The sequence below is a fragment of the Chenopodium quinoa genome, unplaced genomic scaffold (assembly GCF_001683475.1).
Source record: "Chenopodium quinoa cultivar QQ74 unplaced genomic scaffold, ASM168347v1, whole genome shotgun sequence".
In the NCBI taxonomy this organism is placed as follows: domain Eukaryota; kingdom Viridiplantae; phylum Streptophyta; class Magnoliopsida; order Caryophyllales; family Amaranthaceae; genus Chenopodium; species Chenopodium quinoa.
In genome coordinates this window covers 2022983-2093307 of record NW_018744835.1, presented here as the reverse complement: position 1 = coordinate 2093307, position 70325 = coordinate 2022983, and the positions used below count along the sequence as shown (strand labels likewise).

General features: G+C 34.6%; 9 protein-coding genes and 1 pseudogene across 15 annotated transcripts; 6 read left to right on the top strand and 4 right to left on the bottom strand.

Annotated features, from left to right (window-relative positions):
• Positions 1-1267: 1267 nt before the first annotated feature.
• LOC110704518 lies at positions 1268-7105 on the top strand. Its single transcript, XM_021882314.1, has 3 exons — positions 1268-1480; positions 4200-4697; positions 6199-7105. Exons 1-3 carry the CDS (start codon positions 1408-1410, stop codon positions 6726-6728), a joined length of 1101 nt encoding a protein of 366 aa, XP_021738006.1. The 5' UTR covers positions 1268-1407; the 3' UTR covers positions 6729-7105.
• A 15146-nt stretch (positions 7106-22251) lies between these two features.
• Positions 22252-24860, top strand: LOC110704517 (GTP-binding nuclear protein Ran-3). Its single transcript, XM_021882313.1, has 8 exons — positions 22252-22410; positions 22553-22622; positions 22879-22935; positions 23026-23143; positions 23840-23929; positions 24017-24196; positions 24284-24361; positions 24501-24860. The coding sequence occupies exons 1-8, from the start codon at positions 22408-22410 to the stop codon at positions 24568-24570; spliced, it is 666 nt and encodes a 221-aa protein (XP_021738005.1). The 5' UTR covers positions 22252-22407; the 3' UTR covers positions 24571-24860.
• Positions 24861-25876: 1016 nt separating this feature from the next.
• On the top strand, positions 25877-29339 carry LOC110704516. The gene is made up of 3 exons (XM_021882312.1): positions 25877-26306; positions 26805-27230; positions 27404-29339. The coding sequence occupies exons 2-3, from the start codon at positions 26805-26807 to the stop codon at positions 28136-28138; spliced, it is 1161 nt and encodes a 386-aa protein (XP_021738004.1). The 5' UTR covers positions 25877-26306; the 3' UTR covers positions 28139-29339.
• A 435-nt stretch (positions 29340-29774) lies between these two features.
• LOC110704515 lies at positions 29775-31350 on the bottom strand (annotated as a pseudogene).
• A 905-nt stretch (positions 31351-32255) lies between these two features.
• LOC110704356 (replication protein A 14 kDa subunit B-like) lies at positions 32256-34491 on the top strand. The gene is made up of 3 exons (XM_021882140.1): positions 32256-32617; positions 33108-33369; positions 34240-34491. The coding sequence occupies exons 2-3, from the start codon at positions 33111-33113 to the stop codon at positions 34302-34304; spliced, it is 324 nt and encodes a 107-aa protein (XP_021737832.1). The 5' UTR covers positions 32256-32617; positions 33108-33110; the 3' UTR covers positions 34305-34491.
• A 459-nt stretch (positions 34492-34950) lies between these two features.
• LOC110704514 lies at positions 34951-40555 on the bottom strand. Of its 6 annotated transcripts, XR_002507969.1 has the most exons (5): positions 39978-40553; positions 38845-39264; positions 38374-38595; positions 37438-37616; positions 34951-36083 (listed from the first exon to the last, which is right to left on the bottom strand). XR_002507969.1 is itself a non-coding variant. In XM_021882311.1 (4 exons), the coding sequence occupies exons 2-4, from the start codon at positions 39238-39240 to the stop codon at positions 37500-37502; spliced, it is 735 nt and encodes a 244-aa protein (XP_021738003.1). In that variant the 5' UTR covers positions 39241-39264; positions 39978-40553; the 3' UTR covers positions 34951-37499. The 6 variants fall into 6 exon arrangements, 2 of the variants coding, with proteins under 2 accessions (XP_021738003.1, XP_021738001.1); XR_002507967.1 differs by having other exon boundaries at positions 34951-35350; positions 35873-38595; positions 39978-40555; XR_002507968.1 differs by having other exon boundaries at positions 34951-35339; positions 35873-38595; positions 39978-40555.
• Positions 40556-44605: 4050 nt separating this feature from the next.
• Positions 44606-50511, top strand: LOC110704513 (tRNA (cytosine(38)-C(5))-methyltransferase-like). Of its 2 annotated transcripts, XM_021882307.1 has the most exons (10): positions 44633-44872; positions 44953-45063; positions 46159-46252; positions 46320-46438; positions 46521-46643; positions 47556-47907; positions 48014-48108; positions 49049-49114; positions 49192-49256; positions 50059-50511. In XM_021882307.1, exons 1-10 carry the CDS (start codon positions 44789-44791, stop codon positions 50135-50137), a joined length of 1188 nt encoding a protein of 395 aa, XP_021737999.1. In that variant the 5' UTR covers positions 44633-44788; the 3' UTR covers positions 50138-50511. The 2 variants fall into 2 exon arrangements, with proteins under 2 accessions (XP_021738000.1, XP_021737999.1); XM_021882308.1 differs by lacking the exon at positions 50059-50511 and having other exon boundaries at positions 44606-44872; positions 47556-47890; positions 49192-49259.
• A 676-nt stretch (positions 50512-51187) lies between these two features.
• Positions 51188-54510, top strand: LOC110704510 (septin and tuftelin-interacting protein 1 homolog 1-like). Its single transcript, XM_021882305.1, has one exon. It carries the CDS (start codon positions 51502-51504, stop codon positions 54109-54111), a length of 2610 nt encoding a protein of 869 aa, XP_021737997.1. The 5' UTR covers positions 51188-51501; the 3' UTR covers positions 54112-54510.
• Positions 54511-55050: 540 nt separating this feature from the next.
• Positions 55051-61026, bottom strand: LOC110704511. The gene is made up of 9 exons (XM_021882306.1): positions 60398-61026; positions 60148-60235; positions 59123-59208; positions 58207-58285; positions 58032-58091; positions 56544-56665; positions 56382-56453; positions 56089-56246; positions 55051-55644 (listed from the first exon to the last, which is right to left on the bottom strand). The coding sequence occupies exons 1-8, from the start codon at positions 60712-60714 to the stop codon at positions 56144-56146; spliced, it is 927 nt and encodes a 308-aa protein (XP_021737998.1). The 5' UTR covers positions 60715-61026; the 3' UTR covers positions 55051-55644; positions 56089-56143.
• A 1713-nt stretch (positions 61027-62739) lies between these two features.
• LOC110704509 (IST1 homolog) lies at positions 62740-68971 on the bottom strand. The gene is made up of 6 exons (XM_021882304.1): positions 68593-68971; positions 68154-68286; positions 67942-68045; positions 64307-64478; positions 64069-64209; positions 62740-63989 (listed from the first exon to the last, which is right to left on the bottom strand). The coding sequence occupies exons 1-6, from the start codon at positions 68640-68642 to the stop codon at positions 63051-63053; spliced, it is 1539 nt and encodes a 512-aa protein (XP_021737996.1). The 5' UTR covers positions 68643-68971; the 3' UTR covers positions 62740-63050.
• Between the last annotated feature and the right edge of the window lie 1354 nt (positions 68972-70325).

Genomic DNA, 70325 nt, shown 5'->3' with positions numbered 1-70325 from the left:
TTTATATGTTAAATATTTATAATTATATAGGAGTAAAAATTATAAAAAGTTGATATTGTGAAAGTATTTTACGAGACGAATCTAACAAGATCTCACATGACTATATTTACTTTATGTATAAATCATAATGTGGTCAAACAAGTGTGATGAACAGTGAAAAAGTCCATTTGTTACAATATTACTAGAACGGAGAAAGTAGTAGTTTAGGGATCATGTTGATTGACTAAAAGAATAAATAAGACAAACCCTAAGTCGTCAAAGAGAGGAAAAATAATCAAAGCAAATTGAAGAGATTATCTACCCAGGTGGCTAATTGTCACGAGATAAGCACGGATTACCCCTGTGATGTCTGAATCCTCAATGCTTGACCTAAGCCAACCTTTCTCATATGCATAACAAAGTATTTTATACAATTGATTGAGCGAGGAACTAACACGCAATGACAATACTAACATATACCAAGATACAAGTATATCAATTTAGATAACAAACATGGAGAGTTGTTGTGTCAAAACATTGAGGAAAGTGTCAATCACGTGATATGAATATATATGATGCTCTTTAAGGCTTGTTTTATTTCCTTATTTTCACTTATTTCAGGTATAATAAGTTTAGATAAGTTTAATTTAAGAAAAATAAGTTATGATAAGATTTACTCAAGTTCAAATTATAACTAAAATAAGTTCTGACTAATCAGGTGAATATAACACACCCTTATTAGAAGTAGAAAAAGATACTTTTGAATTGTGCTTAAGACTAAAAAAATTAAATTTATACTATTTGTACCATATGTCAAATATTTGATCGACAATGTTTTGAACATTATCTTACACTTCAAATAACTCATAACAATAATAATAATAATAGGCGTAATAAAAATATACTCGTAAATATAATTATAATTAAATAAAGGAAAGTTTTATACATAATCTTTAGGGCTATATATAAGCATTAAATACATACTAAAAAATCGTATAAATTTAGAAAATTATAAAAATATTAAACTAAATTACGCGTGTTTTTATAATAAATTTCTAATTTTATATAATTTTCAAAAGTGTATTTAATAGTTATATATAACCTTTAAGGCTACGTATAGGCGATATAGCATTACCCTTTTATAAATAATAAGTCCAAAAAAGCACCATGGTAACCCCACATCCTCTGCCTCCACATTCCACGTGAAGATAGTCAGACATAAACATAATGGCAATTTCTGTTATTTTGGCCCAATTTTAAGGGCCTCTTTGGGTATATCCATGCATATAAGCACACCCCTTCCTCCACTTCTTCTTTGCTACTCTCTCTCCATTTTCATTCCGTCTATTTTCTCTCTCTAAAACCTTCACATACATTCATTTCATATTCTCTCACCTAATTTGGAGATTGTTAAGTGGCAATTTCAGTATGGTTAATCTTATTTTGCTGTCGGTGCTTCTAGCTTTTGCCACGTGCCCCTTTGTCTCTGCCTTTACTGATGGTAAAATCTCTCATTTTATCTTATCCTATTATACTAAGCTTGTGTTTTATTTTATCCATTTAAATTGTTGTATGTTGTTTGTAATTGGTAACTTCTATGAAATTTCATTGGAAGTTTGAGCACAAATCATTGGAGTTTTGTTACATAATTCACCTCACTCATTAGCTCATCATTACTTGAACTAATATAGAAACAATTAGCTTTTTAAGTTCGTGTTTGAGCTAATAAGGAGAATAATTAGCTTTTTAGGGTCGTATTTTCTTCAACTTATATTACTACGATAAAAATATAATTAAGTGTATATGAGTTTCCAATTTAATGTCAGATTCCCCTACACTATCCAAAGGTTTTTTTTTTCAAACTAATGTCAGAGTTATGAAGGTTAGTTAGGTAGTCATTTATTTCTTTATGTAACAGAGATTCTAAATTTGTAATGGCTTGCCTTCTAAATATAATGGTGTTAGTGAATCCTCACTAATTTGAGCTGCAAGTCACTTTCAATATTAAAAAGTACTACTATGTGCTTTTATTATTGAGTACTCAATTTTACCAAATTTGTTCCAACACTTGAATGCTCTATTAGCTTGTACTAATGAGTATCTTACTCCTTAGTACAATTCTTGACCCGTGAAACAAACACTCTTACAATCTTACGTACTCATCTTGTTCGAATTTTTGTTGTCACCAAACTAATCTAATCATGTTACTATGAAACTATTTCAAATCATATCTATCATTACGATAGCATGATATTAATTTGGAATCGAGGAAACAATCCTTTTTTTTTTTTTTTTTTCCTCTAGTATAAAGTTTCATTTGTTCTTGCACATACTAGTATGAAACACACACATAAAAGGCAAACTGGGACTACATTGATGTGGAGTGTGGACAATCATTAGAGTTGGGTATTAATACCACTAGCCATGTCGCAGATGTCACGTGGTGGCCCTAGTAAGGCAATTCTAAGATCGATTAATCAAAATTTTACGACGTTGATGTATAGCAAATATACTCCTTCGTCTTTTATACTCCGTATATTATCTGTCTACATAACTACTCCTTCGTCTTTTATACTCCGTATTATATAATTCGTTACTCAAAGTTGAACAGGTGTAGTTTTGTTAGTAACTCTAAACTTTCGGGACTTTGTCCTCGAGTTTAGGGTGTCCTCTTGAATTAGGGGTATCTTTATCTAACTATATACTGTAATTTGTTTATTATAATAGCTATAGTTGTGATAAGGTTTGGATTTGATTTAGAATTATTTAAAATTAGTTTAGTTTTCGTGCGATAGCACGATTTTAAATAAAATACATTGTAATATATTTTATAATATGGAGAAAGAAAGTTTTCTATTCTTAAGTAATTTCTTCTGTAAGCATATTACTTATAAAATATACAAAAACAAAAAAAGTCATAATGAACACTTATGAACATTAAAATATTAGTATACCTGTAAAAAAAAAAAAGAACTCGGTAGGAACAAAGGATAAAGTATATGAAAAGTTTATTATGTAAAAAAACAAAGGTAAAAGTAAAAATAAATAAATAAATAAAAACTAATAACATCATCATAGCAAATTGGCGGAAAAAAATTTATATCAGAATGACATATGTACAGTTTGAAGAAGGGGTGATGTCAACAACGTTTTGTTTCAGTTTTAAATAATAGAATAGATTTGAATTTAAATGTCCTATATAAACAACAAATCATACATGCTTAATATTGAGCTCATACAATTCATAAGCCAAAGACTAGAATATAATGAGATCGACAAAAAAGAATTTAGAGTTTTGTAGCAGTAAAACATAAAGGCCGACAAATGTTTGTCATTATTCTCAAAGTAAAAAACAAAATCTAAAGTATATCTTGATCTTCTCACACCCGAAATCTAGCATATTATGGAGTAATGTATTATTATTAAAATATCTTGTACAAAAATAAATAAATAAATAAAGAGAAAAAATATCTTCATTTTCTAACTGCAAAATACGGTAGTTATGGTCCTTATGGATGCACAGTGTATACTTATCCTACACTCATACATATCCGGATATCCCTTGTTTTTTTTGGCTAGATAGCTTACTAGAAACTACTACTACTTTTTTAGCTGAAAAAGCTCTGAAATCTGTGTCTAAAGTTTAAACATTGAACACAATTTTTTACATTACATAATTATTGTATTAAATTATGATACTATATAATACGTAATCTTATTATAATTGTCTCAACTCTCAAAATATATATATATTTTGACGGTACTCTCAACATATATTCAATACATAATTAGATACGTTATGTTCAAAGATGAATTGTAATATACTACGGAGTATAAGGAATGGAGATAGTAATTAACTTGATCATGCTGTCAAATTAAATGACATGAGGTGGGTAATTAAAATTGAAACTTTGAACGCCATAATTATATGCAATGCATCACTAATTTTTTTTGGATAGCAATGTTCTTTCAATTTATACCACAACATTGACACATTATTGTGCTCCCTTGTCACTCCAGTCATAGTTAATTATCACATTGTCCGTGCATAATTACGATATACAAGTACTAGTTTACTATAAATTCACTTTACTGTCGTGTTTTTGTTAAACAACCTATATTTTTGACAGGGTTTTTGACACGTGACAACTATTTCTGAACATTCTAACAATAGTATGTATATGAACAGATTTATAACAGTCACTCTCATATGATTTCAGGATTACTACCAAATGGTGACTTTGAGAAAGGCCCTAAGCGATCGGACATGAAGGGCACGGTGGTAGTCAACAGGCATTCCATACCAAACTGGGAAATCTCCGGTTTCGTCGAGTACATAAAATCCGGCCAAAAACAAGGGGACATGTTACTAGTAGTCCCGGAGGGAGCCTACGCCGTGAGGCTCGGAAACGAGGCCTCGATTAAGCAAAGGGTGAGTGTAACAAAGGGAATGAACTATGCCATAACATTTTGTGCAGCAAGAACTTGTGCACAAGAAGAGCAACTCAACATATCAGTGTCCCCTGAATTTGGGGTACTTCCTATGCAAACTTTGTACAGTAGTAGTGGTTGGGATTGCTATGCTTGGGGTTTTGTGGCACTTTCTAACCTTGCTGAGCTTGTTATCCATAACCCTGGTGTTGAGGAAGATCCTGCTTGTGGTCCTCTTATCGACTCCGTCGCTATGCGAGTTCTTTACCCCCCAAAGAGGACTAGTTGTAAGTTTTCTCGTCTTTACGCCTTTACTGTTTTGTTTCGAAGATTTCCTATATAACGGTTGCATCATGTGATTTGTATTAGTGACAAAATTTTCTCACAACCATGACCTATGTTACTCCGATATATATGAGCTAGACACTTTAATTTGGGCTAATTTTCATAAAATAACCAATTTGGAAGCTTAGGCATGACCCTTATTTGACATGAGTATCTGAGTCCACTAGTAATGTAATTCATGACAGTCTTTGTTTGCTTAATTATGATTTTAGAGGTTAGTTATTTGTTTGGCAGATATATAAATACTTTGATAAAATTGTGATTTACATAAACAATATACTTGTATATATGTAGTATATTATCAAGTAAAACAAAATTAAGCGGTGCTACTTCTGACAATTAGAAGGAATTATCATCTGTTGGTGATTGAAATGAGAGCTAGTTGGATGATATAAGACAAACTTTCCTTGTTATTTCTCATTACATTGATTATTTCTGCTATTCAATCATATGGAATATTTATTAGGTCTAGAAATTATTCATTTGTGTATGGAAAGGCCACGTACAATAAATGATACCATCCTACTACCACGTCCTTATTAGTTAAAATTACACTATTTATGTGATTATCAATTTAGACAGAGGTATCAAGTATTTTATTCACTCGAAAGTTTAAATGAATAGTTTTATCATTTTATAGCACACAATTGTTGAAGAATAATGCTATAGAAACCTACACAATACATTGTCATGGGATGAAAATCATGAAATTAATACGAGGCTTCGATTAGAGTAGACACCTATGTTGATATACCACATGGTTGTGCCTAGTATTGTACCTAACTGATTTGTGGGCATATATAAATTTTAAAAAAGCCGCTATATTAATGAGCTTCATTATTCTTCATAAAATTCAATGTTCACATGGTGATTGGGACATATATATGTTGTAACATGTCATGGTTTTTAATTTGTCATTGAGTAATCAATACACCACATGACCCTCCATTTAGCTATGTGATTGGTTGTTACATATAATTTGTAAAATGTTACATCATTATGAAACATTACAAAGTTAGAGTAGATTTGTCGATGCTAAATTACAATTATCTATCACATCTTTCGCTTAATTGACAACTCCGTATATGTTTCCTTATTTAGTTTGTACTCTTTGAGATTGTTCCGTATAATATGTCATGTCATAATCTTGTAAAATGAACTAATTACGACTTGACTAGTTGAACCATTTTTGGTATAGCATGGCTTGATGGAATACCATGTCCGAATACTTGGCTTTAGTGTGAATTTTTTTTAAGTAAAGCCATTAGTGTTGGACCAAAGCGAGTTCATTTTAGACTCGGCCCGGTCCATGATTAGTTCTATGTCTATGTATGTAGAGATAGCATGATAAGTGTGTTTGGTGCGAAATTATATACATCGTTATGAATTTTTAGCCATGTTGGCCTCTTTTTATATATCTAACTCTATCAACAACAAATGCAGTGAACCTAATGAAGAATGGTAACTTTGAAGAAGGTCCATACATCTTCCGCAACACAACATGGGGAACCCTAATCCCACCAAACATCGAAGATGCACATTCACCACTCCCTGGATGGATGGTCGAGTCCTTGAAGGCGGTCAAGTACGTAGACTCGAATCACTTCTTTGTTCCCTCTGGCCGAAGAGCAATAGAGCTCGTTGCAGGGAAAGAAAGTGCTATTGCACAAGTTGTACGTACCATCCCCGGTAAACGTTACACTTTGAGTTTCTCCGTTGGTGATGCCAATGATGCTTGCGCCGGCCCCATGGTCGTCGAGGCCTTTGCAGGCAAAGACACTATCAAAGTCCCCTACCAGTCTAAGGGGAAGGGAGGGTTTAAACGAGCTGTGCTTCGCTTTGTTGCTACTCAAGCTCGGACACGAATCATGTTCTATAGCACCTTCTACTCGATGAGGAGCGACGACTTCTCTTCACTTTGCGGCCCTGTGATTGATGATGTTCGACTCCTTAGCATTCGCGGTAGGCCATGAAGGTTGAAGAGTTAACAAAAGGGTGCATGAAAACTAAGCTTTTAATTACTACTAAAGAAAATATGAAGAATTGTTAATTTGATTGGAAAAAAGAGTGGTAAAACTTAGGTTTTTTCTCTTATATGCGGAGGTAATTATATGTATAATGCAAAGCAATGTATTTTTGTGTTGCGGAGAAGCATTTAGCAGAGATAATTTTATCTTATGCATGTTTAAGTTTATATAGGGAAGTATTTTCGAAATAAGGAGATATCTAAGTATACTAGTGTAAAATAATTGTATGTTGGTGATGAAATTTGGGGTTTTCTTGTATGTTTATTTGGATCTTGTAATGCCAATTTTAATTATTAATGAAAAGCATATGTATTTAGCTTGAATTATCTAAATATTTTTATCAAAAATGCCTAATTGATTGATCTCACATGTCTAGTAATGATTGTACTACGTAAATAAGTTTTATTTTTCAAGCACACTTTGTTAGAACTTTGAGACTAATAATAACAATTAGAGGTATCTGTCAAAAAAAAATAAAATAGAGGTAATAAAAAATTGGGCCAAGGCTAAAAACAAAATATTGTGCCCAAACCTGCTAAATAGTGTCGGGCTGATTGGGCCAAGAATTTCGACTTAAGCTCATGTTTTGAACTAAAAATACGCAAATTATAAGGTGAACCATGGTGCACCTTAAACTGTGTGCCCCACCAATGATTTGACGCCATGTAGTTATTAGTTGCCAGTTGTAGCTTTCTTCTTTCAAATTCTCAATGTTCTTCCTCTTGCTATTTTGCGCATTCTTTCCTTTTTCAATTATTTCACAACTTCTCAATTCATTGTCTTCAATTTCTTTTTCTTAAACTTTCCTGATTTTTAAATCATCATACATAATTTTTCTCTCCTCTATTTTTCTCTCTTTGTTTTCATTGAATGTGATTATCACCATTGTTGGTTCCTCTATTTTGATTGAATTTGTTCATCACTGTTGTTCATCGCCATGGATCGGATTTAATTTTTGTACCTGAAGTTCTCGACAGTGCAGGTTATATAAGTACTACTCTAAAAATAGAAAATCGAGTTACGTATTACTTATTTGTATGTAACTAGATTAGTACCCGTGCGATGCACGATAATAATAATATATTTTTCCCATACTTAATTTGTGATATAATATAAAAATAAGGCAACTCATGTGGAATAAACAAATGCATGCTTATAAAAAAGATGAAACAATAAGGCAAAAATTATTATAACTACAGTTGAGAAGAAGGTATATTATTTTTTATTAGTTGTGTTGAACATATTTAAAAATAATATACATTTTATTACATTATGCATGTTATTCCCAGCAAAGTAATGTTGTATGACTTTTTATTAATGAATTAATTTAGTTCCAAAAAATAAAAATAAAAACTATACAATGTATACATTGAATGTTAATATTGTATTTTTGGCTAAGTATGTACTTCCAAAAAATAAGCTAATTAGATTTTTTTTTTAAAAAGAACTTAAAATTGACATCATATATTGTATTCGCGGGAAATTTTTTAATGATGGATTGACATATGTCCAAAATGATCAATGTAAGCATTACCTATTTTGGTGATAGTTAATAGATTTTTTGAAGGAAAAAAAAAAGTTATAAGTTCATAAATATTTAACAAAAAACTAACTCAATTATTATTATTTCATAAGATTTCAAATCAACACCCTGAATAGAATTTTTTTTTCCCCATTGAACCCCCTTTATTGTATTTTTAGCTCCGTTATTTTATACTCTCCATCATATGTCAACCTTTTAAATTATAGCTTTTCTCCCTTAATTTTTTTTTGAATAAATTATTCTTCCTTAATAAAAAGGTTTCAAAATCTTGTGTAACTATTTTTAAGTAAATAAAACACGAAATAAAAGAGATACAATTATTATAAAGATAATATATAACATTAGGAATAATATATTATTAAAAATAAAAGATTTTTACTAAAAAGGGAGGGGGGGAGTTTTGAAAGGAAAAAATAGCACCAGAAAGTAACACGTGTCATTCCTTGTATCTGTTTTAGTATTATGTTATTGATAATAATAGCGAAAAATAATTGAGTGCCAATTTCATATGGAATAAAACCAAATTACATTTGCTTTATTTTATTAGTAAGATGCGGTTATGTATATTATAAAAATAAACAACACATCAAATGCTTTCCGACAAAATATTTAACCTATTTTAGTTTTTATACTTTTCAATGTAAGTCCTTTTAATATAATTCTCTATTACTATTTTACATTTAAAATATTTCACCAAGAAAAATGGGTGTTACGAAATATTAACCTTATTAATAAAAACAAATTGACAATAAATCAATGAGTTTATTGATTTTTTATTGTTGTAAAAGTATGAAACAAAACATTTCCAAATAGGATAGTATACCCGGGTGCACCATGTGCATGGTGCACCCGTAAGGCAGAAAGAACATACGGTTGTTTAATAAAGAACATATTGTGTTTGATAAAGAAAATACTTATGTTTGACAAAAAATATACCCATATATATTTGATAATATGTTCTTTAACATATGTTGATTAAACATGTTTTTTGGGTTTCAATAATACAAAGTATGTCTTTTGAATTTGGCTCGTATGTTCTTTGAGGTAACGAGTGACGCACAAATTCTTTTTTGAATTATCACATATCATTTTTTTTTTATTATCGTATGTTCTTTGAGTTTGATCTGTGTGATCTTCGGATTCGAATTATATGTTCTTTACATTATAACTTATGTTCTTTTAACATATGTTATTTTGAATTTTGAAATTTAATTTGAAAATGAAATCTTGAATTTTTTTTAGTTGAAAATATTTTAGAGAGAGAAAATTAAAATTATTAAGGAAAGTTGAATTTTTGGAGAGAGAAAAAACTATTTTTGGGGAAATAATCTCTTTGGTAAAGATTTTTTCTGTTAATGTGTAATTTTTCATAAAATCTTAATAAAGTTTTTATCACGTTCTTTTTGTAATATTTTATGTTATTTAATAATGCATGTTCTTTGTTAAACACAGACGTGTTCTTTTTCAAAAACCTGCATGTTTTTTTTCAAACACCGTAATGTTCTTTCCGCCTTTTTTTTTGTTATCATGGTGCACCCGGGTGCACAGATCATGCATTACCTTTTTTTCCCCTTCTAAATTATAACTACGTATACTTTTAAAAAAAAAATTATAAAAATGACATCACCATGTATCATTCTATTATCATTTAGGTAACTAAAAAAAACAAAAAGCCATCACCATATGTCATCATTCAATAAAAAAAAAAAAACTATATTAATTGTCATGTTGTCATAATTCAACCCATTTTGGTACATTTTCAAAGTGGTTTGATACAAATGGTCCATTCTAAACTAACTTGAAGCCCATGATAGGCAAACACAAGGCCCACTTATTTGGAAATTATCATTATAAACCAACCTTTTTTGGGACTACTACTACATATGATGTTAAAAATTCACGAGAAGAAACTTATACTATGCAAATTATCTATATTTACTTCATAAGGTTAATCCAACCTTATTGCAAATTTGTATATACCATACATAGTTAAATCCTTTACTTTTTCCTCTTATTTTAAAACTTCAAAATGGTATTCAAAATAAGTGTAATATCATTATTACGTTTAATAAATTTGTCAACTATGTAAACACCTAAATTTACATTGATGAACAAAAATAATTTGCTAAATGGTCCGCGCGCATAGCGCGCAACAAATCGACTAGTATATGTAAATACTTGTGAAAAAGCACAAAAACAAACCTTTTTAGGGGTATTGCTTTGAGATTATGGTTCAGGGAGCTTGTATGTAGATTGATGATAAGCCTTGATCTTTTGAGTTGAATTGATTTGGAATAAATAATGAGTTGAGTACTTGAGTTGAGTTGAGCTAAAGTATAACATTGGGCTGAGTTGAAGTAGAATAATTAATAGGACTAAGCTAAACTGTTGTTAAGATTATAAAATTTGACACAAAAAATATAAAGGATAGGAATAAAGCAAGTTGTGGCATGGTTGCTTAAATTTTTTTGAACATCTTTCTCCTTTTGGCTAAAAATCTAGTTTTCCATTAGGCACACCTTGGATAACAATGGGAATAACATTTTATTCGTTTGCATAATTGTAATGATCATATTTTCATATAAAATAGTTTACTAATACCCGTATAAAATATATACAGTTTACTAATTAAGATTTTAGTATTTGAAATTTGAGGTTATTGAGGTCAAGTCTTGTATATACTTTTTATTATGAGAAAAGTCATGTAAATATAAATTGAAATAAATCTAATAAATTATAATAAATAGATTACTTGTTTCCTTCGTTATAAACCAAGATAGTTTGTCAACGGATAACATATGAACAATATAAAAGTCAACATGGTTGTTCCGGATTAGCTTCGATAACTTGTGTCCAAGATTGGTAAAATTCTATTGTCCAACCAAGCACCTACACAGTCAACGTGGGTCAGCTAACCCCGACCGCTCTAGTGATAAAGTCAGTTTCAAACTTGAATTAGAAAGGAGATTAGTGAATTGAAGAGAGAGAAATATTGTCCTTTAATAATGAGCAAATCATAGGTATTTATAAGAATATAATCAGGGCCAGGTGGTGTAGATTAGTTGCCCACGTGCCCAACCATGCATGGGTAGTATGCCGATATGACTTTGGTTCTGGTATGGAGAGCGTTCCTTAGGTCATAACTCGACCGGGATTTGCCAATATCATATCGACATCGGTACCATCCCATACAATGGTGTAATCTTTGTAAAACAACAAAACAATATCAATACATAGGTTGCAATATCACACTTCCTTCTATTCCAAATCCTCGAAAATTGAAAATTCGTGGCTCTCAACACATGTCTCTCATGCCATGCCAAGCTCTCAAATAGACTTGTGTCGAATCAAGACCAACTTAACACTAGAAACCAAAATTTTCTATAACATCTAATTTTCTCAAATATAAGCCCAAAATTAACCGCTGCAAATGTGCAAATTTTTGGCTGAGGTCGCGCCCAGCAAATGAACAACTACTAAAAAAAATGAACATTTATTTCTAAACATTGCATTATATACAAATGAACATTTATAATATAAGAGTAAAATAAAGAGACTATGAAACTGGAAAAAAAAAATTTGTACATTTAATAATTAATATTATATAACTAAACATTTCAGTTGTTATAGTAAATGTTCATTTTATCAAAGAAATCAAAAATCAAGTAGAAAAAGAGAGAGAAATAGACTTAACGGGATAAAATACGAGCATCGAAGATGTAGATAGGGACAACATTGGATTGGAAGTGGCGGAAACAATGTCGGGATGATCGTCGATTTGAAGGTCATGCTTGATCCAGACAAGAGCAGCACCGTCAATGTTGTTGGTTCGAGCTGTAAATTGTGGCTTGGTCTTCATCTTCAAGGAGAGAGAAAAGGTGCGATTGAAAGAAAGGGGTGTGGAGGGTAGAGAGAGTGAAGTTAAGTTAGAAACAAAATTTTTGGGGAGTAGAGAGAAACTAAAAGATTGATTAAGTTTTTGCCTATGTCATTAAAAATCACATTTTTTGTTTTTTTTTTATAATAATCGAGAGATTATCGTGGAGGAGAAAAATAAAAGGCCCATATTCCTTAAAAAAACACTCATATCGCAAATTTTTGGTTGAGGTCACAAAAATTTGTATTAATTAAAAAGTAAAATAATTATTTATTTTTATAAGAATGAATATCATACAGCATGAAAATGAACATTTATTTTATAAAAGTAAACTTTATATTGCATGAAAATGAACATTTAATTATTGAGAAATACAAAATTATTGTAAAATGTTTATTTTTGTTATACTCCCTCCGTTAATTTTTATTTGCAACTTTAGGGGGAATTGCGGTTCATGAGGCAAAAGTTAAGGGGCAAATATTAGTGGGGTTAATTGAATGTGATTAAAGTGTTTGGAGAGAGAAAGGTTTGGCCCACCACTAAGAAAAGTAGTGGGAAAAACTGTACAACTTTGGAGGGATTGTATTTCCCCCAAAATTTCAACGAAATTTTGTTGTAGGCTGAAATTTGGAGAAATTTCATTTCCCACCAAAATTTTCCAAAATTTTAAACTACAAAACAGTGTACTGTTTAAAATCTGCAGACTTATATAAGCACTGCATTTCATATTACAGAGGCAATTAAATATAGCCTCTCCATTCAAACAGCATTTAATGGTTTCTTGTTCACCCAAAACATAAACATTGTTCCTCCAAAAGATAATCTACCTTACAAATTACACGACGTTAGCCCATTATATACCAAAAAAATTCCTACAATTAAGTTAATACTACCCAACTAAGACCCAAACACCTTCATAGGCAGCTGCAGCTCCTTCTTCCTTCATCTTGTTCTCAAAAACACAGCAGCCACCGTTACATCAATCAACTGAAGCTAAGGAAACAAACAAGGTCAGACAACCATGGCAGACTCATTTGAAGCGACGTACTTCGATATGGATCAAATTTTGACAGAAGAACAAGAGGCAAAATTGTACTACGAATACGCAGAAAATATGAAAGATTTAGGCATGGATTACTACGACTCTGAAGATGATATGATGCAAGACACGGAAGGAGAAGACCAAGGCCAGCAAAACACTGAACACACACAAGCTGAGGGTGGTTTCCAGGAAATGGAACAAGCCATTCACCAGGGGACTCAACAGAGACAAAGAAAGCAGCTCACCATGAAACAAAGAAGAGAAATAGTGGATTCAATGTTGGTCAACATGCATCAAGGCAACTTACCAAGAGGTCACTTAAAGCATTTGGCAGTTAATTACAATGTGCACAAATCAAGCATCACAAGAATTTTTGCAGACATAAAGAAACAAATGGCACAGGGTAGTTTGATTGATGTCAGGAGCAAAAAATTTGGCAGAGTAGGTAGAAAGCCAAAGGAATTTTCTGATGAATTCCTACAATCAGTGCCTTTACATTTAAGGCAGACAGAAAGGAGCTATGCAGCAGCATTACAGATCTCCCATGTGACACTTCACAATTTGAAGAAAAAGGGAAGGTTAAGAACACACACAAGTACCAACAAGCCAGGCCTGACATCAGACCACAAGGTAGCAAGAATGAAATGGATTTTGTCACACATAAATCCAGTTACAAGTAATGGGGACCCAACATTTGTTGAAATGAACAATGTGATACACATGGATGAGAAATGGTTCTATCTGAACCCTGACAAGAGGAGGTTTTACCTCCTACTTAATGAGGAAGATCCTTACAGGCCTATACAGTCCACAAGATTCAAGCTCAAAGCAATGTTTACTTAATGAGGAAGATCCTTACAGGCCTATACAGTCCACAAGATTCAAGCTCAAAGCAATGTTTATGGGCTTAACTGGGAAGCCATTGTATGACACAGATGGGGGACTACTTCATGATGGGAAATATGGAATATTCCCATTCACAGTCAAACAACTAGCCAAGAAGTCAAGTAAAAATAGAGTAGCAGGAACATGGGAAACAAAAGCAATACAGAATGTAAACAGAGAGGTCATCAGAGACATGTTGGTGGCCAATGTCATTCCAGCAATTATTTCAAAGTGGCCTGACAGTCAGCCAAAAAATGTTGTAATTCAATGGGACAATGCAAGGCCTCACCAAGTTCCTACTGATGCAGAGTTTATGACAGCAACAACAGCTCATTGATTTAACATTCAATTTGTTTTCCAACCACCACAATCACCAGATTTGAATGTGCTTGACTTAGGGTTGTTTACACTAGGCGAAAAACCCCAATCCCCACCGGTTCAAACCACACATTCCCCACCGGTTTTGAACCGTTCTTGATTTGGGGGGTGCTAAATCCCCAAAGATTTCCCACCGGTTCAAAACCGGTGGCAAAAACCATTTTTCCCACCGGTTTTGGAGTGAATCGGTGGCAAAAACATGTGATTTATCTTATAGCTGGAAGACTTTTCCCACCGGTTTTCAAGTGAACCGGTGGCAAAACTATAACATTTCCCACCGGTTTTCACACTGACCCGGTGGCAAAAGTGCCCCAAAAAATTAAATTTTTTTTTTTTTTTTTTGCATTTTTTTCACTTAAATTGTACCAAATACTTATATATAATCATAATATACATAAAACACATATATTTGCCTCAATAACTTGTAATATTACACTTTAAAAAACTAAAAAAAAAAAAAAAGTTTCCAATAGCTATATGCTGCCTGTTTTGCAATTGTGGCTAGTGCATTTTGCTCCTTGTTGTTAGTGCTGCCTACTGTTGAGTGTTACAGCCTATTAGTCTGCATGATGCATATGAAAGATATTAAATAATGCATGCCATTACAAAAACAAGTATATCCAGTGAAAAGTCGAGAGTCTATGGATTGGGACTCGAGAAGTCGAGAGTCTATAACTCTAAAAGCATCTCACATAATAATAATCAATGGAAAAATATAACACTGCACTAGCACAAGTTATTCAGAGTCCAACTGAGAATTAATTATAACAATACTTTTCCTCATCATTTAGGTGTAACTGCTTGTATTACTTTGCATTTTTTTGACCTAAGAGTTCATAACAATTGACAGATTAAAATGGAAATAAGTCACACACCAATGACAGATGCATATGGAGCAATTCTTTCATGGAAAATTGGAGAGTAATGCTGTGAGTAGTAGTCAGCCTGAATAGAAAAAAAAATGCACAGACAAGCGAAAGAAATTTCCACTTCAAACACAGATTATATACCTAGTGAAAAGCTTATATTTTCATCGCAAGCTAAAAATTGAAACAACGAACAGCTAAGAGAAGATGAGGGACCAGGACACTCTGCCTACCTAAACACTCTCCACAGAGCATGCAGACGTGCCATTATTGTTAATTAACATAGTATGTGCAGACAACCAGTTTATTCTCAGTATTATGTTGTTATAATCATTTCAGGTCCGGTTGCGGTAAAGATTTTAGGCAGACATCCCAAACTGCTTACTGTCATTCTTTGACTTTTTTATTTCATAATAAGGTGTAATGTTTGACACATGAGCAGCCAACAACAGAGTACACAAATAAAAGGGCAAGGTGTCCTCAGAACACACATATCACACAAGTTAGCCCAATTCCTTTGAATTCTCCTTCAAGTTAACTATTACCCAAAGTTACTACCATCAGCAATCGTTATTCATTACACTGCAAACATATAGAAGTAGCAATTATATAAACTAGTTCATTCAAAAACTCTAAGCAACCTGGGTAACTTTTACAAGTTAAATCATCCCTTACTTCAGGGTACTTTGCAGGAAAGCAGAAGCATGCTACAAAGACAGGTTACTTCAGGTTTCACTTGAGAATGCTTATTCACATGATTAGGTGTTCATAAATGAAATCATCAAGCAAATATAAACCATGATAGTAGACTTGATGCCGAACTGCAATCAAAAGTTCTAGTAGAAATAAAGAAAATCTAAGACTAGGACAAACTAACTAACATCCGAAATCATGGCTTAAGAACACTAATCTCCTATAGAAACTTGTACCTTAATCAGTGAAGATACTCCGGGGCTAAGTACCCCATTGTCTTAGCTAGAATAGTTGGTTTCCTCAAACTAGAATCTCGGTCATAGACCTCAACCAATCCAAAATCACCAAGTTTAGGGTTAAAATCCAAATCAAGCATCACATTACAAGTCTTTAACATCCCTATGAATGACCTGCCTGTTGCATTATATTCTTCATGTAAGTATCCAAATTTAACATAAAAATCAAGAAAGAGTAGCGATTAAACTACCTATTTCGGTGCTCATTTAACCTTGAGATTGATATATATGAGTAGCTTGATCAGGATATTTATCATTGATTAATTTTGTTTTTTTTTTAATGTAAATAGTAGGATTAATTGAATTCAAAATATTTTAATTTGAATTAAATTTTAAGTCACAAAATAATGGTACAAATATATAAAAAAATGAATAATCCATGAATCCATCAGGGGTTTTTTTATCCAAAACTTCTCAAATTGTGTTACCTCAACGGACAAACCGGAGCAAATCACAGTGAGAAGTATGAAAGTGAGTCCCTTCATCATATGGATTATCCTAGTGTAACTAATCATCAACCCCTAACATAGTCAAAACTTCTGCCTAAAAGTCTCAACAACCATTTCACATGATTGGAATCTAATGGCAAATAGTGTTGACTAGAAATTGGGATGAAAATCTCATTTTTTGGACACACATCATTGACGCAAACAAACTGTATACCCCCATTATACAGAGCAAATTGTATTCACTTAAGGTTATATATACCCTATTAACCATCAAGTAAATCATTCTTAAATCACCATCATTATCATACCCATTAGCATAACAATCTTATAGCCATCAAGTACATCAAGGACAAATCACCAACATTATCATAATCATTAACACAACAATCTTATTGCCATCAAGTAAATCATTCTCAAATCCCCAACATTATCATAACATTTAACGTAACAATCTTATAGCCATCAATTAAATCATTCTCAAATCACCAACATTTTCTCAATCATTAACATAAGCATATTCATCAACATAACAATCTAATAATCATAATCATCATCATAAGCATAAGCATAATCAATATCATAACTATCTCATAATCATAATCTCAATCAATATCATAGACATATATAATCAACATAACAATCTCATAATCATAATCAATATCATATCATAATCACACTCCCAACACCAACAGTGAACTTCACATCACCAAACGCAACCAAGCATATATAATACCCCCGGCCAACAACAGATCACAGTTGCTGGCATCCAAATATATTTTCCAATACAACTAACCTAAATAAGATAAAATTGAAATAATTCAATAAAAACTAAAAATGGAGAGAGAAGACTTAGCTGAGTGATTAGTAGAATTGATTAATTAAAGTAACCTGAGTGATTCTCGCTCTAGAAAAAGGTAACATGTCTAAACTTGACTGTTTCACTGTAACACTGAAAAGAGATCATTTGAAAAAAATACAAGTAATTGCCTTAAACAGTTAAACCACAGCTATAAACACATTCAGAAAGCCATATGCAGCATATCATGCCAAAGCTAGGCAGCAAGAAGTCTTGAAAAAAGAGAATTCACAACTACATTGCAGCTGAACTGGAAAGAGCATTACAGCAAGCTAATCTTAAGCTAAACCTCAAGTAAAAATAACCATCAAATTCGATCAGGAGTCCTTCTGTCCTTGTGTATATGGGAAGTGATTTTGACAGGGCATACTTTTATCTAAGTAAAGGTCAATGACAAATAAAACAGAGAAGGCGGTGAAGAAAAGGTTTATCTTCCATCATATTAATCAAAGTGCAACACTACTTCAGCACATTGTGCAAAAGTGAGGACAAGATGCACAGACAATCAATTGGAGTATGGACAAACTTGAACAAAATAAAATGTACTTAACAAAAAATTATTAATGCTGGAAGTGAAAAATCAGCATCACCAACACCCATATCAAGCATTTACATTCATGTAAAGGACGAAAGCTGCATATGGATACTAGAAAAAGAGGGTTTGGATTGGAATAAAGGATAAATCCACAAATGTTCAGAGCGTGCAGTCATTAATAAAAAATCATTTATAGCATCTGAACTTTTTAGTATACCTCCAGCATCTAGAAATAAATCAAAGACGCATAGACCATATTATACGTATCAATATTACTGCCAAATGTCAAGATAAATAAAGCTTTTAGGAGCATATCCATTCTATAAGCTGCCAGAAAAAAGAATATATACCTAAATTGGTGGCAAAATTCAAAAGATTAGATAGTTGGATCAACAAATGCACAATAATTAAAGATTGCGAGATACAATTCAAGAGCACCCAATTAGAAACATCACAAAATCCTAGAAATCAGAGCAGAGCAAACCCTAGAAAACCCAGAAACTTCGAACAAAGAAAAACCCAGAAATTTCGAACCTAGAAAACCCTAGAAGTTTGAAACAAAGCTCATTCCTTAGAATCTAAGATTTCAAATTGAGGAGTATACTGATTAATGGCTTCAAAAAATCAAAACACTCAAAGGGGAAACTAGATACTGCCAGAAAATAAGAAACAAAAAAATAAGCACGAAATTCAGAAAATAGGCAATAAAAATTAACACAAATTGATAGAAAAAATCAGATAAAAAACCGAAATTCCCAAAAAAAAACCGAGAAACCCTGAAACCCGCAATTTCGAACATATTACATCAATTAAACCCAAAAAAATCAAGGAAATTTACCACTTGGTTCTAATGACGGTGGCGGCGATGATTGTTGTGCTTAGTCTTCGACTAAGGCCGGTGGTTGAGGAAGAAGAATGAGAGATGAGAGAAGAAAAAGATGAGAGAACAACGAGAGATGAGGAAGAAGAAGATGAGAGAAGAACGAGAGATGAGAATAGATGGTGGGTTTTTGAGGGGAGAGAGAGGTAGATGAGGAAATGAAAGAGACAGAAAGAGACCGGGTTTTTGTATTTATATTTAGCAAGGGTTTTTCGCACCGGTTCGGTTTGAACCGGTGGGGATAATAAACTTTTCGCACCGGTTTGGTTGGAACCGGTGGGAAAAGTCTTTTTCCCAATGCCGTGCAATTCTTTTCCCACCGGTTTTTCAGGAACCGGTGGCAAAAGTGATTATCCAAAATCAAGCCCACTATTTTTCCCACCGGTTTTTAAGAACCGGTGGCAAAAGGGGGGTGGCTTTTTCGATTTTTCTACTAGTGTTAGGTCAATTCAATCATTGCAATATCAGTCTTTTCCTAGCAACCTAGATGAGTTAGTTACAAAAGTGCAAGAATCTTATGAGGCATTCAATCCTCAAGTCAACAAGTACATTTGGCTGTCTTTAAAAAAGTGCATGATTGAGATCCTTAAGGTACAAGGTGGGAATAAGTACAAATTACCCCACATGAACAAGAAAAAACTCGAAAACCTTGGAGAGTTGCCAAATAATGTACCAGTGCAGAAGGAACTGGTTTTGGAGGTAGTGGAGTACCTAGACTCTATGTTTAGGCCAGTAAATGAGGGGACTGAATAAGGAACAGAAGAATTTGAGGTAGATGCAGACTGAGGGACTCATCACATCAAAGTAGAGACACATGGACTGCCACACATAACCACTTACAGTTGGTATGGTAATTTTGTTTTATGTTCTGTTTTTTATTCTGGTATTAGGTGGTTAGGTGTATTTTGTTGATTACAGTGATGAATCATGTTAGGCAGTCTAATGTCAAGTACTTTTGTAACCACATGTTCAATGGAATAGAAATGGTTAAGAGTCTGATGTTAAGTGGGCACTCAATCCATCAGAAGTTTTTTTTTCCATGTTTCAATAAACCACCAACCACAAGGTTACCTCAACAATAACAACATAAAGCACATCATTGGAGCAAAACACTTGTGGGTTGGGAAGGTCAATAGAGTCCCTTCCTCATTTGGATTTGGACAGAGTACACAACATAGACACTTAGGGGACTGAATACAAGTCATGCTACCACATAAGGGACTGTCATGTGTTCTCTACTTAATTGATCATTGAGAACACTTCAAGGTATGACCAAGGCACCTTTAAAAAATGTACAGACACATTAGCCTCATCATTCATCAATCAAACACCCATATACCATTTTCCAACAATCCAACAGCTGCTAAAATATACTCCAACACATGCATACATGCAACATAGTCCAGAACAGCAGACATAGCCAAGCATCCAACTGACCAGCCAATAACAAACAGGCTATCTAGCCAACAAATTCCGGAACAACAAACATGACAAAAGAGCAGGAAATCAAAAACAGGCAACCATCCATGCTTAAATATACTCCAACACATGCATACATGCAACATAGTCCAGAACAGCAGACATAGCCAAGCATCCAACTGACCAGCCAATAACAAACAGGCTAACTAGCCAACAAATTCCGGAACAGCAAACATGACAAAAGAGCAGGCAATCAAAAACAGGCAACCATCCAACATCAATCCAGATCTACACATACAAAACCAACAAAGCCAACATGCATCCAGATCTAGTCACAAAATCCTACAACACCAACCAATTAACAAAGCTAATCAATAGTATATCGAAAAAATAAAAAAATAGGGACTCTTTTTTTTAAAAAATTAACACAGGAAGGGTTAGAAAGCGTTACGTAAGGGTCACTTGGAGGGTTGAACCCTAAGGTTCATCCGCCTCGCAGAGTGCTTCTTCAGAAGAGGGCCAACCACTTCACCGTCGTCACCTTGGTCAGCCTCGTCATCAGAAGTCAGGATAATGACCTCCTTGTCAGGCAACCCCCGAATATGACTCAAAGCCACCAGAGCTGCCTTCCTTTTAGGCCGAATCTTGCGTGGTGGCCTTGGATTGTTAGATCTGGGCTTAGTTTTGGGCATAACACTCCCCTCAGCACTGTCGCACACTGGATCTACAGAAACACCAGTGTAGTCTAGTGCTTGTTTCCCCCGTGAATCTCCTTGACCCTCACCGGTCTTGCGACGCTCATCCTCGTCTACGCTTTCAAGAACTTGGCCCAAGGCCTTGTATGTGGTCGGAGAACAGTAATTCAGGGCCTCCTCAAACGCGTATAACTCACGAGGAAAAGGAGATCCTTCGGCGAAACCTGTCATCAGGGTTTTTATCAAGTTTGCCTCGCCCTCGTCATCGGTGGCAATATAAGCGTCGCGAAGTGGAGATAGGTTAACCATGGTGGTGGGGGACTCTTTTTTTTGGAAGTTGAGAGGACGAAAACTCAGATTTAGGAGGAACAATGGAGAAAATTACAGAGGCGAAGGAGAGTGAAAGTCGAAGAACCAGATCTAGGGTTCTTAAGAAGACTCGAGAAGCCAGAAATAATCCCAATGTTGGTGGTTGGGAATGTGGCTGTTGGGATTGGATTGGGGGAAATAAATGGAGGGAGTAATTAGATTAGGTTAATTTAGATGTTTTGTATGTAATGTGGGATTAGGGTTAATAAGGGGTAGAATTAAAAAAATCATAAAAATTTAAGTAAGGGTAAAATAGTAATTTTTAGGGTTTTTGTTTACCAAAAATGGAAATAAATTAGAAAGTTGCAAATAATTTTTAGCGGATTAAAATGACAAAAGTTGCAAATAAAAATTAAAGAGGGAGTAATAAATATTCATTTTAACAGCGACCTCAGCGATTAACAAGTGCTCAATTGTCCTGCTTAAACAAGTGGGCTGGACCAAAACTAGTTCATGTGATGATCACATCCAGCAAAGCCCGCATGTTATTATTCTGGAGAATTCTAGAACCAAAAACCAACCTCCAAATTCCTCAAACAAAACTCACGTATTATACACACGTGTCACACCGATTCAAAAAAAAGAAAAAAAAAACAGAAAAAAGAAAGATCTAAACGGAACAAAATTCCCCTAAATCCAACGGTGGAGAATCTCGCGTTGGGCAAACGCCACCCCCTTCTTTTCCTCTTCAAAAATTCAAATTCTATTTTTACAATTTCCATAAACCCTTCATATATAACCCCCCTTCTCTAACCCTAGTCTTCCATCCCCCTAATTTCTCCTTCCTCTCTCTGTCTCTCTCTCTACTTTCTCTCTCTAATTTTCCAGCTCAATTCGTAAAAATGGTCAGTTTTTTTTTTTTATTCCATTTTATGATTTTTGTTTGAATTTATTTTAATTTTTTGATTTGATGTTAATGTAAATTAATTATAATCGTACCAGTTTTATTTATGATTTTGGTTTTGATTTTTGATTTTCTGGGTTTAGGCTTTGCCGAATCAGCAAACTGTTGATTACCCAAGCTTCAAGCTTGTTCTTGTTGGTGACGGTGGTACAGGTAATTTTTCTATCTCTCTAACGAAATATCTAAATTTCTGGAAAATTAGGATTTGTTTATACAGAAATTGATGATTTTGTAATTTTGTTTTTTGAATTTTTTGGGTGTGATTTGGGTTAGATCTATGTGGGTAATTTATCCAGGTTAAATTTTCGAATTGGGTTTTTTTGGACTGATTTTTGTTACAGTAATTGTTTGTGATTATGAAAACGAAACTTGGAAAAAGTGTTGATTTGGGATGTGATTGGATGTGCAGGAAAGACTACATTTGTTAAAAGGCATCTTTCTGGTGAATTTGAGAAGAAATATGAACGTAAGTTATGTTAATTATTGATTATTATTATTGCTATTTATTTGATTAGAGGTGAATAATTTGATGATTGAGGGTATATTGATTGTACAGCTACTATTGGTGTCGAAGTTCATCCATTGGATTTCCACACTAACTGTGGGCAAATCAGATTTTACTGCTGGGATACCGCTGGCCAAGAGAAGTTTGGTGGTCTTAGAGATGGATACTAGTGAGTGATCTTTATGATTACCATTGAATTGTTCAATTACCTGTGTTTTAATTTGTATGGTATCTCGTGATTTCGATGATACTTATTCGAATTGTGATGGATAGTTGGATACTAATGACCATTATAATTGCCATTGAAATGTTTAATTACTTGTGTTTCAATTCCTATGTCTATCTCATGTTTTCGATGCAATGTATTCAAATGGTGATGAATTTGATTGACAAGGTAGTTTGAAGATTGTGAGTTTGATGTGAACTATAGAAATAGTATAAAGGAAGTGTAATTGTATTTCGAATTCTCCTCCTATATTAGTGTTCTCTTTTTGCTTCATGTTCGAGTAATATTTGTTAATACTGACCGTGTGTTTGATAACCATTAGCATTAATGTTGTTTACTTGTGTGGTAACGATAAGCTCGATTGAATGCTAAGTCATTTGCTAGGTTTATGATCTATAAATAATGCATAAATGTTTATGATTTCTTTGTGCTATTGAGTTTGATAATTAGTTGCAATATTATTGAATTGGACATTAGGAACATTGCAATGCTGTCTGCTTCTCTTTTTTTGTAGAATATTACAATGCTTCAATTTTTGGTGCGACTATTTTCCACTTGGATTTGTGAAAAAGACCATTGCATTTGGTATCATTTGAATATATGTTCAAAAGGTTTGTAATAATCATTGTTGTTTTACAGCATTCATGGTCAATGTGCCATTATCATGTTTGATGTGACTGCTCGATTGACTTACAAGAATGTTCCAACCTGGCATCGGGACCTTTGCAGGTGATTTAATCTCTGTTAATTTGGTTTTTTGTTTCGAGTATCTAATGTGATCATGTATCTAATTTTGAATTGTTTGCTTCTCATCAGGGTGTGTGAGAACATACCAATTGTGCTATGTGGAAACAAGGTTGATGTCAAGAACAGGCAAGTGAAGGCTAAGCAGGTTACCTTCCACAGGAAGAAGAACTTGCAGTACTACGAAATTTCAGCCAAGAGCAATTACAACTTTGAGAAGCCCTTCCTCTACCTTGCCAGGAAGCTTGCAGGGTAACGTTTACGATTTCGAATTTAGGTGAACAAAAGTCATGTACTATAAACTATTATAGATTGTTATTGATAATGTTTTTGATGCAGGGATGCCAACTTGCATTTCGTCGAGTCTCCAGCTTTGGCTCCTCCTGAGGTGCAGATTGACTTGGCCGAACAGCAGAGGTAATAATCAGTTGTATTTGTTGGGCTTGGTTGCGAATTTGCGCATGATATCCTCCAATTAATGAATGTCAAGATATTGTTATGGATGTAAGATTAGCTTTTATTGAAACTATTAACAATAGTCACGTGTTTCTAATAGGCATGAACAAGAGCTCGCTGTTGCAGCTGCTCAGCCCCTCCCAGATGATGATGATGACGCATTCGAGTAAATTGGAAGATCATCTTTTATTCGGTCTCCTTGTGTGTTAAATTTTCTGCCGTCCCTAAACTGTATCACTAAAGATGAATTTTCTTCTTTAAGGATTTTGGATAGGTAGTAGTAGAGAGTTTGGGACAGTTGATAATGGTTTGTTACCTTTATATTGGCTGGCGAGATCTTCATTGTATTAGAAAGGTCAGATGCTCGATGTAGAGCATGACTTTGATGAGACTTGCTTTGTATGAATGTGGGAAGTATTGGATCCCAATTTTATCATTTGCATTTTGATTCTCGCTAGTTTCTGCACCATGTTAAGTTGAGCTTGATTTAAAATTTCATGCTGATCTTGCGAATGCTTATTGTTCAAATGTGCATGCAGAATTGATCGTTTGAGTAGGTTATTGTTAAATTGATCGTTTTAATAGGTTATTGTTGTGCTTTACTTACTACTTATATGACAGTTAATATTTGAACTTCTCCGTCTTTACCCTGAGGACTCGTGGCATTACAGTTTCTACTAAGTACATAAATTTGCATCATACTCCGTATTTAATACGTTCGTACTGGATTTTGTAGTTGACATCAGCTAAACACTAGAAATTTGAATGGTTTTTGATACGATCTGTGCATTTAACAGGTTTTTTTTTTGTGAAGTTGTACACCAATAAACAAAAGTGATGCGTCTACTGGATTACTTGCACGCCATTTTTCATGGACACAATGACAATTTTGTTGATGGGTAGCAAAAGTTTTCAGTTGCAACTAGCACACCATATTTCATGGACCATAGATTGAGACAAAGGAGTGTTAACTTGGACAAGATTGACAACAATTAAAAAAATATTAGTAATAATCGTAAAAAAATTGAGTTATTTGGTTCGTAAAAGACAGAGTTAATAGATTAATAGTACATTAGTATATCTGAATGTGACTAATGTGTAAACAATTAATTCCACATTTATTCATACTCTGTATGATAAAAGTGCAATCTATTAAATATTTCCACCAATAATAAGCTATCAATATCTAAATTTTAATAAATAATTCCACCAATTATAATTACAATAACTTATATAATTAATAAATTGAAGTATATCTTACAGACTTACAAAGAAAATTATGCACTATGGAGTGCGTACTTATTCATCTCAAAATATCCTCATACTTTGTAGATATACTAAATACGAGTATAATTTTTTTTAATACTAATAAGCAATAATCTATAATAATATGCCCTTCAAAAAAAAAAATCTTTAGTAATATGGTACTACTTCGTAATAAAAATTCATTTTTTATTTTCGAAAAACTTACTGCACCAATAACAAACGAGGAATAAAAGTAGTAGGGAGTTAGTAACATCGAATATGAGACATAGTTACTATTTTGAACTAATTAAAAAATAAAATTACCCCAAAATTACTAAATTTGTTAAAAAAAAAATTAAGATGATAGATTTTTAACCTTGAATACAATCCTACTCTGTTCATGACTCATTAGAGTATCCAATTGCGTGTTCAGTTTAAGAACAACGTAGCTAAAGATTTTGCCCCAAGCTAACCAGATTTTTCGATTTTCTCATATTAATTGCGTTTTTCTCAAGTTATTTCTCCTATTAATCCTCAAAAATTAATTTCGAAAAAAAAACCTAATATTTGTGCTAGTGATTAATCAATCGATCAATTGTTTTTGTAATCAATCAGCTCGTTGTGCGTAGAAATTCGGCGTTCTTCCGATTGACGAATCAAGGTATTGTACTCATTATCTTCTGAATTTTTGATTCTGCTGCTATTTTTGTTTTCTTAGGTTTTAGTGATTGATTTTCTTCCGATTGAATGAAAAAATTAATTTCTGGAATTATCTTTTATGTTTTGTGTTAATTGATCGCTACTTGAGCAGTAACCCTAAGGTTTAAAGAATCAATTCGTTGTTTTTATTTTTGAAAAGCTATATTTTTACTTGCATTTTACTTTAGTTTTTGATAATAAATGTTATTTTATGGAATAATGTGTGATCATGATCTTGTATTGTTTTTTTGTTTAATTTCTTTGAAATGTTGAAATTTTGTCAAAGAAGGAAAATATTGATATGATTATTTTTTAAAAAGGATATTTTTAGATTACTTCAATGAATAAATTGCTTTTTATATGAAATTTTATGTAGTGTTGTGATTCTGTTTAGTATTTTTTGATTTGACGAGTAGTTATTATTCATATTTTCTGATCTTAATTTGTGTTGTTTGTTCAGATGTTAATCAGCGATAAGTTGAATATGAGGTTTGATAAAGGAAGTATGGTGGAGGTCTTTTCTAAGAAGAAGGACCTTTCAGGAGGTTGGCGGTGTGCACAGATTGTGGAGGATAATGGAGATGGTTATACGGTGAGATATTATCGCGGTGCTGGAATAGCTAAAGACGGTGTTGACAAAGTATCCTCGGAAGCAGTGAGGCCTCGTCCACCACCTGCGACGGGGTCTAGAGTTTGGGCTGTTGGTGATGTTGTGGAAGTGCTGGATGATGGTTACTGGAGAGTCAGTATTATTGAAGAGGTTTTGGAAAATGATGATTCGTATGGTATCCAGGTGATCGGATCTGTGGATGAGTTTAGAGTGAGGAAATCTGGTGTAAGAGCACGGCAACAATGGAAAAATAATCAGTGGTTTCCTCTGGAGAAGGTAAATATCTGTTATTAATTGCTGTATTGAGTATCTTTCTTGCGTGCAAAACAATGTCGAATTTCTCTAACCATTATTAATATTACTTGCTTATGATTGTTCCTATGGTTTCCTTTTGTTTGCATGGTTGTTTGTAAGAGGTTATACTGATGAATTCTGTTCTGCAACTGCAGGATTCTGGAATTGATAAGAAACTGTTATCTAGGGTGCAGAAGTTGGCTCAAATGCAAACGCAAGGTGACTTTGACATGAAAGATCAGGAATATGTCTCACTGTCCAGGACGCAGAAAAGGTCATTCGTAGATGAATCTTCTCCGGAGTGTGCTCAGAAACGAAGGGCAGCAGAGAAGGAGGTTAAGCTTCATGCTGTACCAGACTCGTATTCTTTCAATGGGAAGGTACAGACACCTGATAAATTTAGGAAAACTCATGGTAAAGATAAGGAGCAAATATCTAAAAGAACAACCAGTAACACTAGCCTTAGAAACCATGATGATGCCCATCCTATTGGTAGAACCTCCGAAACTGATTCTGTTCAATGTGAATCATCTGTTGCTAGTTGTAGCATTGGTGATGCTAATTTTGATAGATTGATCAGCCATTCCTCAGCCAGCTGTAGTCAGGAAAGGGATTCTTTTAGTGGCGCTGAATCATTTTATCATAAAGGGGGTGATGAAGCAGTGTCTATTGGTCAGTCAAAACAGGAAAATACTTTAAGATCGCATGAGCTAGAGTTAAATAGATACCGTAGCACCCTAGAAGCATTATATGCATGTGGTCCTTTGAGTTGGGAGCTGGAATTTTATCTAACAAACCTCCGTCAAAAGTATTCTGTTTCAACAGATGAACATTTAATGGAACTAAGGAGGTTAAAGTCTAGTACAGGCCTTGGTTTGCCTTGTTGCTAGCTAAGGAGGTTGATGTCAATTTGAGTGCTTGGGTTGAGTTTATTACTAGCTCTTCGAGCTCTTCTTACCTTTATAGCTTATTAATACATGACACACTTTTCTGGGCCCTCTAAGTTCTGTTAACTACTATCCTGTGTAAGAAAGTTGGGAGGATGTTCAAATTGTACATTCTGAGAATTGTTAACGCGGTTACATATTGTGGAGTAGAACATTGATTTAGTTTCTAATAAAAGTTGTACAAATCTGTTAAGCACCCGTGAGACGGTTTAATTGACCTTCCTAGAAGGGAAGTTAAACTTCATTACTGATGCCTTAGGTCTTCCTCGTTCTTTGAGTGGACATTGCACTAGCTCTTGTATGCTTTATACACCTTTTCTGAAGCAGGCAAGAGTTTTAAAATTGTACATGTTGACAGCGATTGTTAATGCAGTGAATAAATGTTTGTTTTACTGGGAATTTTCTTGCGTCTATTCTTTTTGTAGAAGCTAGTAATTCAGAGTTTGTCTGTAAATGTGTGCAGACATCTAGGAAATAAACGCTGTACATGCCTGTGTTTATTTCTTTTTAATACTTGCGAACAGCTATTGCTAATTGTATTTTTATGCTTTCTATATTTAAGTGTTTGTGACTTTGCGGTATAGGTCATGCATTTGGTAACACACAGTTGGATGCAGAAAACTGCAGTCCATTGACAGAGCCAAGCTCTAAAGAGATCATGTTTCTTTTACCACTGAACTTCGTTGTGATTTTACAGAAGCTTTATGCTTAAAGAATTTGGTGAAGTTTGAGGGTGAGAACATCAAACATCAGTATATCATGCACACTTTTAATTTTAAAGCAGATTAAAGTTCTTATCATGTCATATTGCAAACTTGCAACGATTGAAGCTGCTGGTTTTGAATCCTGAACTTCACAGTTTCTATCAGCCTCTATGGTGTTGGAAAGTTGGTGACTGCAAAGCAAGAGCTCTGATTAAGCTCACTTTAGCTCTCCAGATCTAGACTTTCATTAGAAGAGTTGCTTGAATCTTGAATTGTAATACTATCATGTATCTAATTTATTTATTTTCCCAAAGGACTGTACAATACAGTGTATCCTTCAATTACTATTAGTCTATTAGAAGTATGTCTATAATACATTATTTGTTTACTCATTGACAATTGTAATGCTATCATTGCGCTGTACTGATCTCCTTTAAAAACTGATTTATTTTAATGCAATGTTTGAATTTTACACCATTTACACATTCTTTTGACAGTTTTTTATATTTTATACGTTTAATAATATTTTATTTAAGGTCTATCTTTTATATTATTGGTATTATGGTCTTATTTTTATATTATTTGACAGTTTTTACTTAAGAAATAGATAAAGTATTTTGATCTATCTTTTAGAACATTTTAGATTCTTTTTAAACTTAAAATATTATGTATATATTCTCTATCAAATATCTATTCATACATTTCTATCTTCTTACCTAGTCATTGGTATAAACAATACTCCATATTAAATAATATGGAGTAGCTTCTTACCGATGAGAGATTACATCTCAAAAAAACTGTACAATCTATTAGCAATTTTACTTTTGAACAGAATTGTTCACAATTTTACAATGAGATTCTCTTTTATAAATTTGTTTGATGTAACAATTTGTGTCTTGCTTTATCATTATCAAACAATCAAACAAATATTTTAAGAAACTACACACTACATTGCCTTTTCTTCTCTATTCTCTACAATCAAATGCACTTGAATGATCAAAAAATATTGGACCATCAAACATCACATTCCAAAACCAAAAATTTCATCATGCAAATATTCAAGTGCCAATACTCGAAATATTACTACTACTACTAATTTCAGACTCCTCAAACTCCTTGATCAAATCAGGATCCACATTTTCCTCAGGTTCCCATGTCGGATCCTCATAATCAACCCATTTCACCAAAAACTCTTTTTTACCATCATCTCTGACCCGCTGCCCGATAACCCCTTGGGCCTCAGCATACTCAAGCCCATCTTCAAAATCTCTCACCAAATCCTCCCCAATAAACCCAACTTTAACCCACTCATTCTCTCCCCCATCTCTCCATTTCACCAAATACTCCAAATTCTCCCCTTTCCCTCTTTTCTCCAAAACCCCCTCAACTTCTCCATATTCATAAATTGCCCCCTCCAAAACTTTCACCACATTTTCCAACCCCAATCTCCTCCCAAATTGCATCAAATTCCCCTTCGGAGTAACGGCCAAGATCTCCTTAGCTAAATCCAACGGCGTCCGTCCTTTATCGTCTTCCGCCTCGGGATCCGCTCCGGCTTCTATCAACGCGCGGGCCGATTCAGGCCGGGCATACCCAGCCGCCATATGTAACGGCGTCAGCCCGCCACCCGTCACATCCTTCCTATTGACGTCAGCACCATACGTGGCAAGTAGCCTCACACACGTGTCAGACCCGAGCCCGGCCACAAAGTGCAAGGCCGTCCGGCCGTCGGAGTCCACCGCATCAACATCGCGGGCGGATTCGGGCCGGGCCAGGATTTCCTCTAGCCCGGAAGCGTCGGCCTTCTTGGCGGCATTCCACCAGGGGGATTCGAACTCCGAAACGACGTCGGACGCGATGAAGTTGGAGGGGACCCAGGTAGGGGCAATATCGTCTTTCCACTCGATGAGGTACTCCATGGTGGTTGGGGAAGAGGGGGAGACGCGGCTGCCAATGATGCGGTTGACTTAGCCGTAGGATTCGTCTTCGTTGAAGGATTCGTAATCGGATGAGGTTGTGCTCGTGGTGGTGGGTGGTTGTTGTTGGTGGTGGGGGAGGAGAGAGAAAGTGAGAGGGTGGTGACGGAGGAGGAGAGGGCGAGGAGAGAGAAAGTTGGGTGGTGGTTGTTGTGTTGGTGGTGAGTAAGAGAGAGAGAGTTTGAGGAGGCGAGAGAGGTGTGGAGTTAGAGAGAGAGTGTCCATTGTTATTGGGGTGTGATTGATTTTGTGAGTGAGTGAGTGAATGAAGGTGTTAAGAATCCATGAAAATGGGAGAAAAAGAGTGTAAGGGGAGTTTTAGCGGGGAAGATAAGAAATCATATCCATTTTGTGGTGGGAATCGGATTTCCCTCTCTATCAAATCTTTGTTGGACTTATTTGGGTAATATAATAAAGCGTGTTAAGCTCAGTCAAAGCTTGGTTAAAAGTCGTTGGTTAGCTTAATAAATTAACTTGAACAACTGAGCAAAACTCAAACAACTCACTCAAAGCTTGGTTTAAACTTGTTGATCAGTGATAAATATTATCGTGATGGTTTAGACTCGTTGATTAGTGATAAAGGCTTGGTTTAAGTTTAAGAATGTGTTTTATACTCTATCAATTAGCTTAATAAATTATTAACTTGAGCAATTGAGCAAAACTTGAACAACCATTATATTTAACCTGATGATGTCCGTGAACAACATTTTTAATTTTGTTTATAGGGAGTGATTTTATTATAACAACTTTCCATTTAAAAGCCATACAATTTCGATGGGATAGTACGCTTTCCTTTTTGAGCCACTCATCCTGCAAAACAAAGTGTTAGTAAAAACAGAGGAAGTTAAAGTATATAAGGTTTGTTGGAAATTAAACACGGTTGAAAAGATGTACAATATTGGATAAAATTTATTAAAATTAAATAATGTGAGAGGAATAAAGTATTAAAGACTATAATATTAAAAATGAGAAAAAAAAGGTAAATATCATAGGTAAGGAGATAAATACAATAAATAGTGTAAAAGATTTTTAATTTTAGAATGTTACACTTACAAAAATGGCTAATTGTTGGAACTCTTTAAAGTTTTGCACTTAAAAAATAAAGGGGTATTTTTGTATACCATTTACATGTGCATGTTTGTAAAAATTACAAACTGTTTCATATAGACATGAAAACTTACCATTACTTTTTAATATTAGAAAAGATTAATAAAGGATTGAATATAATAGGTCGGATTGAGCAAGTAAAGCCAAACAATTGCCATCTTTGTTAATAAGCTAATACAATATTTTCGAGGTGTCAAAACTGATATGATCAACACGATCCGATATGACTCGAAAAACCTAGTTCTAAATTCGATTTGTATAAACACAATAATTTAGCATGGCATACTTTGACGTAGAGCCAACCTGACTTGACTTCACCAAATCGGACCCAAATACCCGAATTAACACATCTAAATACATGACATGATAATGATATATTAAGCTAATGAATTTCCAAAGTTCCATTATACACACAAAAAGGCGGGAAAACATTATTCGAAGCCGCCAAATTTTTTTTAAAAAAATAATAATAAAAAAAAACCTTATAAAAAGAAGAGGAAAGCAAACCCTTCTAACTCCCCTCTCTCTCTCTCTCTCTCTCTCTCTCTCTCACTCATTCTCCATTGAAGCGTACTTCGAATTATTCATTGAAGCGGCTTCACAGCTTTCTCACCGCCATTGAAACAGATTTTAAGGTAAGATTTATTTAATATTTAATATCAGTTTTACAATCTAGGGTTTAATTTCACTCCATTGTCAATTCAATCGTCAATTAGGGTTTAGTTTCACACTAATTAATTTAAGGTTCTTCTATGGTATATTAATTGAACTATTGGTTAGAATTACTCAAGTTATGAAAAATTATAACTACCGATTTTGTTACTAGTGTGAAATTTGCGTTAATATAAGAAGATTTGTATGTGATTAATCGAGCCTAATTTGATGATTGAGTCAAATTTGGTTACTAATCTGTTGCAGAAACCTTAAATGTAGGATGGAATTATGAAATAGTGATCATTTTTACAAGTCTGATCATAATTGATTTACCAGATTCTATTATTAGAATACTGAAGAATTTGGTTTGAGTAACTTAATTTAGCTTGTTATTGGTTCTTTTTTTTATTTTTATTTTTTTTATCATCTAATTAGATTCTGAATCTAAGGTATCATGCTATATGCTTGCAGAATATGGATACTTCAAATCCTGCAGCTTTCGTCAATGGTGAATCGATTCGCTTGTATGTTGGGCGGAAGGTTCGGGTAGTTGTACAGGTGATACAATCTGATGGCGGTTCTTTGATTGGGAAATCAACTGATGATCATCAGCTCGTCATAAAGGGTTCGCCACCAACTCAACCACTTACCAAATATGTTGAGGCAATTGGTATTGCTGAGAGCAATCAATCGATTCGTGCAGAAATTATGACCAACTTTGGCGATAATTTTGGTAAGTATAGTGAGCTCCTCTCTTTATTGTGTTAATGTGTTTGGCTGTTTATTGTGACAATTATAGGTTTAAATTGCTTAACCTGATTTGCTAGAAATGAAATATCTTTCTTTGTTGCACTGTATGGGATTATTTGTAGGTGCAGTGATTCACATACCCTGTCCCCAGAGACACAACTCCGTTAAGTTGGAAATTTAGTTGTGTCCTTGTGTATGTTGTCTGGTGGCGTGCTCTTTTCTGAAGTCGGTCATTATGGCTTGAATCACGCGTTGTGTTCTTGTTATATTCCTGTATCATATCCCATCTCCTACTGGCAGCTTTGCCTGAGGGGAGGTTTGGGGTTGTGAGTCTGTGATGTACTGTTGTGCTCTTGCAGTGTCTAGATTTTGATTCGCTGAAGCATCTTACGTTGTTAGGTATTGAGTATTGACAAAGTACCTACAACCAAAGGGGAAGTATAATGGTGTGTAGAGTGGTGACTGTGTACATATGTAAAATCTGATCAGAGACCACAATATAAATGTTGTACCCCAGGCACTGTATTGACGGGTATTTGATCGCTGTGTAGTGGTTTAATATGGTGATAACTGTAATTGAATCATCATATATAGGGTTTTTTTGGCTCGTGTAAAGTGTATCCGAGTATTAGCTCTACCAGACATTGTGTCGTGCTGTGCTGAAGACGTTATTTTGTTGTTGTTGCTGGCTTTGCTGTTGATTCTATACATGTTGATGTGTTGAATGTTAATAGACAAATTCTAAACAAAAGCGCAATAACATATGCAATTCTACTACATGGTAGTGAGTCTAGTGACTTATGTTGACTTGATCAAGGCTTTTAATGTTTCATTGTTTTCCGGTTTGTTGCAGATCCACAGAACTATAATCAACTGTGCCAGCTTGCTAATGGGGAATACAAGCACTTGTTCATCTGAGCCATGATTGCTATTGGCCTATCCATTCTCTCGTAGTAATGTGATTTTTTTTAGGGAGATGTGGGATTTTATCTAAAAAAAATCCACCTGCTTTTTGTAAGCCTGAGGAGCTTGAAAGTACTATATGGTTTATCATTCGAGATAAATGGCATGATTTAAGTTTAGTACTCCGTATATTACAAATCAATTTACTGGCATTTTCTTTCTTTTCAAGGAGACTACAAGTCTACAACATTGAAGTTTAATAAGGAACTTGTAAGTTAATTGATAGAAGCAATCACTCCCAGTATTTGGCTACATCACTTTTTTTATGATTAAAATTCAAAAATTGAACATGATATTGCCTACATTTATGCAAATTTTAGGGTTGCTCTATTAATTTATTTTCCCTCGTCTTAATTTTCTCTGGAATTGCCAGATCTTCCAGCCTTTTCACACTGTTAAAGGTAACTCGGTATTATAGGCAGCATTAACCTATTTAATGCTATAATAGTGTAATTTACCTCAACATGCGCAGTATTGTAAAATAATCAATTGAGTTAAGAGATCTGATTTTTGTTGAGGCATATTTCTTATAGGTAAAACAAAAGATGGAAGTAAAAAAGGCTGATAAAGCAAAACCCAAAACAAGAAGATAATACTTGGCTTGTTAGCAGAATGAAAAACAATGTATACTTGTATAACTCAAAACAAATTAAGTTGTATACATTGAATTATAACTACAATTCTCTGGCATGCTTTACCATCAAATATTTTAAGCTATACATCTATACTACAAGAATCATGCTGCAATTAGCCTAAAGGAGATCGCAGGAGAATGCAACAACCGTGTGCACAGAGTCTTGCTACATTCTTCTGCAGATGTCTTAAGAATTTCTTCAAGCAAAGGATGAACCAACATAACTGATTAGTTATAACAACTAGGTTCTGATAGAGATCTTCAAGTTGGAGAACTGCCAAACAAGTACTTCAGGTTGCAAACTGTTGTGTGTAAAACCTTACACATGATTATGCTCATCCAACCGGAGTTCATCGCTGTCAATCATCTACATGATACTTCATTTTTTTTTTTTTTTATACAAAACACTTCTTGTTTCATGCTTGCTAATGCTCAACAATTCCATTTAATTACAAATAAGCAACAAATATTTAAAAATTGATACCCGAAAAGTATGAATAAGATGAATCTAACAAGACTCCACATGATTATGTTTTTCCATTTGAAAAAATCACCAAAAATTGAGATTGTATAGTGTGCGTAAATAATGTAAATCTATATAGGTTTCATCTTAAAAAACAAACGGATGAAATAGGTACTGCAACATCATAGGAGTACAAGGCACTAAAGCAACATAAGAGGATCATAAAGACTCCACGTTATCAAACACTATAACCATCTGACTAGCATCGTAAATTCTGATGCCTGGTTTCGAGAAGAGGGAGAGGATACAATTTTTTTTAACTTATTTTTCCTATGTATATAATGTATATAAATAATAACACAAAGCTCAAGTTTCTAACAAATTCATTATACCATATAAGCAGTACTTGAACCATAATGCACAAACCTGTAATTCAGTGGCATGCATAATAGTGAGCTTCTCAGCACCCAGCAAATTAAGAACACATAATCTCATGGCCAAAAGAACCCATAAGTGGAGGCACCTGATTGGAAATTAGAATAACCTCAGATTATTTGGCGGCAGAAAATTGCATGGTCACTGAGGAGCTTAGCTCACAGAGCCTCAGACATGGACCGAGATCCTACTTTCTGTGCCACTGCCCAACAGATGCTATTAGTAAATCACACATATGGACATAACAATATGGAAACCACGAAATTTAGGGAAAAAAGTATACAACCAATATCTCTATCAGAAGTTCAGCACACACTGTTAAAAAGGCTAAAAATTAGAATTTGCAAAAATCTAGAGGTCCATGCAACAGCTGGTGTTGCTTATGTAGAAACTAGGAAAATGCTCTAGAATAAGATGGTACAGACCACACCTCCAAGTTTAAAATGGAAAATGACCTACCACATCCCAACCCCAAACCCGCCCCCCCCCCCAAAAAAAGAGACCCGACCCATGACCCGAAACCCAAAATTGACCCAACCCAACCCATACCCGATCTGAAAATGGAGTTGACCCAATCCTAACCCGACACACAAACTGACCCGAACCGAAGTTGGCCCAACCCAAAATTGACCCGAATTGTTTGACCCGAACAGACCCGATACCCGAAATTGACACCGAACAAACCCAATATCCGCAATGTCCCGAACTAAAATTACCTTATAATTGAACTTAAAATGTCTTGTACCAAAAATAACTACTATTGTTCATCTTCAACCGTAGCTAAGCTCATAAACTGAATTGATAGTTTTTATTATAACAATAACAAAATATATACTCTGTATAAAATTATTGATTTGAGCTTGATTCACAAATGTAACAACCCGAACATGACCCAACCAGATTTTGACCTAACCCGAATATACTTGACCCGAAAATGACTCGACCCGAACATACCCGACCCGAAATTGACCCAATACCTAACCCAAAGTTGACCTGAACCCCGAATCAACCCGACCCAACCCATACCCGACTCGAATGTTAGCTGACCCGAAATGACCCGACCCATATCCGACCCGAATGACCCATTTGCCATGTCTAGTCTACATATAAAGCAAATTAATATCCAAGATGAGTCCCAGGCCTTTCTGCATATGCACACACATGAAAATATATAATCTGATCACCTAATTACGAACTTTGGTTATTCATAGATGCAATATATTTGCCAATACTTACATCCAACTCAGCAAACAAAGACCTTCTAAGTTAACTAGTAGAGATGCCCAGCAATTACGCTGATTATCTCTAGCAATGTTTATTACGCTCAGATCATACTAATACTCAATTTCAAATTCTTCAATCACGTGTAACAATGTTTGTCGGAACCTTCAAACTTTTGAGGCATATTATAATTTAAAAGAAAAATAAATGCCATCTTTAAAAGATGACCACCAACTAACAAGTTCCAGCAAGGGATCTTTAAAAAGTATATTGCTCACAGGCCCCAAAGGAGCTGTTCAGCTTCAAGTAGTTTAACTTGAAAAATCATTTTTTACCTGGAATGAAGCACAGAAAACAACATAAGAGGGATTAATCACAGCCTCCGACATGAATTGCCTCATTTACAAAGGAGCCATTGCAGATGATGCCCCTTTCTCAAAACTACAGAGGAGGTGGCTAACCACAACATCATCTTTAAGATTGTGGCAGTAAGGCTTACATGTCTGGACAGCTCCTGAAATATGTATGAGAAGCATCAATAATAATTATAGAATTATCAAGACAGCTAAAGAGAGGCTAGAAACATTACTTCCAAATTAGATAATTGATATAAGATTTTTCAAATGTATATGAATATTGTAAGTATGCAAATTTCATGACTGCATCAACAATTGAGCATATGTACCGTTTCAAATGTCACCCACTTCTTACAAGGCACAAGGTATCACTGAACTTTACAAGACCCAGTGCAATTTAAGAAAGAATATCTAAAGCTATTGACAACTCACACCAAGAGACTTTAACCTCCTCAACTCACTCAAATGTTCATCATTTGAAACATAAAGCTTCATACGAAGGTTTGTTAAAGCAGTTTCTTGTTGCCAACTTAAAGGACCAGACGCATATAAAGTTTCTAGAACGCATCGATAACCATATAAATCTAACTCATGTGTTCTTAAAACATCTCCCCTTTCTAACTGATCAACACACATTTCTTCCTCTGATCCCAATTGACTATGTGAATCTGCGTCACTACAAAGAGAAGCACTATCCTGTCTACTTCCTGCAGAAGAATGGCTGAGCAACCTATCAGAAATGGCATTAGTGATGCTACAACTAGCAACAGATGACATAGTACTGACACAATCATTTAGCCCCAGGAAATCATCATGATTTCTACTGTAAGCATTATTAGACCAGATTGTTTTCTTAGTAAAATTTTGCAGAGTATCTTTACCAAGATTTCCCCTTTGGTTTGTAGGGTTTTCTACCTTTCCAGTGAAGGAATATGCGTCACCATGGATAGCTTCAAGCTCAACCGCATTGTCTACTAATCTTCTTTTCTGGGAACACTTGGAATAAACTTTGGCAGTAGATGAATGATCAGAAAAAGACCTCTTCAATGATTTAGGCAGCAAATTGTATTCTGGAACTTCCTGCACATGGGATTTCTTGTGCATCTTGGACGCCAAATCTTCATGATATTCAGAATCCTGCATTCGTAGAACAAAAAAAATAAATACTTCGTACAATTTTACATACATGGATTAAAAATCAAAATACTCAGTATACAATAATATAGAAAACCATAAAAATCTGTTAGTAGAGTGTAAACATGATAAACAATTGCAGTTCTACACAAAAGCAAACCAGTGTAAATGTCTATAAACAACCAAGATACATAAAGTCCACTTTACAATTACGCATTAAACAAAACTGAGAATTTCAAATCAGAATAGTACCTTATCTAGCAGAACCCACTTGTTCTGCTTCCATTCTTGTCGTGCTCTGATACTAGACCTATTAACTTTAAACTCATCCAAAGATCCAATCACCCGGATGTAAAAACAATCATCTTCCAAAACCTCATCGATCACGGAAACCCTCCAATAACCATCATCTAATACTTCCACAACATCACCAACAAGCAAAATATTAATACTCTTTGATGGTCGGGGACAAGGCCTGACTGCATCAGCTGAAACCTCGTCAACACCGTCCTTAGCTATGCCTGGGCCTCGATAATATTTGACAGTGTAACCATCTCCATCATCTTTTACAATTTTTGCACACCTCCAAACACGTGAATGGTCTTTTTTGGACAAGACCTCCACCATGGCTCCTTCCTTAAACCTCATGATTGATTAATCACCAAATAAAACCTGCAAAACCAGAACAACAATAAAGATTAGCAAACGACATTCGAATTCCTACATAACAATTATCATAGCAACTCAAACATTAGAAAGAACAATAAACAGTAACTAATATATTTAAAGATACAAACAATCTGATGGAGAATGAAAACTCAGAATTATTTCAAAAGAATTCACGCACAAAATCTGGACAAAAATTCATATTAATCCACAATAACTTTCTTGTAATCAAATACAATGCACAAGAAGATAAATGATAGAGTTTCAGATTATGAAAACAATCAATACATTCAAAAAATACACAAACTACATACAACGTCTAAAATAGATCCTTTTTTTCGTAAGTTTAATCGCTAATTAGGGTTAACTCATAATTCATCAATCATTCAATCGTTATACAACGACACTAAAGTAATACATAATACATCATGCTTATACTGAAATCCAAATAAAATAAAAGAAAATTAAAAAAAACAATCTCAATTCATACTTTTTCTAGGGTTTTCCATCGGACAAAAAAAGATGAATTGCCAAGCACAAAAATCAGAAGAAACATACTAAAAAAATCAAAGAAACAAAGTCATACAAATTCCAAAAATCAAAAAGCCGATAAAATACAAGATTTACATAAGACGAACAGCGATGAATCGGAGCTAAAAATCAGCAAAAATTAAATCTGTATTTAGATGCAGCGAAGATGAATACTAAAAGAAACGTACCTTGAAAGAGAATTGAAAAGGGAAATTGAGAATTCGAAAAACTTCCGATCAACTTATTGAATGAATACGCAATTGGTTGCTTGAAGAATGAGAATTAGGGATTGATTAATTTTGAGATTTGGGAATGAATGAATGAAAGATTTAGAAGATGGTTGAAGAAAGAAAAGGCAGGTAGTTACAGATAGGTCGGTATTTCCTACTTGGAGCTCAAGCATAGGGTTATCTATTTTCGTTAAACTTCTACTATTGGACCCTAAAAGCCCAAAATACTGTTACTTGCCCTATTTTTAGGTATGGTATACTACTCTACCAGTAGTAATAAGTCTTAGCTGAACCCCGGTGGAGCTCACGCCCTATAATATGAACATTTAGAAAAAAAAAAAATATGAACACGTAAAAAATAATAATGAACATTTAAAAATAAAAAAATGAACACATAAGAAAATGAACATTTAGTATTAAAAAGTGAATATGTTAGAAATAAATGATTATTTAGTATATTAAAAGTGAAGATGATTATCATATAATCATAAAATTGATGGACCACGACCTTAAAAATGAACATTTAGTAAAAAAAAAAATTGAACACGTAAAAATAAAATGATCATTTAAAATGAACACGTAAAAAATAAATATTTAGTAATAAAAAATGAACACGTAAAAAAATGAGCATTTAGTATAGTAAAAATGAACATTTACCATACAATCATAGAATAGTTGAACCATACCTAATAAAATGAACATTTCATAAAAATATATCAATACATTATATAGAATGAACATTTAGTACAAAAAAATAAACACGCAAACAAATGAACACGTTTAAAAAAATTATGAACATTTAGTATATTAAAAATGAACGAAATTTTTATATATTCATATATGTTCAAATTCATTGTATATAATAATTAACAGAAAAATAAAGATAAAATATATCGTTAAATTATGTTGATTTTTATATACTAATGTTCAATTTTAGTGTACTAAATGTTCATTTTGTACAAAATGTTCAATTTTAAAGTACTATATGTTCATATTTTTTTTTTATTTACAGAACACAAATTCAATTGTAATTATTTTAACTCTAAAAATTTGAATATCCGCCTTAAATCTAATCTTGGTTAATTATGAAGACAATAATTATTGATCTATAACATAATAGATTAGGAATCACAAATGCAAAATTGATAAAAATCAACAATTTTACAACATTCACATATTATAAAAAAAAACAAAAATAAATAAAAATAAAAAAACTCAAAATTACCTCAAGTTTCACGATCGTGACAAAAATGATGATGATAAAGAATGCTACAATGGTGACAAATTGGAGAATATCCGAATTAGAAGGACAAAGAAGTAAAGAGATTGAAGGAAAGTAAAGTAAGAAAGAAAATTAACTTATAAAAAGGGGGAAAAAAAAGAGGAGAGAGAAAATTTCAGATTTATAAGAAAACAGAGGAGAAAGAATTAATAGAGGTAAGAAAGAAGAAAAGAGAGAGTTAAGATATAAAGAAGGAAAAAAAAAACCGTATGTTCATTTTTAAATTACTATATGTTCATATATGGGTGCAGTGGTATAGCTAGCTTAGTGTGTAGCTAAGAATTTTTCGGTATACTAGTACGGAGTAATTAAATTTAGGGCTTGTTTAGTTCATTTTAAGAAAATAATATTTAGTTAAAAAACAATTTTAATTTAGTAAAAACTACATTAGTAATTTTAAAAAATAAATAAAATAGAGAATCGGTAAAAATAATTTCAAAAATGAATAATGTAAAGTTAACATGTCCTTAACTCAAACTGACTTAAATAGACATGAACTAGATGAAATCCGTGCGATGCACGGTTTGTTTGAATTTTTTATAACAAATTGTTTTTTTTATTTATGTGCTAAAATTTGTTATATATTTAGATAAAATTCCTAATATTAAAAGATAATATTATATTTAATTAATTTAAACTTAAAAATCTCATTCGCCAATTTGTGGCATTTGAATTATTTAATTCTAAAAGAAATTAATAATCTCTTATTTAATTGGCTACCACTAAAATTTATAATCCTACATGGCGCGCTAAGAAAATTAAATCCTATGTGGCTCTCTAAAAACTCAGACTCGTATCTTACATTGCATAAAGAAATGTATTTGAAGAAGGTGATTAAATTGATGTCAATGCATAAGATTTGTTCACCTCTTCTAGGGAAATAATGATTGTAAGTATAAAAAATAGTTTTATTTAATAACTGTAAAGTTAACATGGCCTTTATTCGACATATTAACTGACTTGAATAGGCATGAATTACTCGGACTAGTATCTTACATTACATAAAGAAATGTATTTGAAGAAGGTGATTGAATTAATGTCAAACTCATAAGATTTGTTCTCCTCTTCTAAAGAAATAACTAGTTTGTGGCCTGGGTTGCTAGTTTGTGATGCCCTGGGTTGCTAGTTTGTATTTCTTTAGTTTGATAATTATGTTCGACTGTTTGTATAGTTAGTGTGTGGTTTGGGCATTGTCCCGGGTGTTATTGTTATTTATTTTATTTGTTTACCTCATATGTATTTATTTTCTAATTTTGTGAAAATTAAATAAAAAAATATGACCTCTAATTTACTTAATATATTAAAGGAATATATAATGTTAATTGTGTAAAATTTAAGATATTAATCAAAGTTGGTTGAGATGGTAAATCTATGACCTTTGTATTTTGGAGGTTACGGGTTCAATTCTCACTCAAAGCATATAGAAACAGAGAATCATTGTGCGTTAAATTAATTTTTGGTTTTTGACTTGTACAACTAATGTTATATATGTTGTATAATGAATTTAATTTTGGTATTTTGTATTAAAAAATAAGTAAAAAGTAAAAATTAGAAACAAAAGAAAAAGCCTTTAATCATTAACAATACGTCATTTATAACTTACTATTAGGTCTTGTTTTTATTCACTTTCTTTATGCCAAACTGAAATTTAATTTTGCTGAATTAAAATTATTTTTGCTAAACTTAAATTATTGTTTATGTAACTCAATTTTTTTTTTTTTTTTTATTGAATCCAAATTATTTTTACTGGTTCTCTATTATACTTGTTCTTTTGTTAAAACTTATTTTTACCGAACTGAACTTATTTCTAAAAGAAATTATTTTTACTGGATTCAAATTAATTTTATTGAATATTTTTATTTAAGGTAAAAGAACAGGACCTTAGCATATCTTGAATTGGAATTAATTAACCATTAGCACTAGCAAATTTGTAAGTTTAATTTTATTTATTAAATATAAGAACGGGCTAATAGGGAAATTGAAAACATAAAATAGTGCACTAGGGCAATAGTTTTGTATTAATGGTTTTGAAAATTTTGAAAATAAAAACTAAACAAGTTTTCAAATTTTTAAATAATTTATTGTGAAAAGTGAAAATTGAAAATGACCACTATCAATCCCTAAATCTAAGGTCAATTGTGTCATCTTAATTGTTTTGTTAAAACTTATTTTTCCGAACTGAACTTATTTTTAATGAAAAGAAATTATTTTTACTGGATTCAAATTAATTTTATTGAATATTTTTATTTAAGGTAAAAAGAACGGGACCTTAGCATATCTTGAATTGGAATTAATTAATCATTAGCACTAGCAAATTTGTAAGTTTAATTTTATTTATTAAATATAAGAACGGGCTAATCAGGAAATTGAAAACATAAAATAGTGCACTAGGGCAATAGTTTTGTATTAATGGTTTTGAAAATTAAAACTAAACAAGTTTTCAAATTTTTAAATAAATTATTGTGAAAATTGAAAATGACCACTATCAATTCCTAAATCTAAAGTCAATTGTGTCATGTTAATTGTTTGTAATGTGGATATTATACTTTAAACAACTTATTCATTCTTCAATTGTATCTTTAAAATGAATAAGTGCAACAATAACATATTGAAGTAACCAATAAATAAACATGTTGCAACCATAAAAGAAGCGAGAAAGTAACAAATTGAGAATCTATAACTTTTTGACAAATTCATGGTTTGGTTTCCAATTATCTTATATTCATAAATCAAGTTAACAAGTTTTGTGCAAAAATAATGTAGGCTCGAATTGGCTAAGTAAAAGTCATGTCAACATTATTATATATAGAGGGCATGCACAACTCGACTCACTTTGTTATGCCTAAAGATGATTGTGGGCCATGCCTAATGCTCGGCTTGCGTGCTTTGGTCCCAACTTGGCATGATCCACAACTGAGACCACTGCCTTTGTGCCATTTCAAAATTTATAAAAAGCTTAGTTTAGGCATGACCAAAGTGAATGTGCCACTATAACGTGTTGTATCGTGTCATGTCATGTCATGCTTACGCACCAAAGTCAAATTTGTTGTGTCGGGTTATGCCATGTTTTGTCACGCTTATCCAAATAAGTACCCATACATAATAGCGTGTCATGTCATGCCATAGACCATTTCAATTTGGTGTTATATTTAGTTGTGGCATGGCAATAGCCTCATTTAAAGATATTTTTTTATTTTTTTTTATTATAAGTAAAAGTTTAGGACACTGTCTCATCCACCATACACAATCCATTGACGTGGCTATATTGTCATGCCCTTCTCGCCTCACTCTATATTCACTCCCCTGGTACCTTTTAATTGCCCCTTAGGGTAAATTTAACTTTTATAAAGCAACATGGCAAAAGTTATGCATATGAAATCACAAATCACAACTTGTTCGGGGCATAGTGAAAAGAGAAGTGAACCAATCGGGGTGTCAAGAAAAACAGGCGTTGCTCTGTGTAAGTAGTAAGCTTGTTGGTCCATCAATGGAGCAGGAGGGTTTTAGCAGACAAAGACTCGAAGATGAGCCTCTCAAAGTCCTCGAATTCTACAGTGGCATCGGCGGCATGGTTTCTTTCTCTCTCTTTTTCTTATCTGTATAACCTGCTCTTTCCTCCCTTTTACTGACATATTTTGCTTTGAAATTTAGAGATATTCGCTCATGAAATCTGGGGTTAACGCAGAAGTTGTTCAAGCTTTTGAAATTAATGATATTGCAAATGATGTTTACCAGCATAATTTTGGGCATCGCCCATTTCAGGTATTGCCTTAATTAATACCGTATTTTGTTCTGTCTTTAAATTGAATTAATTGGCTTGTTTCTGATCCAACTTTAATTTAATTGCATATACTTAGTATGAAGTACTAATTTGGTCCGGATTTAGTTGTCACATTACGAGTTCAAATTATGGGGTTAATTTTGGATGGTGGGAGTAGTAGTTAGTGTTCTGGTAAGGACATTTTGAAACTTTTAAAGGTTTTGATTGTAATCTCATAGGAAGGAAGACTATGTATAAGATTATTGAACTTAAGTGATATTGTGGAAATTGGTTGAAAAAAGATTTCTAGTAGCATGAGCATCAACTTCCTTGTTATGTACAAAGTACTTCATAATATAGAATTAATCTTAATGACTTACAAGAGATACTATAGAGAAGTGATTAAAAAATATCCTTGTTTGGAGGTTCGCGGTGGTACTTGGCAGGCACATGGGAGGATATAAAGTCTACTCTGAAGGCATGCTTAGATTGGGGCTAATGTATTTAGCGAGTAATAGAAGGAAAAATTTAAGAGAATGAAGGTGGACAGATGTGGGGGGAATGTACTCTCATCTTGGGGGTAATACGTTACCTTCCTTTCCTCCCTCTCTTCTTACATTATTTATATCATCCCTTATACCGTTATACCACAACCCAAACTCATTATTATTCTCTTTGATTTAACTCCATTACCCTCTTATTGCATTACCCCTAATCCAAGCACATCCTCAAGTTATATACTTGTAGTATGTAGCCAATGTAGGGACATATTTTGAACGCCAGAGATTCATATTAATCCTTTGTCATGTCCTTAAAAATTGAGTCCACTCTCAAAGATAGAGTAGTCCTTCCCCAAAAACCTGTGTTGAGAACCCATCTCAGTGGTCTCACCTCACCTATGCATAAAAAAGAGACGTTCTTGTTTCGAGATATATAGGAATTTCCTAGGTCTCATTTTTCTTCAAGCTTGAATATGCCAGTGTTCAATTGCATATATATAATTTATAGTTTTAAAAACTGAGCTCTCTGAGCTTCAAAAATATGAACTTTTGGATACAATTGCTGGTTGGTATTGAAGTGCTTCTTTTTGTTTACAGGGTAACATTCAAAGTTTGAGTGCAGCTGATCTTGATAAATATCAAGCACATGTTTGGCTCCTTTCCCCGCCATGTCAACCTTATACGAGACAAGGTGGATGGTCTAATATTTGATTAATAGCATATTTTTGCTGGATTTTGTCTAAATAATCTATGTGTAGGCCTCCAAAGGGACTCAAGTGATGCTCGGGCATTTTCCTTCCTAAACATTCTTGAGCTTATACCTCAGCTGTCCAGTGCTCCACTCATGCTTTTCGTAGAAAATGTTGTGGGGTTTGAGGTATGCTTCATAGGATTGAATATAGACATTTAGTGGTTTGTTATAACAATTCTTTATTCAATTCTTTCCCTTTTTGTTGCAGACATCTGATACTCATTACAAGATGATTGCAGTATTGGCAAAAACAGGTTATCTTACTCAGGAGTTCATTTTAAGCCCATTGCAATTTGGAGTGCCGTATTCCAGGCCACGCTACTTTTGTCTGGTAATTTTTACTGTCTTTCCTCACTCTTTTTCTTCCTAAAATATGCATGAACACACACAATCACACACACACATTCACTCAGTATAGGGATAAAAAGAGGAGGAGTAATTTGATGAACTTTGAGCTCCCTGGTTTCAGTAAAAGGACATTGAGTTCCTTCATTGCTTCTGTAGTTCTCTGGAAAAGGCTTACCATCATGTGTGTATCCTTCAAATGCTAAGTTAGTCAAGAGTCGGTTTGGTTAATTTCAGAATGACTTGGCTTCTCATGATCTTGGGTCCCTGAGTCCTTTTAGGTGTGAATGTTGTGGAGTGTGGATTTATATGTGCTAGAAATTAAAAGTTTTTACTACTTGGTTAGTTGGTTCATATGATCCTGTCCTTCAGCTGAAATTTTGTGGTGAACCTGCTGTGTGATTGCTGTCAGTAATGCTGCAAATTTGTATAATCAATTAGACTAAAGAGTCAACTTAATGTCTTTAATATTAAATATGCTGGCATGGTGTAGTGGCACACAGGATCTTCAAAGTTAAACTGCCCGCTAGTAACTTTTTTCTGGTAACACATTTATTTAGGAGATTTTATAGTTAAATTTGGGCTTTATAGTTTGTCTTACTTATTCAAAGTAATTTGTCAAGTTTGAAACTTGAGTTAAAAATTTGCAATTCTTTCTGCATATGTTCCTCATAGTCTTATCCCCTTTTATCTTCTTTTCATGTTCCAAATAGTGTCCAAGCATACTTGATAATGAATCATGAAAGTTTGGATGGACAATTATTATAGGGACTGAGCAGCAGCAAATATTGTCAATTTATGCTTAAAGATGGAATTTTGTGGTTTGTGTTTGGTCTGTGGGCTGGGTTTGATGATATTTTGGAATTAATTCATGATCTTCATGGTTTGTCAATTGTAGGCGAAAAGGAATCCTTCATGTTTTCAATATCCAAGTTTTAATAATAAACTGCTTTACACACCAAGTGCATTGTTTGGAACTGATGATGAGTTGACAAGCAATGCACCTCAGCAATTACCGGAGAGCCAGGATTGTGTGTTCATGTCTTGTGAGCCTGTACATATGTTTCTCGAATTTGACAATTACAGTAATCAAGATACAACACAATCAGGATGTTCGGATGATGTAAATTGTTCTCCCAGTTCATGTAAATCTGCTCAAAGGTGGGACATAAAGGTTGGGTCTGATGGCAACTCGATGGATCAGTATTCTGTTCCTCTGAGCTTGATAGAAAGGTGGGGAAGTGCTATGGGTATCCTGATTTCCTTATCTTTTAATGGCTGCAATAGCTTTTATCTCTGTGTTCCAGATACATTCTGCATATTTACCACCTTGGTGCATTCCTTACAAAATAATAGATATTGTATATCCGGATTCAAAGCGATGCTGTTGTTTTACGAAGAGCTATTATCGTTATGTCAAGGGTACTGGCTCCCTTTTGGCAACAATCCAAGTATGTCCTCTGCTGTTTTACACTTTCAGACTTGCTATTTTCATGCCCTGTTTATTCGGAATTTATTTTGTAATACATCATATACATATAGTAAATTGGTGTTTAAAAAATGTAAACTTAAAACAAGTAAAGTAACATCTGTTGTGGTATTAGTAGCTATGGCCGCTTTGTTATGGCTATCTAAGGTGTTTCACGATTATGGTTCAAAGGATGATTTGAGCAAGTCAATCTGAATTAATTTGATTTGCAGGTTGATGCTGTGAAGCTTCCCTTTAAATTGTCAGAACGTAGTCATGCATTTGTATTATGTAAAAATAAATATAAATGAATATTCTATTTGTAATTTTAGCTAGTCATGCATTTGTATTATGTAAAAATAAATATTTATTCAGTTGAATAAATAATATCATATAACTTGTATACTATATATTATAATTAAATGAGACTAAGCCTCTAGCAGTCTAGCTCTTGTGTAATTTTGAACTACATAATTTGAGGCCCCTGTAATAGATGATGGGGTCTCGAATTGTGTTTTTACTCTCTTACTCCGTATTTTATTGTTGCTAAGTGTTATATGATTAGTTTTGTATAAGTGCATCTATCTTTTTTCGATCAGAACTGATGTCACCTGCAACACCAAGCAACTTTTTATGTACCTAAGAAGTACTTTTCAGCTGAAAGTGACTCTTATGAAGGCATATGTGTCCATATGCTTCCTCAATCAAACCTTATAAGTCTAGAACACTATTGTATTTTTTTTAAAGGGAAAAATAAATGATGCACCCTCAATGGTTTGATACAGTCTTAGCAGTTTGCTTGGATCAAACTATATTGGATGTAATGGCAGTTCCAAAGTGGCTGTTGGCAAATTAATTTGTTTATATGGTTTAGCTTTGCAAAATATGCTATTGAGTACTTGTTATATTTGCACTTTATGCAGCCAAAGGTGAAGGGTAAAGAATCTTCATTAGAGAGCCAGGGCCTTAGATATTTCACCCCGAGAGAGGTGTGTTTCCCATCACATCTCTTGTTTATTTTTCTTGTTGTTATGGATTAAGAGGTGGTATCTTCTGGTGTCATTAGGTTGCCAACCTGCATTCTTTTCCGAAGGAGTTTTCCTTTCCCGAGCATGTAAGCCTCAGGCAACGGTAAGTTATACTACGTATATATCTTTATTCAATTTTTTTGATAATTTTGTTCTGCGTATGATTTTGAAGTGACCATAGGATACTGGGATGGACCTTGTTCTATATCTTGCTCCTCTGTCTTTTAGAAAAGAATCTCATTGCCCTAATAATAACACTTTGAACTTTGACATTCCTTGTTGTAATTTTTCTTAAAAATTTTCGTTGTGGAAGTACCCATATATGAAAGAAAATGCATTATTGTGTAAATTATAATTTTTTTTTTGATTTTTGATGTGTATGGAATATAGTGTGGACAATTTTCTCATGTTGTAACATAAATAGCCTGACTATTACGTATCAAGTTGGATAGGCTTGGTTCGCTGCTCTATTAGTGATTAACAATTTACTAGCTGTTAATGGATAACTACTACTTTGCTGTCTGTCTAATTGAATAAGGTGTGGCAAATTGTACAGTACTAATTATGGAAGTTGTATGCAATTATAATAGGGAATAGCAATTTATTGAAGGTAAAGCAGTAGAATATACAATTAAGGTTATTGAGATATAATTATGAAACGGATTAGTGGTTTTGCCTTGTTAAGCCACTCCCTATGTCCTTAGAAGTATGCTCCATTTGCATATTGCAACTTTGTAAGAGGTACTTGGAGCATACGTACAACGATGGATGGAGTACTCCACTATTAGTGTTATATACACAATACACCTTTAATGTATGTCGATTTCTATACCTGTGTATCTTTCATTTTGTAATCTATTGTTTTCTTCAACTTTTTGATACTTGTGTGCTATGACACTCTACAGTTATGCGATGCTTGGTAACAGTTTGAGCATAGCAGTAGTTGCTCCCCTGATCAAATACTTGTTTGCTGATTCATCTTGACGATCAACTATGGTAGCACCACATCAGTAATCTGAACTAACTGCATCACCCAGCCTCGGTGTGGGAGATGCATATAATTCTACTGGCACTCAATCTGAGATCGAAATGCATGTGTGGTATTATGACAATGCTGAAGGAAGCAAGCTAGATGCTAGAAGGTTGAGATTACCATAGAATTACCTGTTGGGGTGTATGATTTTGATGGGTACCTGAAATACTATAGAATCAGTCTGCTTCCATGGCAATGTAACCCTTTGTATAAGTGAATCGTGTAATCCAATTTTGTAGCTGTCGACAATTTTTAATGATCTTTTAATTACACTTGCATAGTTTCATAATTTTGAATTAATTAAGTACTTCGTCTGGTTTAAATATATTCAAGACCTACTCTGCAGACAATATTTATGTTCTTTTGTTAATTCTTATATGCTCATTTAGAAATACTTATATCAGTTGCCCTTCCAATATTTTTTGTACAGATTATATATTTTTTTTGAAAATTATAATAAAATTTTACAATTTATATTATACTATGTATTCAATGATTAATGTAATTAATGAATGATTAGCATTTAGTAACAAAGTAATAAAAAAAAAAATAGAAGATTTTTGTAACCCCTATTAAAAAAAATTAAATTTTTGTAACCCTACTATTTTTATAATTTGTCTACAGAATTCATATGAGAAGAAAGAGAAGTTTGGTTGATGTAGAAGGTGGCAATTTCTATAGGGTGGCGGCAGGTGCCGTGGTGGTAGTGATTGTGGTAGAGTGAAGTTGTGTGAGGCGGGCTGACGGTGGGATAAGAGTATTATTTTTCGGCTAAATTTCTTTATATTTGTAAATTATATTTATATGTAATCAAATCACCAACTTTTACACGTATGATTAGCCTACTTTAGAGGTTATACGGTCAAATTTATAAGGGTTACTCGGTTAATACAGTAATTAAGGGTTATTCTTTAACAAGGGTCACATGACGCGCTGAGAGTACAAAGTATTTTTGAGAGGGAGTACCATTAAGTCCATAATGAAGTCTTACAAACCGACTCACAGAGTCACAGCTGACGAAATTATCCATCAACTAATTTTTGTTTCATAAACTCGTTTTTTACGAAAAAGTACTCTTAAAAATCACCAAATCACTCAATTGAAATTACCACCATTCTCCCTCTCTTTTCTTCTCCATTGTCGATTTTCTCTCTCCTCCAAGCTAGTTTAAGCAGCGTAAGAAAGAGATTGTGAACGCCCGCCAACAAAGGTACCCTCTTCTACCCTTTTCCCAATTAGCAAATTTCAAGGTTTAATTTTTAGGGTTTTTAGTTCTATTGTAATTGTTCTTTGAGGTTGTTAGATTTCAATAAAAATGGATGATTATCAAGAAATGGAGAAATTTGGGATGGATAATGATTTCGAGGGGGGTCAGTATATTGGGGATGAATTTTTTTATAAAAAACGCAAAGAAAAATCAGTTCAATCTAAGGATCAATCACTGTATGGTATATTTGATGGTACTTCTTCTGAAGAAGATGATGATTCGTTTTCTGGGAAGAAGAAAAGGAAAAAAGGGGGGATTATTAAGAAAGCCGATTATTCGAAACCCGTTAATTTTATTTCTACTGGGGTTGTTGCTCCTAGTGAGGAGGTAGAGCTTAATGAGAAGGAGGGTGTTGAGAATCCTGATGAGGAGGAGGAGGAGGGTGTAGATGGGTTTAAATCCGGGCTCGGGTTAGGTGCTGGGGCGAATGCCGGAGTTGGGTTGGGGTTTGGGGCCGGTTCGAGTAATCTAGGGGAGAAAGGGTTGGGAGGTAGGAAAGTTGATGATGAGAGGGTAGAGGATGAGGAGGATTCGTTCTTGCCGACTGGTTTTGGGAAGAAGATTAAGGAAGGGGCTGAAAAGCGGCGTGAGAAGTCGAAATTGGTTGGGGTTAGTAAGGGGAGTAAGTCTAAGTTGGGAGCAAAGAGAGGTTCGGATGGGTTGGAGGGGAATGTGGGGGTGTTTGAGAAGCACACGAAAGGAATCGGACTGAAGTTGCTAGAAAAGATGGGGTATAAAGGTGGTGGGTTGGGGAAGAATGAGCAAGGTATTGTTGCTCCTATTGAGGCAAAGTTGAGGCCGAAGGGTATGGGGATGGGGTATGATGATTACAAGGAGAGCAAGAACTTGCCAACTTTGGATAATGTACCTCCACCTCCTGAATTAGAGGAAAAGCAAGTGTCTTTGAAGAGGGAGGACAAACTCTGGAAGAAACAAGCTCGAGCTCGTGTTAAGAAGAAAGAGAATATTCTCACTGCGGATGAGTTGTTAGCTATGAAGGAGGAGGCACAAGGACCAGAGTTGGTACTTCAAAAGGTGGTGGATATGAGGGGACCCCAGGTCCGGGTTTTAACAAATCTGGAAAATCTGAATGCTGAGGAGAAAGATAGGGAAAGTGATATTCCCATGCCAGAGCTTCAGCACAATATCAGATTGATAGTAGACTTGGCAGAGCTTAACATCCAGAAGATGGACAGGGATTTGAGGAATGAGAGAGAAACTGTTGTTGCATTGCAGAAGGAGAAGGAACTGCACCAGATTGATGCTGCACGACAGAAGAAGCAGATTGACTCTATGACGGAGGTATTGCAGGTCCTAGATAGTATTGAGGAGGAGAATACATTGGGGAGGTTGACTTTAGAGTCCCTTGCAAAATCCTTTGGAGACCTTCAGAAGAGGTTTCCAGAAGAATATAAACTCGGTAATTTGTCTTGCATTGCTTGCTCACTTGCTCTTCCTCTGTTAATTAGAGTATTTCAAGGATGGGATCCACTTCAGAACCCATCCCACGGCATGGATGTTGTAGCTCTGTGGAAAGGTTTGTTGCAGGGAGATGAGGATTATGATATTTTTGAGGATGCATCAACCCCGTATTCACAGTTGGTGTCTGAAGTAGTGTTTCCGGCAGTTCGAATAGCAGGAATAAACACTTGGCAGGCTAGAGATCCAGAGCCTATGCTCCGATTTCTGGAATTATGGGAGAAATTGCTTCCGCGTTCTGTGCTACAGTCACTGCTTGATATGGTTGTGATGCCTAAGTTATCTGAAGCTGTGAATTCTTGGGAACCTTGCAGGGAAACAATACCGATCCATGTGTGGGTGCACCCCTGGCTTCCATTACTTGGACAGAAGTTGGAGTCTCTCTATCAAGCTATCCGTATAAAATTAGGAACGGTTCTTCATAAATGGCATCCTAGTGATATGTCAGCCTATACTATTCTATCACCTTGGAAGACAGTATTTGATGCTTCAAGTTGGGAACAACTAATTTCCCGGTCCATCCTTCCCAAGTTGATAGATGTGATGAAGGAATTTCAAGTCAATCCTGCTAATCAGAAACTTGATCAGTTTTACTGGGTCATGACTTGGGCTTCTGCAGTTCCCATTCATCATATGGTTTGCTTACTAGAGTTGCACTTCTTCAACAAATGGAAGCAAGTTTTGTACCACTGGCTTTGTACAAGCCCAAACTTTGAAGAGGTTTTGAAATGGTACAGTGGATGGAAAGATCTTTTTCCTAACGAACTTTTGGCGAATGAACGGATTCGGAAGCAGCTAAACCAAGGCCTGGAGTTAATGAACCAGGCTGCTGAAGGTTTGGAGATGGTTCAACCTGGTGTGAAGGAGAACATTAGCTATATGAGGGTGCAAGAACAAAGACAATTTGAGGCTCAGATGAAAGCCACTCAGCAAACAGATGATGTGCCTAAGACCTTGAAAGAAGTTATTGAGGCCTATGCACAGCAGCTAGGCTTGCTCTTCAAGCCTAAACCTGGGAGATTACACAATCATCACCAAGTATATAGCTTTGGTAGTGTAAGCATTACTGTGGATTCCTTGCATCAGAAAATCTACGCTCAAGTCCAGGGAGAATGGTCTTTGGTTACTCTTGATCAACTTCGACAGATGCAGAATGTTTCTGGTTCAGGACGGCGCTGAGTTTTGCTGGTAGGCTGTTGCGCCACCCACCTTTTTTGTTAGGTGTATAAGATACTGGTGCTTGACAAAAGATACTTGTGATCCCCCAGTTGGTGGAGCATATTCTTGCATTAGTAATATTACAGCTTTTAACACTCCTTTTGAGCCTTTATTATTGACTTCATTTGTTTTGTGCAGAGGATGGTTGATGTTCACGTTCAAATATTAGATTAGATTTTTTTACCATAGTATTAGCTCAATACAAACAAACTGATGTTTCATCCTGGGTTCCAGCTCCATAACTGTGACAGTTAGGGGCAATTTTAGAAGTTTAAATCATCACATGCTGGTCATTTTGATTATATAAAAATAATATTTAACAGCTTTCATAAGGTCATACTCAGCTGTGTGACCATTTCATGAGTAGGTTGTTCCATTTTGTCTTTTTCAAGAAACAACCAAAATATCTGAGACTGCCTTTGATTTCTGTATGCTCCATATGCGCAGTGGAGGTCTTTTTTCCACTTATGTTCCTTGTGTATGATTATGTATCCCAGATATATGTAGCTCATTACTGTTAATGGTTGCGCGTTATGTGCATATTACTCTGTATTGTAGGTCTTTGGTATTGGTCAGCCAGGAAGCAAAGCTCTCAATCATTTCGAAATTGAGTTTTTAATAGCAACTGACTCAGCTTATGAACAATATAAGAGTTTTTTCCAGTATATAAGATAACGAAATAGGTCTGCTGATGGAAAAGATGTAACAAAACATTGCAGTGAAAATCACAATATATCATAGCTCATAGATTGGTTTGTTCATCTGGGGGATTAGAACCTGGTTATCACTGAATTTGGTTGTCTTGTTTGATGCAGTCGTATCTTCTCCAATTGAATGCTCTAAATTGCCCTGTTTATTTGCTTTTACATTTCCGAATCTGATGGAAAGGGGTGAAAAAAGTTTCAGAATTCAGAAGCTATTTTGATATACTGTGTAAGGTGTTCAAACTAGAGAAAATTTGGATATTTTAACTATACAATAAATGACATACTAGCTGACCTAGCATCAAATTTAGTTACAAATTCATCTACAGACAGGGTGAAGTACAGGAAGCGCATCAAATTATTTAACGGGAGAAGATATTATACCAATATTAGATATTATCATATTACTACGAGATTCTAGTATCTAATTGTCATGAGCAAAGCTTGAGGACTGGGGATGGGTTCAACTGTCTTTGACAAACACGTCTATAGCTTGAGTACATTTGCTTCTCTGTCCGTACAATGAAGATTTGACCGGCAGCAGCTTCCAAAGCAAAAAAGTCTTGTCAAGCAATGCAACGCCTTCTGGATTAAGCACCCTATGATAAGAGCTGTTGTTTGTAGGTGTTTTCTTGCCAATCAAAGCTAACAAGGCTCTGGTCACACCTTATGATGAAGATGATGAGATCTTAGTTCAGGATATGATGCGGTGTTCCTGATATTGAGGATTTTTACCATCTTCTTATCCTTTTTTTTTTCTTTTTCTTTTTTTTACCGTCTTCTTATCGCTCTGCATAGAAAACACCACTAGTAAGGAACCTGGGGATAGTTTTAATAAGAATTGGGAAAATATTTAGTGCCAAAGACAAAGCTGACTAGTACAAAATGCTGACAGCAAAGTGCCACAAGTACTCTATCTGGTTTCTAGAGCCTAGTCCTAGAGCTTGAATTTCATAACAGGCATTTAAGCATAAGAAATCGAGTACCAAAATTATTCAAGTAATATGCAAGCAGTTAGCAGTTAGCACTTACGGGGGCTTGATGAAAATTATCTAAACAAAAATCAAATGCAAACCTAACTATTCTTAATTGTTTTTTACATCATGTTATTCGAAGTTTTAAACAATATTTATTGCAGTTTTAGCCCATACTCATTCATTGGACCACACCAAAACTTAATATATTTCCTTTCTATCGGTCATTAAAGGGGAGTGGAAGCAGTAATCCTCTTTACCTCTGCATAATTATTATACCCTCGTCGGTGTAGATCCCGGAAAACTAAATCCACTTCATATCTTAAAGTACTTGTAACCGAACTCAGAATTAGTCATTCCTTCTTCCCAGTCACCCATTTTACGACCACCAAAAACTACCTGCTGGATACCAAGATACCTGCACCAGATGAAACATTGCTTACTTAACATGGACATAATGATGTCAAAACTTTATACAGTATAGCAAAATCATTAGAAGCAATGATGGCATATATTTAAGTCATGAATTTGAAAGCTTAGGCAGAAATCTTACTCTGAGCTTAATACAGTCAAGCAATTCAGCAGGACATCGATGGCAAAAGCATCAGCTGTTCCAAGGTCTACCCTGTTAAAATCACAGATTGAAGATGATTAGCATTATAAACTATTTCAGAGATTTAGGTAGAAGTATGCCAAGAGAGCCTACAACTCATACCAAAATCGCCCCCAGTTATCCTGAAATTCAACATCACTAATATCATGGAATGAAGAAGGCATTACTTTAAGAGCTTTGTCAGCATCATACAGGGGGTCATACTCCATTGAGGTACTCGCCAACTAGAAGTGCACAAAAGATCTTTAATTAATACCACCTCATCAGTGAATCTTAATAAAGCAAATTTAATGCTTTGAGATCATTGAAAAGATAATAGTTCACTATAAACGAGATAGCTGATGAATGGGAAGCTTTCATGCTTTGATTGGTTCTTTTCTCCTCGAGTCTAGATAGTCAAACAGGAGGGGAGAATATTGATGAAAGTAAAAGGGACACAAAATTAACCTTTTCTACATCCTTTCATACTAAGACAAGCATGAATGTATTTCAAGAAGTAAAAGATTTATTACCAGTTTACCACTCTTCATATTCCAAGAGTAATCTTACATCCAGAGAAAACAAACTGCCTCCCTTAACAAATTAACAAGTTTGTCATATACTCTTATCACTCTTAAGACCAATGGTTTTGTCAATTAGGGTTAGCTTCACCTTTTTAGTTCTGGTTCAATACTTAAGTTCACTCAAACAGATGTATGATAAGACATAGCATTGATGTGTCATAGGAAAAAATAAATTAAAAAATAAATAACTTTTTCTGGGCTTAGAGCATCTTGGCTTCAAATTAGCAATGAACAACATGCTCAGCAGCAAAACCAGGATTTTAGGATGAAACTTGCAGCTTCAGCACACACTATTTTAAAATTTGTACAGTTGTAAGCACATCGTAAATTAAGAGAATGAAAACAGATGGTGAAAACTAAACCATCACAATCTCTCAGGTTTTTACTTAGCACCAAACTTAACCAAATCATTCTACAATCTCTTCTCCCATGGTTAGCTATACAATGCAAATCGGAAGATTAAAGCCCAAGCAATTAGCATGCTTGTTTTCAATATGCATGCTTGAGAAATTTCTAAAATGCCAAAAAAAAAAAGGGGGGGGGGGGGGAGGGGAGTGTCAAGACGCCAACTATTCCAGATATCTTTCAATGCATGTTTAATCAATTCGAGCATTTCTTACACCTTTTCATCTTCATTTTGCATGCACAAATGGGAGGAAAGATCCTTGAAGTTAACTACTGCAAATAGTAACCAATCTAACCACAATGACCAACTCATTATTGTGAAAAACATTAAAATTTGCTGCTTCTCTGATTTTTTTGTAGAAAAGTAATAGAATAATTTTACAAAAAACACATCCACTTTCAAAGGCCAGGATAACCAATATGGCCTTATCTTTCATGTAAATCTTAAAGTCTGTAATGTTAATTCTGTCTCGAACACATACATAAGTAATGAAGGCTGCATAACTAAAAAATCTGATTACAACTATCAACACCATACAAGATGAATATACACACAATATGAGATTTCAGCAACCTCACACTCACACCTCTCCAAACGAAGGAAAAATTGAAAGGAAAGTACCTGTAAATTTGAGGAATTAAAAGCCCCTAAGCGTCCCATTACATACCAAGCTTGAATAACCTAATATATTGACAACATTAATGAGTTGTAGATAGAACAAAGAGCATGGGAGAAGATTGATCCACACAGCCAAATGCTAAGGTCCAGTGATTTAGTGACAAAAAATATCACTTACACTTCCAAACAGATCGACATCCCGATCGGATGGTGATCCAAATAGTTCCACCCAGATGTACGAGTCTAGAGGATTGAAGCTGCCAAGGTTCAGGGACAGTAAGAAAAGTGATAAGGGAAAACAACAAAAATACAAAGCTAAAATCACCACCATAGAAATAAACATGAGATGAGCTAAAATTACATTAATATTAACAACTAAATTCCTCTACTGTACTCGGCATTTAAAAGAAATAGTCGTTATACAGATATCAGGCATACAATGCCTACTGTTCAAATACTTTCACATGTAATTATATGTATAACATACTTTATAACACTATACATGTATATTAAACTAAAGAAAGCTACAACACCTACAAGTTCCCCATTGACTACAGAGTATCTTCAACAAGACAATAGATCATATGATCATATCAAAGGTTCAAAACTGTATGACAGCTAATGAGTTAAAACTTAAAAGCCTTGTACAAAAGCCAATCAAAGTAAGTTACAGATGCTAGTTGGTTCTTCTTGAATAGAATCCATAAACAAGGATGATTCTTTAGTTAGGGTGTAACAAAGTCCTTTTACCCTCCATAGGAATGTGGAAGCATCTCGGTAGCTACTTGATATAAGTTGGGTAGTGAGCTGCCCCCTGCCCTATGTTGCTTATTTAGGACAGCACTTTTTTCAATACATCCATTTCTAGAATTGTAATCTCTGATTCTCTCTATCTCTCTCCTACTTAAAATGTATGTCTCCCCTACATGTAGCAATTACACATTTTTTTAGGAGGAAAAATGCTTCGGGACATCTCAAAAAGAAATTTTTTAAAGCAAAGGATGAAAAAAGTACAATTTATCTACGAAGCATAAATCAAGTACAGCAAAAGACACCGGCATGGAGATAATTCTGGAACAAAGCTTTTAACTTACTCTCTAAAGCTGACTTTGAAGGCAAGGACAGAGCCTGTCTTGGATTTTTTGAAATCTCGCCCCTTCTTCCTTACTCTTTCCTCAACCTTTTTAACAATTTACAATGCATTACAGACTTTCCTTGACCAAAACAAGATATTAGCAAAGACTAACATAATGATACAAAAATAATAATGACCAAAATAAAGTTGTCTAAGACATCTCAAATATCCATACTTATTTGAAAATTTAAAAAACAACTAAGTAACATGTTTTGGTTCTACAAATCTTGTGATGTACATTACCAAAGTGTTCCATTAAAATTGGAAAACAAGCAGACCAGCAGTTAGAAGCTTAACTAATGCCCAGGGACTCACTCCTTGACAATCAACAATTCTGTAAGTTAAGGAAGCAATCCACAAGTTTCTTATTGAAGGGAACTGAAACTTGTTCTACAATTCATGGATATTTCTTTACACAAAAGGCAGCAAACTTACGGACAAAAACTCCAATAACGTAAACACATTAAACTTCATTTGTCAAGGATAAAGCATTAAAGACATTAAACTTCATTTGTCAACGATAAATCATTAAAGATTAAAAAATCTGTCCTAACATTAATACAAACTGTTTCAAGCAACAATTTCACATTTTTTTTTTTTTTTTTTTTTTTTTTTTTTTTTTTGGTTTGTACAATACTTTTCCCATATATTTGGTTATCATTTACTTGTATATATTAGTCCAACCCAACTCAGATGTGATAAACATCACCCAATCAAGTTTTAAGGCACACTACCTCCACCCAAAATTAGTTCATCACATTGTCCTGAACTTTCATAATACAGAATTTGACAAGTCCCTATACCAAAAGTAGTGTTACTTTCACCCAATACAGAATATAACAGTCAATTATCAAATTAGAAAAAATGAAACACCAAAATCAATATAAAACATTACAATTAAATCGTTCATCACAACGAGCTTGAATGCTAGTAGCAAGCACGGAGTAATACAAAAGGGCTAGAATCAGAGAAAAAGAAGAGTACCCTTTTGCGCATGAGTTCAGGATTACCAATACTATCCCCAAGAACTGCTCTAAGCTCTAAATCATTCTTACACGCATCTTCTAAAACCCTGCTCATCATCATCAAATAACCCCATTACAATTTCAACTAGTGTGTGCCCGGGCAATGCCCCGAGTTGTTTCTATGTCACATTCTATTATTCAATTTCTAATATACAAACTTCGGCCAACAATAGAAGAAAGTAGGTTATTAGAGAAAAATAGAAAAATACTTAGCCCAAGAAGGGTAATTATGGAGGCGGTCATGTTCTCTTCTGTGCTTCTCTTCACGCAATTTGACGAGCCGTCTTCCTCTAGCACTTGTTCCTGACGCTTTCGCAGCATCTTTAGTCTTTCTCTCTCCTTTTTCACCATCATCTTCATCTAAGCTGTCGATTGAAGCTGAAGAAGAAGCTTTAATGGCGGTGAAATCGGTAATCGGACTACAGAGGATAAGAGAGGAGTTTTTCCATGGAAGATTGAGAGTGCCGCCATTTTTATAGCAAGGGAAAGTATGGGGGAGATAACAAGAACAGCTTAACGTTTGCATATTTTGCAATTTTTTGGGCTGAATATTTGCTGAAGTTGAAGTTGAGGTGTTTTTTTTTTTAATTGTTGAGCCTATTGTTCAGCCTACCCTAGTGTAGGGTCAAAATCGGACCGGACCTGGACCGGTCCTGTACACTGTACACCCCGTGCAAAACGCTAAAACAGTATCCACTTGCTACAGTAGTACAGTAACAATCCATGCCCCACATCCTACATTAAAAAAAAAATTTGAACCACCATTTAAATTCTCTCTTCATCCTTTTTATATTATTTCCTTCAAAAAAAAAATAAATTATTTCCCCATTTTCTCTCTCATCAAAATTTTCAATATTTGCAAATAAACTCTAGTAAAAAGTTAAAATTATGTATAATAATCAAGCACAATGTCTAATATATGATAAGAATTTGCATAATTGCTGGAAAAATCACCAAAACAAAGTCAAAAATCGAAATTGTAAGTGTTTTTGTTGATTTTGAAATGAATCGTAGTCTTTTACTTGTTTTTCTTGCAATTGTGTTTTCATGAAAATAAAAACATCAAGCTTGGAAATGTATCAATGTAAGTATGATGATATAATTGTACTAATATAAATATGTTGATGTTTTAAATAAGAGATTATGAAATGAAAAAAATTGGTTTAATGATCAAAATACGTAGAATAACTTTCTAAAATATTGTATATATTATGATCTTAAGTTTTATTGGTTCAAAGATTGCATTATTATTATTATTATTATTATTATTATTATTATTATTATTATTATTATTATTATTATTTTTACACGGTAAGATACGGGGGGTGTCCCTCCTATCACAGGTGGGATGGGGTGAGGATCAAACCCAGGTTAATCCTGAGGGAGATGGAGGGACAAACTCACAAACCATCCCTCCACTCCATGATCCTCTCAAAGATTGCATTATTTGTAGTCTAAGTACTACAGCAAAATTCTTAGAAGTTCACATGTTTAGTTCATCTTCCATAGTGCATCCCAAGAGCATCAACACTCGTGGTATAATTTTATATTACGGTGTGAAACATCTTCCAAATCATGATATTATTACTACCATGGTTGTGCCATTGGATGGTATATACCATCACTTGGTAAAGAATTTGCTTTGGTTTGTGTGGAGTGAGACCCATAGGTTGTTGTAATTTTTTTTAGCCACATCAGACACAAAGTGATGCGCTTTGATGAGGGCCCATAAAGGTTGCTCGCTATGATGAGGGCTCATAAAGGTTGCTCACAAAAACGGTGTGTTTTGCTTTGAAAATGACAAAAGATGAAGCTCACGTGAGTTATATTGGAATTTAAGGATTGAAATAAAGGTGCGAATGACATTGAGCTAAGTGTCAAAAGGATGATGTAGTATTGTAGTATATACCATATGTAGGAGAGAGAAGATGAGTGGGGTATAGCAAAAAGAAAAGAGAAGGGAGGATGATAACACTTTTTTATACCATGATTAGGATGATTTTTGGAGAAAGTATATTATATTATATTGTGGTACACAAATTCTTATATGTGGTTGGCCACACTGTGTGACCAGTAATAATGGGGTTATTTCATTAGTATTTAAGGGTTACTCAATCAGTACAATAGGGGTTATTTGGTCAGTGGTATAAAGAGTTACTTGGTAGTGGTACAGGGGTTATTTTATCAGTAGTATAGGGGTTACTTCGTCAATGTTACAAATGTTACTTTGTTATTTTACAACCGGCCACACGATGTGGCTAGTCACACACAAGACGAGCTGATTATGGTATAGATGATGTGGAGGGACGATACAAATTTTTGTACCATGAGTGATGATAGTCTAAGGTCTATTTCACCAATTCTATACGTCATTGGATCAAGATATTTGTACACAAAGTGTACCCCTATCATCTCCTCTATTTTATATGTTCAATTTGAAAAAGTTTTCATTGTTATGTAGTTGTTTCTTACACTTTGCATATAACCATATCTGCATATCCTGGTGATTTCTATCTGAATCCTTGCTACGCTGTTACAATCCACCCATGAATTAATAAAAATGGAAACTCTGTGATCAACATTTCCTTAACACCAAAATCAATCCACAGAAAAATAGCATACAGGCACTGTACATGATTATAAAACTGTAACAGAAACTTCTCCTCAACGTACCATATCAGAAGCAACAGAATTCTATCGCATTAATGAAAGCCATACGTCATTACTTGGAAATAGCACACTTAACTTTACAACTGATTGATTTAAAGAATGAGGGAAGTGTGAGGGGATGAAAAAATTAAACAGGCTTAAGATGCCGGAGGTAGTCGCCACTCATAACGCTGCAACTTTCATCACCTCTATTTAAGACCCATGCCTTGATTGAGAATTGTCTCCAGAACTATGTGAAGAGAACAGGTTAGGATACGTGAATTCTGGATCATCATCCATTGATGGTATTCTCTGAGGCTGATGAGGGTATGGGGCCTCTTGTTTGAAAGCATGCTCTCCTGGTGGATAGGAATCAGACTCCAGTCTAGCTTCATCACTAGTAGCATGTTTTAAACCATTTAAATTCTGGTCATTTCCAAAGTGTTCACCTGGGATCCAAGGATTGGAAACATCATCATCACCTGAAGCATTTCTGTCATCCAGTTGTAGCTTTTCAGTTGCAGCTGATAGATTATCGTTACTAGCATGAAATGGATTCTCAACATCACTATCAGGGGACTGGATGCCACTCTTACTCTTGGAATATTCAGAAATTCTGGCCTCTGCAAGACTAGCAGCTGAGCGAGCGGCTGCTGCAGCACGTTCAGCAGAATCAGCAGCAGCATTGGCAGCTGCTAATACATCATGAAAATTTAAGTAATCATCAATTTTGGCTTTTGAAGCCATTGAAGGTGGTGGGGGTGGACTGCTTTCTTTAACAGGAAGTGATGCTGATGGCAAAGAGGACGGGGGTGAAATGAAGGGCAAAAATTGTTTAGTCTCCCCAGGAGTGGCTGAAGACTTGGGGGGTTCATGCTTGGCAGACCATAAAGTGTCCTCAGGATCAATGTTAGACTTTTGCAACGGGAAAGAATGTATCTCACTTTGTGGAGGAGGAGCAAGTACTTCTGCATCGGCACTTGGCCTCAGTGATCCCTTGGGAACTTCAGGAAACTCTAATTCGTCAAAACTTTCTTCAGATTCAGAAGGCTCAGCAGCACTTTCTTGAACTGAAGTAGATTGCGAAACTTCATGATGTTTTTCTATTGGAAGTGGAACTTTGGAGCCACTGACAAACTGTCTCGGTCCATTCTGTGAAGAACAAAAGCATCTTTCACAATCAAATAGCACAAGAGAATATTTCAAAAGTCTGCAGAGTAATAATACTCACCAGTAAATCTTCATGGGACTTGAAAAGTTCAGACTCTGAAGGAGATGGATCCCATTCTAATTCATGCTCTTCGGCAATTTCTTTCAGCAACTTCAATTTCTTTTCCGCGGATGGAGCACGGACAGACAATAGCTCTACCAACTGCACAGTGATTAAAGCAGCTGTTAAGATTTTTGTACATACGTAGCAACTAGCAAGTCCTCATTCATATAAACCACAACAATAACAAAAATAAGACCTGCCGATTAACACCACAATCCGGCATAAGCTCCGTAGCAGCTGCAACGAATTCTTTCCCATATTTGGCTGCAAATGACATCTGAACTTGCAGCAACTCTGGCAAGTCTGCACATCTCGGTGCAGCAAAACAAATACTAGATATGGCCTCTTTCAAGTCTAGTGGACATTCCCTGGAAAAAAAAAAAAAAAAGTATCAACAACCAAAACCAGATGGCTTATAAAATTTAAGAATGCTAACAAAACAAAAGCACATGAATATAAGTATTATACTAAAGAAACATAATCTCATGTTATGACTCTAATGGAACAGACGGGATAATAACGGAGATGAATGCATCAACTGCTATACTTGCAAAGTCTAGAATGAAGGATGTCAGCCTGTCAGGGCCATAGGGGACAGATACTGATGGCTGCATGGCGCCAAAAAAAACCTTGCATAAAATCCTTTACAAATTTAGAATCCAGATAACCACTTTAACATCTACCACAACAATGATGAGAGCCTAGCATGGGACACGTCATCGGAGTGGGTAAATGGAAGTCTGGTGTACCAAGCCTTAACCCAAATCATGCTAGATTAAAAACAAGGCTGTCTATGAAAGCCCATGGAGTATCTAAAAAAATATAGACAGGAGAAAAAGGGTAATAATAAGCAGAAACAATAAGCAATTTCTAAGTAATTTACGCCGCTATCACCCACCCGCCTATTAAAAAAGATATTTAAGAGAGCCCTACTTGTTTGTTTAGCAAGGAACATCAAGGTTGGGCTGGTGCCTGGTTAAATATAAGGATTAGTTACAGCACTGATATTGATTATTGGCAGATGGATCAGAGAAGTCAAGAAAAGGAAGCATTTTCAGAAGTTAAGTTGCTCAGATACCAGATTAGATTGTGCCATTGGAGTTTTCACCAATTTATGAATAGGAACAGTAGAGCATGAGTTTGAAGTCCTAAAAAAAATATGACAACTCATACATTTAAACTAAGGGACTGCTATTAAAATTGAAAGCTTCCATTGCCAGCAGAAAAGCATACCACCATTTAGAATTTTAGATAACTCTCAGCCTCTCAGGAATTAGGAATTATTAGCATAATAAAACATGGCAAACTGGAAGATCAAAGAAATGACACAAAGCAAGGAAACTACTCCTATGACACATAGAGCTATATGTGCAATGAAACAATACCCACAAGGGCACAGCAGAATTACAAAATCAGTGTCGAGGCCACAAAAACAGCACAACAGAAATTGCTCTGCCATCCACATGCAAATGAAACTACTCCTATGGCACACAGAGCTATATGTACAATGAAACAACATCCACAAGGGCACAACAGAATCAATGTCAAGGCCACAAAAACAACAGAGCAGAAATTGCTCTGCCATTCACGTGCATATGAAAGAAGATCTTGGCATGTATATTAGAATGGAGGAATCTAAAAGATCATTTGAGTTGAAAATTTTAGTTGGTAGGCTTCCCTAAAAAAATAGATTACAGAAAGGAAATTATGTTTGCTAGAAAGATACTAAAGTCTATTCTAGATATTTAGACAACTATCAAGATTTTCCACAACCCAATTATCATGCATGCACCTGATGCAATTGGCTCGAGGCCTGCAAGGAAGTGGATCTGACAAGCACATTAGTTAAATACTAAAGGGACATTGCTTTCAACTGTCATAAGCATTATGAACAAAATTACTGCATATAACCCTGTTCATTCTAGCATATCTTTTCACTTTGATCATAGCTGTAAAGTATTGCAAATTGGATCAAATTGAGAATAATTGATAGATCTCAAAGATAAAAATGAAACAAGTGTAATCTAGGTTCCTCAGACTCATCAATAAGACTAGTGTTGGATACAGAGTTACAGACATACAGCTAAGTGTCCAGGTCTTAATTGGGCTTTGCATTATATGCCAAAAGTGACACCTCAAGTGTTAATACAATGTTGGTGTCAAGCACCTGCTGCACAGACTTAGGTGAAATAAAAAGAGAGTGAAGTGGGGGTATAATAGTATACAGTACCAAAGAGGTGCAGATAAATCATGTTTAGAAAATTACAAGTAACTACACCAGGCCAAACAATATGGAGTTGAAATATAAAGAAGATGTGAATACAACCATTTTTTCTTGGAGTGTGAAGAGCCTCATAAGCACACCAAAAGGCTAAAAGTTGTAACTAGAAGAGTGGATCACCGCCCCAAAAAAGCTCCTAATACCTCCAACCCTAAGCTGAAGGCAGATAACAAACCTCAACCAACTAATTTTTTAAGAAACATCTATACATAATGATCAATATAAGGCCTCAATGAACAAAAAGGTGTGATGATAGCCACAATTGGGAGGAAGTCACTCCTAGGTCATAAAGTTAAGCAAAAAAAAAAAAAAAAAAAAAAAAAAAAAAAAAAAAAAAAAAGAGCAATACAGAAAAACAGTGTAAAAATATATAGGCGTATATGTTACAAATGTCCTTCCAATAGGTTATTCATTAACCATTTTATTTGAGTGATGTCCTCCCTCAAGATAATTTGAAAACTCTTCAGCAATCCAAGGGCAATACACTTATACTTATTTCCTTGGAAATTCTCTTTGAATACAAGTCATTCAAATGCTTTCAAAAGATGAGTGAAGAGAGGTGATACACCAAGAGGCAACTTATTTCAGATTGATTACATCCTCCACCCCCCTCCCCCAACCCCCCAATTGATATGAATTTAGATATATGTTACACTGTAAATAACTATGATCTTTTAAAGCAAATTAAACTTGGAAGTTGGAACCTCTCTTCGATTTAACCCAAAAAGCCCCTATAAAACCATCCAACAGCTGGAAAGTTTCTCCATTGAAGTCAAGAATGGAAATGAAGATATGATGACTCTTAGTAAATTGACTATATAAATTTCCCAGATTCAATGAAGCAAGAATCAAATCTAGGAGGAAGCACTGGAACAGAGAGACTTGAAATTTGTAAACTAATACTTGGAATCAACTATGAGGTTTGTGGCCTGTAAAACAGCATCCTGAACAGGACTTGGTCTGCTTTTTGGTGTTCATTTGTTCTGTTGCAGATTTCTTATCTTCTAGTATATGAGCATATCTCTTATTTGTTCTAGTAAAAACTATTTTATTAAACCAAGTAATAATCATAAAATGAATACAATTATATTCCCATGGTTCCTCTCAACATATAATTTATTAAAATATGTTTCACTTCATCTAATGCACTAAATCATAGTATATTTTAAGAAAATTGGCAGACAAGGGGTTTGGTTATAGCCAAATAGCTTAGTGCCCTTGATAAATCATGTTTTATCAACATGGTTCAGAGTCAAATGGCAACCCAACTTCTACTTGAATAGAGAGAGGGAGGGGCAGGGGAGTGCCCACAGATGATTGGCATCAAGAAATTTCATAGTTAATGATGATGGAATGCCCAAAAGTTAACACGTATGATGAGCATTCAAGGCTAAGGATTTGGTCAGGTGCACCTTTCAGCAAGGACTACATACCTTAAAGTTCAAATACTTCACTGAATTTGATCACATCAATCATAACTACATGGGGATAGTGAACAATAACAATTTTCTCTTCTTTTACAGTCAGATCTAAGGTGAGTAAGAATAAACCTTTGGGACTCGATAATGGGAAGACGGACTGCAATAAGCTCACAGAACAATTCGATGATCTCTTGAGCTGCCATCATATTCTCTTCCCTTACTATATGCTCTACCTGATATACAAATCAAACGTAAAGGATATTTATAATTGAAATAAAGAAGCTAAACAATGTTCTTTTAAGCAACAATAAAAATCACAAATGCAGCCCAACAACACTAACCCGAATACGAGCAGTAGCTTCTTGACCAGTCTCAAGAAGCTTCGCAATATCCTTGCGCATTTGCTTAATATGAAGCTCCCTCCGATTCCTCAGCAACTTAATTCTCGGAATCGAAAGTTTCAGTAACGTTTTACTGTCACAAGATTAGACCCAATTTATAAGAAAACCCATCACAACAAGAAAAATTCCTCCATATTTATGGCATTAAGAAACCCACAAATCATAAGCTCGTAAAAGAATTCCTAAAACCCACATAAACACCCCACAATTCAGCAAAAAGTCGTCCAAATTCATGAAACAAAATCAATTTTCCCAACTTCACTAACTAAAATTGGCTTAATCAATACAATAATTAAGCAAAAACAGCAGTTACTTCATCTGGGTATTTAAGATCAAGAACCAAGAAATGAACACAAGAGAAAATTAGAGGAAATGTTACCATTTAGAGCCCTTAAACCCCTTAGCGAAGAAAGAATCAAGCATCGACATGATCAGATGAACAAATCAAGCTCAACCCAATAATCCAATCACAATGAAAGTTAACCTATAAATCAAAAAAAATTGATGCCCAATTCAACATAATTCAAGTATGAACAGAACAAACAAAAGAACCCCAGAATCCAAAAGGTTGTAAGAAAATAAAAAGAGGAGAGAGAAAGTGAGCAACTCTGTTCTTTTGTACGCTGAAACTTAGGAAAAAATAGCGAGACACCGTGTGAAATCCGAAGGAGGATGAGATTTTTAATTGGGATTGTGGAGTAGTTTAAATGCTTACGAATGAAGTATCCTATCTGAGACCAAGAAAGCTTAGATGACGACAAGATCACATAAAAACTTCAAATGGTGGGACTATAGTCTGTCTATAGTACTCCGTAACAAAGACTACAAACAAGGTAGCGCCCGCGAAGCTGCCCGCCTACATGCATAATACTGCCAACCCTGCTGTCTCAACTCTCGAGTCAATCGACTCTAGGATTTAGTTGTCCTGGGTCCGGTCGACCTATAAATAAAATGGTTAAAGATGATAGCTCCTTATAAAGTGTACAACTATTACATGTTGGTTTTACAAATGTTTAACTACAGACTGCTCATATCCATGTTATCATGTAAATTGGTGAGATAAGCCCTCACACAATGGTATTTCTTGTAATTAATGTTGAAAATAAGACTCACTATGAGCCTGGCATCACATAATACATTTTGAATTATAATAAATATACGATCAAAATTATTAAAGGTAAAACAATATTATGTATCAACGAAATATTTCAGTGCATAGTGTTGAGGATTGTCTGAGGCTAGAAAAAAAGCTTGACGAGTTGAATTAGAAAATGGAAGCTTACTGGTACATTAGGAGCAGAGTAGCAGAAATCAGGGATGGGGATAGAAACACCAAATATTTTCATCATAAAGCATCTCAACGTAAGAAAAAGAACTTCATAGGTGGTATTTATGATGAAAATGAAGTTTGGCACAGGGATGAGAAGAGTATCGAGGCGATTATTACCAAACATTTCGAAAATATTTTCACATCTTCAAGTCCGACAGAAGAAGCTATGGAGGAAGTTCTTAGCTCTATGAGCCCCAAGATTTAAGACGATGTTAACAGAGAACTAACTAGACCCTTCTCGAAGGAGGAAATTTATAGAGCTCTTCAACAAATGCAGCCCTGCAAAGCCTCGGGTCCGGACGGTATGCATGCAATTTTTTACCAGCGTTTTTGGCACATTATTGGTGATGATATTGCTTTATTTGTGAGTAACATATTACATGGCTCCCTTCCCCCCAGTCGTGTAAACAATACCAATATTGTGCTAATTCCAAAAGTAAATAAACCTACCACCACGGCCGAATATAGACCCATTGCACTTTGTAATGTTCTTTATAAGCTTGTATCAAAAGCGATTGTAATGAGACTAAAAAATATTCTCCCTGAGATTGTTTCGGAAAGTCAGAGTGCTTTTGTCCCTGGTCGGCTAATTACAGATAATGCCTTAATTTCTCTCGAATTGTTCCATACTATGAAGACGAGGAGCAAGGGGAGGAAGGGTTTCATAGCTCTAAAACTTGATATGAGCAAAGCTTATGATCGGGTGGAATGGGGTTTTCTACGACGGCTCCTACTTACTATGGGGTTTGATGGACGATGGGTAAACTTGGTGATGGATTGCG

Excerpts from the sequence above, each read along its gene's own strand:
- LOC110704518 (XM_021882314.1), top strand. The coding sequence starts at position 1,408 with ATGGTTAATCTTATTTTGCTGTCGGTGCTTCTAGCTTTTGCCACGTGC. Across the intron at positions 1,481-4,199 it reads TGTCTCTGCCTTTACTGATG|GATTACTACCAAATGGTGAC; the intron begins GTAAAATCTCTC and ends ATATGATTTCAG. Across the intron at positions 4,698-6,198 it reads CCCCCCAAAGAGGACTAGTT|TGAACCTAATGAAGAATGGT; the intron begins GTAAGTTTTCTC and ends CAACAAATGCAG.
- LOC110704517 (XM_021882313.1), top strand. Across the intron at positions 22,936-23,025 it reads ATTTGAGAAGAAATATGAAC|CTACTATTGGTGTCGAAGTT; the intron begins GTAAGTTATGTT and ends TTGATTGTACAG. Across the intron at positions 24,197-24,283 it reads CTTGCCAGGAAGCTTGCAGG|GGATGCCAACTTGCATTTCG; the intron begins GTAACGTTTACG and ends TTTTTGATGCAG.
- LOC110704516 (XM_021882312.1), top strand. The coding sequence starts at position 26,805 with ATGTTAATCAGCGATAAGTTGAATATGAGGTTTGATAAAGGAAGTATG. Across the intron at positions 27,231-27,403 it reads AGTGGTTTCCTCTGGAGAAG|GATTCTGGAATTGATAAGAA; the intron begins GTAAATATCTGT and ends CTGCAACTGCAG.
- LOC110704356 (XM_021882140.1), top strand. The coding sequence starts at position 33,111 with ATGGATACTTCAAATCCTGCAGCTTTCGTCAATGGTGAATCGATTCGC. Across the intron at positions 33,370-34,239 it reads CAACTTTGGCGATAATTTTG|ATCCACAGAACTATAATCAA; the intron begins GTAAGTATAGTG and ends GGTTTGTTGCAG.
- LOC110704514 (XM_021882309.1), bottom strand. The coding sequence starts at position 39,240 with ATGAGGTTTAAGGAAGGAGCCATGGTGGAGGTCTTGTCCAAAAAAGAC. Across the intron at positions 38,596-38,844 it reads AGTGGGTTCTGCTAGATAAG|GATTCTGAATATCATGAAGA; the intron begins GTACTATTCTGA and ends CTACGAATGCAG.
- LOC110704513 (XM_021882307.1), top strand. The coding sequence starts at position 44,789 with ATGGAGCAGGAGGGTTTTAGCAGACAAAGACTCGAAGATGAGCCTCTC. Across the intron at positions 45,064-46,158 it reads TTGGGCATCGCCCATTTCAG|GGTAACATTCAAAGTTTGAG; the intron begins GTATTGCCTTAA and ends TTTTGTTTACAG. Across the intron at positions 46,253-46,319 it reads TCAACCTTATACGAGACAAG|GCCTCCAAAGGGACTCAAGT; the intron begins GTGGATGGTCTA and ends ATCTATGTGTAG.
- LOC110704510 (XM_021882305.1), top strand. The coding sequence starts at position 51,502 with ATGGATGATTATCAAGAAATGGAGAAATTTGGGATGGATAATGATTTC.
- LOC110704511 (XM_021882306.1), bottom strand. The coding sequence starts at position 60,714 with ATGCAAACGTTAAGCTGTTCTTGTTATCTCCCCCATACTTTCCCTTGC. Across the intron at positions 56,666-58,031 it reads TTAATTCCTCAAATTTACAG|TTGGCGAGTACCTCAATGGA; the intron begins GTACTTTCCTTT and ends GTGCACTTCTAG. Across the intron at positions 56,454-56,543 it reads GATAACTGGGGGCGATTTTG|GGTAGACCTTGGAACAGCTG; the intron begins GTATGAGTTGTA and ends TGATTTTAACAG.
- LOC110704509 (XM_021882304.1), bottom strand. The coding sequence starts at position 68,642 with ATGTCGATGCTTGATTCTTTCTTCGCTAAGGGGTTTAAGGGCTCTAAA. Across the intron at positions 68,287-68,592 it reads GGGTTTAAGGGCTCTAAATG|TAAAACGTTACTGAAACTTT; the intron begins GTAACATTTCCT and ends ATCTTGTGACAG. Across the intron at positions 64,479-67,941 it reads CCCATTATCGAGTCCCAAAG|GGAATGTCCACTAGACTTGA; the intron begins GTTTATTCTTAC and ends TTTTTTTTCCAG.